This window comes from Hippopotamus amphibius, chromosome 3, assembly GCF_030028045.1.
Source record: "Hippopotamus amphibius kiboko isolate mHipAmp2 chromosome 3, mHipAmp2.hap2, whole genome shotgun sequence".
NCBI lineage: Eukaryota > Metazoa > Chordata > Mammalia > Artiodactyla > Hippopotamidae > Hippopotamus > Hippopotamus amphibius.
Window position 1 is genome coordinate 195313389 of NC_080188.1, and position 70073 is coordinate 195383461.

Sequence of the window (70073 nt, forward strand, 5' to 3'; positions counted from 1 at the left end):
CTGGAAGGTGGAGAGAGGAACAATTTCAACTCTCATTTGAAAAGACTCCCAATTGCTGACATATTTGGGGTAGAAGAATCCCATTTTCCTGAAATAACCCAATTAAGTAGTGTGTCTATCCTATTACAACATAGCCTCTTCTTCACATGTCAACTAGAAATGTTGGAAAGAGGTTTGAGGAGTGTTTGGTCTTGAGTGACATCGGGCGGGCGGGCAGTGGCAAGACATCTAATCTTTTTACAACATAAACCTTAAGATATTTTGTAAGCATGTAAGTATATTAGTTCAGGTTACATCAGCTACAGCTACCAAGACAGGATTAAACATGTGAGAGATTTATTGAAGGAAGGGACAGATGCTGGTTTGACCCAAGGGGAAGGAGAGAGAGAGAAGGAAGGAGGAATGGGTGGGAAGAGTGTCCAACGGCTGCTCAGTTCCAAGAGAAGCTCAGCCAGGAGGACAGGCTGTCCTTGAGCCAAAGTGACCTGTTGGAGGAGTCCCTTGCCTTGCTGGAATGAGCGTGCCTTCCTATCCTCTCTGTGTTCAGTCACCAGTTAGGAGATGCTTGTGGGCAATGTGGTATCTGTGCAAACACAGGAGTGGACCCAGTGAAGCACCATTTTGGGCCATCAGCCAATGATGCTCCTTGCCGCAGGATCCAAGCAGCACATTTTCATGACTGCAACAATTCACCTCCCTCGTGCCTCACAGATCTACTACTCCCAGCAATTCAGGGGACAGCGCAGCTATTCTGTGGTTCCTGGGGCCTCTCTTCCTGAGAAGAGGGGACAGTGGGACAAATTATAGTCCTTATTATCATAGTTGGTTGGCCTCTGGGCACAGGTGGTAGCTCCCAGCTTACTTTCCACTTCCCATCCTGTGAGTCTCTGGTTATAATCCCAATCCTACACCTCCTTCACTGTGAAGTGAGTCCCTGGGTTGGATGCTATGTTGGTATGGGATTCCATGCCCAAGGATCAGGCATTTTGCAAGCCCCTGGATTATGGTGCTGGCTGGGGCTCTGAGGGCTGGAAAGTAAGCTCATACCTAGAATACATATCTATCCCCGTGAGGATAAACCACTGACCCTTCCAGCATGGAAGGCCCCAGTGTGGTTAAGTGCCACCAAGTGGCTGGTTGGTCTTCTTGGATAGTGCCACTCAGGAGCTCCTGTTAGTCTGTTGCTCACAGGTTGGACATTTGGAGGCAGCAGTAGCTAGATCAGTCTTCTAAGTGGGATGTAACCTGTTGTCCTAAAGGTTGCCTCTCTGTCAACAGAGTCAGTTCATTTATGGGTGCATACCAACTCCATTGTTGTAGTTCCAGAGTCCTAGAGGCCTATGTTGTGACTCTCCTCCTGGGCTTGCCATTAGCACTGCATGGTGTTTTTCCCTCACCCCTCACACCATAAGGTTTGCTGGATTATACGGCCCAAGGGATAGGGCGGCTTGCATGGCAGCCTAGACCTGCTACGGAACTCTTTCACGCTCTGGGCCCCATTTAGAACCATCAGACTTCCATGTCACCTAACATATTACCTGGACAGGGGTTCTTAGATGTGGAGTGTGTTGCGTCCAGAACCCAGCTATTGTGCTCCCTGCTCTGCAGTAGGAGATCAAGATGTAGCAATTTATGTTTTATTTAGGAGGGGCTATCCCAACACTCTCCTGACTGCTGGACTCCTGAGAACATCATTGAAGAGGCATGTCCCTGAATCTGCACAGGATTTAAGTTCCACCTCCTGGAGTGCATGTGTCTACCAAGGCCTCCAGGGTGCTAGCCACTTCTTGCTCCTCCTGTCCAATCAGCATGATACAATCAACGTAACAGATCATAATGATGTCTAGGGATGCTCAGGCAATTCAGATTTCTTTGGACTATATTATGATGGAGGATGGAAGAGTTAACAGAACCCTGACGCAAAATTGCAAATGAATACTGTTGTCCATTCCATGTGAAGTTGAACTGATTCCAATCTTCTTTTCCAGGGGTCAGCAAAATTTTTTATAAAGAGCATGACAATAAATATTTTCGGCTTTGCAGGCCATATGGTCTCTGTTGCAGCTACTCAACTCTACTGTTGTAGTGTGAAAGCAGACAATATGTAAATGAGTAAATGTGGCTGTGTTCCAATAAAACTTTATTTACAAAACAGACAGCTGACCAGATTTGATCCACAGGCTGTAGATTTTTTCACTCCTGCTCTTTCTATCCAGAATGAAAAGGAGTGCAACTCACCACTTCAGGTGACACGTATCATTTACCTGAGACCTTATTAAATTGTTCTAGCTTTGGTACCACATCTGGTTAGCAGCACAGTTGAGGCTTGTTAAGTTCACAGTAGTCCACAGTCATTCTCCAGTTTCTCCAGGGGCCCGACTGGTAATATAATATGGAAAGTAACCCTGACATCCTTTATGCCATTAATGGTGGCACTAACCTCCACCATGATCCTTGGGATGCAATAATATTTTTGGTTAACTATTTTGGTGGAGAGGGATTCGTCTGCAGAGTTTTCCATTTGGCCTTAATCACTGTAATAGCTTTTACCCCATAGGCTTAAAACCCTATGTTAGGGTTACTCCAATTGCCAAGTATATCAATACTGGTAATACATTCAGGGTTTGGAGAAAGGACCATTGGATGGATCTTCAGACTCTTTGTCTCCACAGTGGACCAGACCCACTGTGAGCCAGACTTAGCCAGGACTCCACTTGTCACCTGGCTCCTGTAAATCCTCACTCTAACAGAAAGAGGATGACTGTGTTGGTACAGGTCCTCCAAAAAGCAGAAACCAAGATGGTATTAAACATGCAGGAAACTGGATAGCCAACAGACACATAAAAAGATACTCAACATCACTAATCATCAGAGAACTGCAACTCAAAACCACAATAAGATATCACCTCACACCTCTCAGAATGGTTCTTGTTAAAAAAGACAAGAAATAACAGATGTTGGGGGGGATGTGGAGTAAAGGGAACCCCCATGCACTGTTGATGGGAATGTAATTTGGTGTAGCTACTATGGAAAACAGTACAGAGGTTCCTCAAAAAATTAAAAATACGATTACCTGCAATTCTACTCCTAGGTATTTACCCAAAGAAAACAAAAACTCTAATGTTAAAAGATATATGTACCCCTAAGTCCACTGCAGTATTATTCACAATAGCCAAGATATGGACGCAACCTAAGTGTCAGCAGATGAATGGATAAAGAAGATGTGAGATGTGTGTGTGTGTGTGTGTGTGCACGCGTGTATACACAACAAAATATTACTCGTCATAAAAAAATGAAATCTTGCCATTTTGACAACATGGATAGATCTACAGGGTATTATGCTAAGTGAAATAAGTCAGAGAAAGATAAATACTGCATGATCTCACTTATATGTGGAAACTAAAATAACAAAACAAAATGAAAACAGACTCATAGATACAGGGAACTAAAATAACAAACAAAACAAAATGAAAACAGACATAGATACAGAGAACAAAAGGGTAGGTGCCTTAAAGAAGGGTGGGAGAGGTGAAAAGGTGAAGGGTATTAAGAAGTACAAAACTCGTTATACAATAAATAAGTCACATGTAATTGGTATATAGTATAAGGAATATGGTCAATAATACTGTGATAACTTTGTATGAGGACAGATGGATACTAGACTTATCATGGTAATCATTTCATAATGTATACAAAGCATTATTTAGTACACCTGAAACTAACATAACTTGCATGTTAACTTATTTGAATTTTAAAAATACATGAAAGAGAAATAAATTATTATTATAAGTCACTGGTGGGAGCGGGAACTTCTGGAAACAATATCCAACATTTAAAGAGTTCCCACAATTAAATAACAAAGAACAAACTACCCGATTTAAAAATGAGTAGACTTGGGACTTCCCTGGTGGTCCAGTGGTTAAGACTTCAAGGTCCCAATGCAGGGGGCAAGAGTTCAATCCCTGGTCGGGGAACTGGAATTCCGCACACCGCATGTTGTGGCCAAAATAATAATAATAATAAATAAATAATGAAAAAAATAAAAATGGGTAGACTTGAATAGACATTTCTTCAAACAAAATGTACAAGTGGCCAATAAGTCCATGAAAAGATGCTCAGCATCACTAATCATTGGAGAAATACAAATTAAGACCACAATGACATACCATTTCACACACATTAGCATGGATATCCTAAAAATAAATAACTTAAAAAGGTTGGTGAAGATGTGGAAGAATTAGAAACCTTGCAGACTGCTGGTGGGAATGTAAGATGGTGCAGCCACTGTGGAAAATAGTATGGTGATTCCTCAAAATATTTAAAATTGAATTACCACGTGATCTGGCAATTTCACTTCTGGGTATAAACCCAAAAGAATTGAAAGCAAGTTCTCAAAGAGATATTTGTACATCTATGGTCATAGAAGCATTATTCATAATAGCCAAAATGCAGCCCAAGTATCCATCAACAGATGAATGGGTAAACAAACAAACATACATACATACATACAATGGAGTATTATTCAGCCTTAAAAAGGAGGGAAATTCTGATACATGCTACAACACAGGCAAATCTTAAAGACTGTATTGGTTAAGTGAAATAAGACAATCACAAAAGGACAAATACTGTATGATTCCACTTTGATGAGATATCTAGGGTAGCCAAATTCAGATGGAAAGCAGAATGGCGGTTGCCAGGGACTGGGGAGACAGGGCAATGGATATGGAGTTAGGGAAGATGGAAAAAGTTCTGGAGATAGATGGCAGTGATGTTTGCACAATGTGAATGCACTTAATGCCTTTTTAAGAACTGTACCCTTTTAGGGAATTCCCTGGCAGTCCAGAGGTTAGGACTCTGAACTTTCACTGCTGAGGGTCCAAGTTCAATTCCTGGTTGGGGAACTAAGATCCCACAAGCTGCTATGTGGCTCAAAAAACCCAAAAATCAAACAAACAAAAAAACTGTTCCCTTTTAAGTAGGTTAAAAAAATGATGAATTTTATGTACATGTGTTTTACCACAATTAAAAAAATTTATGTTTAAAAGTATAAATTTTGGGACTTCCCTGGTGACACGGTGCTCAAGAATCCACCCGCCAATGCAGGGGACACTGGTTGGATCGCTGGTTCGGAAGATCCTACGTGCCGAGGAGCAACTAAGTCCATGTGTCACAGCTACTGAGCCTGAGCTCTAGAGCCCGCAAGCCACAACCACTGAGCCCACATGCCACAACTACTGAAGCCCGTGCGCCTAGAGCCTCGTGCTTTGCAAAAAGAAGCCACTGCAATGAGAAGCCTGTGCACCGCAACCAAGAGCACCCCCAGCTCTCTGCAACTAGAGAAAGCCCACGCACAGCAACGGAGAACCAACGCAGCAATAAATTAATTAAATTTTTTAAAAAGCACCAGGATTTTTAAAAACATTATAAAGTTTATGTTATGCATCCTTTAAATTAAAATACACATTTAAGAAATGCAAGCACTTAATTTTGGGAGAAAACTTGTAAGAGTAAATAGAGAGGGGGGCCAGGAGAGGCTGGCAGACCCCTCACAACCGCCGTTGGGACGCCAGTGAAGGAGAGGGCAGGAAGGCTGGGTGAAGTGTCAGCACCGCAGTTCCAAGCAAACTCGGCAAGGCTGCCTGGGGATCCTCAATCCAACAGTGGCCTCTGGGGGAACCCAGCACCTCCCAGCAGTGGTCCTGCCCTGGCTGGCTTAGTCATGGCTGCGAGCAGCCCGGGGGAGCATGGCCTCGGCAGGAAGATGGTGAAGGCCACGGAGCAGAGCAGCTGGACCTGTCGGGCCGTTCGTCTCTCCGGTCCCCGTCACGGCTGCTAGAGACGCTTCAGACCTAAGTATCGACGTCCGCTCAGACCCTGCATCCAACAGGCCCTCTGAGTCCCCAGATGTTCGCCTCTGCCCAATGTGTTCCCACTCAAGGGACTGGCCCCTCGGTGAAGGCCCAAGGGCGTCCCTCCGCGGACACCCGTGACGGCGCTGCGCGGTTCTTCCTGGGCACGCGGCAGGCATCGCTCAGCGAGTCGGGATCCCCGCACCGGCTCAGCTCGGGGAACCCAACAGGAGACTGGCCGTTTTACTGGGACGAGCTCCCCGAGCCTCGTGTTCTCCCGCTCTGGTCATTCTTCATTGCGCGCGCGTCCGGGGCCGCCTGGCCTCAGGGCGCTCCGCTCCGCTCCCCATCTGGACACCCTGCTGCGCCTGCGGCCCTGCGGACATCGCCGGGGGGCCCTGCCGCTGGAGCATCGGCCCCCGCGCGCCCCTCTGCCAGCGGAAGCCCGGGGAGCCCCGCCGCGCGGGTCCGGCGGCGCCCCGCCTCCACACGACGGCGGGGGCCTCTCGCCAGCGCGCCCTCCCGGCGGCGGGAAGCCGGCGCCTCTGGGTCCGCCCGCCGAACACGCTCCTCTCTCGCGTTTTCCGGCCTCACACAGTATACCCATTCCAGCAAAGCCCACGAACAACTCCCGCGAGGTAAAAATAGACTCTGGGTGAAATAAAATAAAGTCTAACCTTTTTTCAGCCTCTGTGCTTAGTTCAGTCTCACGGGCTCACAGGTCCCGCATGCAGAGGCCTCTGAGCAGGCCCTTCATTCCCGAGTTCCTGGTGCGAAATGGCTGCCCGGCACCTCCGCTCAGGGCCGCGTGCACACGCTGCACACGACACTCCATCCAAGATGGCGGCGACAGCGGGCCGTGTGCACCCGGCCCCTGCCCGCTGAGGAGACCCTATAAGGCAGCCCCACCTCCAGCCTGAGGGAGCGCGTGCGCCCTAGAGCCCTGGCGCCCAGCTCTCCACTCTCTGACCCCAGAAAGAAGCTTTTCCCTTTGCTTCCGAACCCAGCTCGGTCTCCTTCTATTGGCTTGAGCAACACCAGGCAGGGGGACCCGTGTTGGGGACCCACTGGGCAGGGTCGGTAACACACTGCCTTCCCTTCGAGTCTTTGTTCCTTCTTCCAGGGCATCCTGGGCATTTATTCTGTTCTTCACTTTTTTCCAGGCTTTGAAAAGCCACCCTAGCAGAGAGTTTGCCCCATCAGAGGGTCCTGGACTGGGTATTAAATTGCTAGCAGGATCCTTTGAGTCAAAGAGTCTTACTTACCCAATCTTATTTCTGGCCGTGGAGAGCCCGTCCCAGGGATGCTCACCTGGCTCCTCCTGGTCCCTCCCTGTTAACAATTCTTGCACCTCCGGGTGGGTGGTCTGCTTCCTCACTTGCCAGGCTGTCCTCAGCTGGGTTATGCTGAAATTTAACCCGAGATTATCAACCTGGCAGCCAGGAAAGGAGGCGGGGGCAGCTCCTGGGGGCAGGGGGGACACCGCCGCCTTGTGGAGGAGAGGACCCTAAGGTATCTCCCAGGACAAGGGAGCTGCCAGATCTCACTGGAGACGGTTGGGCCACCTCTGCAAGCTCCCAGGTTTCAGGTTGCTCTGCAGAGCACCAGGAGCACCAAGGTAGGTACCACCGCCCCATGTTTCAAGCTCCCAGGCTCCCCCAACCAGAATACTGACTTCAGGACCCCAGACCTGCCTGGGAGGAGCATCCAAATGGATTCGGTTAGACCTACAGCCTGTAGCTAAGCTGTGTCCTCTTCCGATGCAGGCGATCAGGACCTCTTTGTAAGCTCCCTCACAGTCCCTCTGGTCCTCACACTCATCCTTTAACCAGTTGTTAATGGCTCTCAGATTCTCATTCTCCTTCTGCGGGACACCCATTCAGCTTAGCTCTGTTGCCTACAGACATTTTCCCCCATTCCTTTTAAATACCTGAATCAGTTCACCTGGAAGGGCATTCCCCTCCACTGGGATGTTTTCCTGGGTCACTGCTGGTGAAATCTTTAGCCATTCGGCCACCATCTTACAGTAAGGACTCTCCGTACCCCACCTAGATCCCATCTTGTGCTTCCTGGAGATTTGAATAGCACATTTTAATGGCCCCTACATTAAGTAAGCCTGGAGAGTTCTTGTGTACACGTGTGTAGAAACAAATGGTAGCTAAAATAATTACTCTCTCTCTCATTTAAGTTCTCTATAATAACTCAGTTCACCCTCCATTTAGGGGTGCACTTAAAAATTTTAAAGATAAAGAAACTACTAATGAGGGACTTCTGTGGTGGTCCAGTGGTTAAGATTCAGCGACTCTACTGCAGGAGGCACAGGTACGATCCCTGTTCGGGGAAGTAAGATCCCACACGCCGCGTGGCACAGCCAAAACAAAACAACAACAACAGTACTAGTGAAAGGTCTTTAAAAACATCTCAGTTTTTCCTTTTTCCCTCAGAGAACAACATTGATGTTGTATACAGAGATACTAAGCACTGCACCTTAAGCAATTGAACTTGAATAAGTTTATAAATATCAGTTCGTCAGGGAACTAAGTATGCACTTACCAAATATTCCGAAGATACATTCAAAATGTATCTTATTGAAGGCTTCAAATTAAAAAATATAAAACTAATGAGATTACCTAAAAGAATTTTCCTCTGTAAAATTTAAAAGCAATGATAATAAATGGTAAGATCCTTCACTTATATAGGTGTAGGTGAATGCAGCTAAAAATGAGATTTAACAATGTGTATGAATATGTAGCAATCTGAAGGCATGTCATAAGGCAGTGATTTTCAAATTATTCCAACAAAGTATCCCTAACTTAAAAGGAAAATAAATTCAAATATCCAAAGAGGGATGGGTCAGGAGAAAAACTTTCATTGAATGAATGTCATGGTCAAGTGCTGTGAGTCAGCAGCGCATACGTGTGAGTCAGAACAACATAATGCCCCGCCGTAAGATTCTCATCTAACTTGACTATTTTTATTATCACAAAGGCAATATCAGAAAATACAGATAATCAAAAGAACAACATGATGAATTCACACAATGCCATCCACCTTGAGAGATCTCAGTAAATACCTTCAGATCTTTTTCTGTGCATGTATGTTCATGTGTGTAATGTATATGTGTGTGCGTTGTTTATTTTATTTTAAAATGGGGTCAAACTGGGACTTCCTTACTGGTCCAGTGTTGAAGACTCCGTGCTTCTAATGCAGGGAGCTCAGGTTCTATCCCTGCTTGGGGAACAAAGATGCCACATCCCACATGGGGTCAGACTACATATACTCTTTAAAAACCTGCCATAATTTCAGTAATCTACTGATTCATCATTAGGACATTCCATCTTACTCTCTATTGTTACATACTTAGCTTCTGTCCCTACTTTTCATAATAAAATCAACGAGCAGAAATAATTGGTCCAAATAAACCAGAAAAAAATTTTAAAGCATAAAAATCTTTTAAAGTTAAAAAAAACCTGGCTTTAAAAACGTTTAAGAAAGTTGTAAAAGCATGCTGTGTTGCATCTTACCAATTCTTTGAACACCAGTGATTGTAGAACACTGGTTTTCAACTAAATATTCTCATAGCATGAATGTCCCTGTTTTCCTTTATAGTCTTTGAAATACATGTGTGCATAGCTAAATAATATATTATTGATGTTTGTATGTTTTTGAGCTTTATTTCAATGACTTTACATATATTTATTCACTGTTTTCCACCCCCATAGTTTGTATAGCTGCAGTTCATTTGTTTTCACTGCTGTGCAGTATCCCATTGCTAGATCATATCACTTTTTTTTCTCTTATCAACAAATACTTGCATAGTGTCCAGGTTTTTGCTCTTACAAACTATACTGTTAGAAACATTCTTCTACAAGTTTGCAGACAAATATATCAGATTCTCTGCCAAAAGTGAAATCACTGGTTGTAAGATATGCACATTTCCAACTTATTAGAGTGCCAACTTGTTTTCCAAAGCATTTGTGCCAATGTACACTCCCACCCACAGAGTATAGCTATTTTCTTTGTTCCAGTTCAGAGACAATACTCCATGCTATCTGACTTACAATTTTTCTTTGTTTTACAATCTGTTGGGTATAAAATAATATCTAATTGTGGTATTACTTTGGACTTTCCTGAGGAATTTAGGTTTAGTATCTTTGCATACTTTTCTTTTATTAGCCATTTTTGTTTCCTCTTTTTGAAATAACTATTCGTCTCTTGATATTTTAATTGCTTTCTGTTGTTTTTATTGATATGTACAAGTTTGTTATATTTTCTGAACAATAATCTTTTGTAAGTAGTATATATCACAGATATTTTCTTCCAATTTCTGACTTGTATTTTTCACTTTTTAATGGTAGGTTTTCAAGAATAGAAGTTTCATTTTAATGTAGTCAAATGTATTCACCACTTTCCTTATGTTTCATGCTTTTTACATCTTGTTTAAGAAAATTTTCCCTAACTTAACGGCCATAAAATAATCTCGTATATTGTCTTAGAAAATTTAAAGTTTTGCTTTCTCTTTGAAGTATTTTATTCTTCAGAACCTGACTTTTGCACGTAGTGTGAGATAGTTTCTATTTTATTTTCCCATACAGGTACCTACCTAAATGTCCTAGCACTCTGTACCGAATAGTTCACTTATGCCTTGCTGATCTTCTGTGCCACCTCTGTCCTGTACCAAGTTTCCACATACATGTAAAGCTGTTGATGCGTTTTCTGTTCTGTTCAAATAACTATTAGTCTATCACTTCTCTGACTCCCCACTGTCTAAAATGCATTAGTTTTACGATCTGCCTGCATATCTGATTAGGATGGCCCCACCCACATCTCTTTTCAGAATTGTCTTTGGTAGTCTGTTCATTTCTCTTCCATGTAAAATAATTCCAGTTAAAATGATTGCTTTTTCCCCCAATGATTCCATTTTAAGATCTGCTTTTCATGTTCAATTAAAAACCCCTGTTGGTTTGTATAATGGGAAATGCATTGAACATGGGGATCAATTTAAGAATTTATATTGCCATAATATGGAGTCTCTATTCATAATATTTCTTCAGTGGTTTCTGGTTTTTTTAATCTCTTTCCACAAAGTTTTACAATTTACCCAAGTATGGTCTAGCACAGCTTTCCTTATATTCATCCCTAGATACTTTATATTTTTGATGCATTATAAATCTAGCTCTTAAAATTTTATCTTCTAATTGTAACTTATGCATAAAAATTATAAAGTTGATTTTTAACATTGATTTTGATCTCCAGTAATCCAGTTAAATTTTCTCATTCATCCTCATAATGAAACAAAACTTTTTACTGTTTTCTTTCTTTTTATTGTTGTTTTCTAAGACAATTTTATAATATTTTGTTTCTGTCCTTCCAAAATTTTTTTTAATTAATTAATTTATTTTTGGCTGCATTGGGTCTTCATTGCTGCATGCAGGCTGTCTCTAGTTGTGGTAGGCAGGAACTACTCTTCATTGTGCTGTGAGGGCTTCTCAGTGCGTTGGCTTCTCTTGTTGCAGAGCACGGGCTCTGGGCAGCTGGGCTTTAGTAGTTGCAGCATGCAGACTCAGTAGTTGTGGCACACAGGCTTAGTTGCTCTGTGGCATGTGGAATCTTCCTGGACCAGGGCTTGAACCCATGTCCCCTGCATTGGCAGGCGGATTCTTAACCACTGTGCCACCAGGGAAGTCCTGTCTTTCCAAAATTGACAATTTTTCTTTTCCTTTTTTGTTTTAATGCTGATAAGGGCTTTCACTATAGTGTTGATAAAAGTGGTAATAGCAAATATCTTTTTCTTATTTCACATCTTAAAGGAGGTTCATCTAAAGTTTAGCCATTTACTATAATGTTTGCTATAGATTTCTACAGCTACATTTAAACACTTTTAGGAAGTTATGTTCTAAGCCCAAACGCATACTATTTTAGGAGTATTAAAGCTTCCCAGTAAACAAAACTTTTTATCATTATGTAGTATCCCTTTGTATTCTAACTTTTTTTGCCTAGAGTTTATTTCATCTGTTGTTTATATAACTATAGCAGCTTTCTCTTGGTTAGAATTTGTTTGATATATACTTTTTAATCTTTTCTCTTTCAACATTTTTGCACTAATATTTTAGGTTTCTTTTAAGCAGCATATAGATTTAAAAATTCATTCTATTAATTTTCATCTTTTAACTGGAATGCCAGTTCACTTCTATTTGATGATTACTAATATAGTTGTGTTTATTTTTATAATTTTATAATTCTTATGCATCATTTTTTATCCACTTCTTTCTCTTATTACTCTATTTTGGATTGATTTTTTTCCTTATGCCTTTTTTTTTTTGTTTTCAAAATTATGTGCTATATTTGATTCTCTTTGTGGTTATTTTTGAAAATTAGTAAGCATATTTAAGTAATCAAGATTATTTCATAGCTTTTTCCTTCTCCCAAACAATACAAGATTATTGAACTCTTCAATTATGCTTATTTCTCTCCTGGATAACATCCTACTATTGACCATTGTGTTAGCTTTATTTAATAGTGTTTTTTAATTTCATTAATTAGACATTAGTATCATAATTTCACATAATTGGTCTTTGTTTAGCTTTACTTCCTCACAGATTTGCAAGCTTCATTGCTTATGTTCTCTGCTCACATCTCCAGTCTTTCTGCAGTATGTTATCATGGAGTTCCTTACTACGTTTCTATCAATGATAAATAGTTTGAGTTTCTGTCTGAAAAAACATTTATTTCACGCTTATTCTCTGGTTGCTTTGATGTACAACACTAACTTGACAGGGATTTCATCACAACTATTTTAAAACAATTAGGCTGTTACCATCAGGTTGCTGATTTCAAGTCACGTTGGTCTAGTTTAATTCCTGAGAGGACAGTCTGACTTTTCTTTCTGGCCATTTTTAAGATCTCTTTGTTTCAATGTTCTGTACATTCACCATGATGTTCATTAGTGCCTTTTTGTCTATCCTGTTTGGGAGCTATTGTACTTTTTGAATCAGAGAACTTCTGTTTTCTCAGTTATAGGAAAAAAATCTTATTGCTCTTTCCCATCATTTATAATATATTACCCACTTCTGGGAATCCAATTAGACATGTGATAGACCTTCTAATTCTATCTTTCTTCTGTCTTCTATGTCTCTTTACCCTTATTTCAAATCTCCCATCTCTTGATCTTCCTGTGTTTTAATTTGGGAAATAGTATGTGTGTGAATGTGTGTGTGTATGGAAAAACTTGAATGAACTCTTTGGCCAACCCAATATATATATGTCGGGTTGCGTGTGTGTGTGTATATATATATATACATATATATATATATATATACACATGTGTATATGTGCATACATATGCATACATACATGCATTCTCATTCTAGTTAACTAACATATGTATGTTATATATTCTCATTCTAATTAACTAATTCTCACTTCAGTGGTGTTTAATCTGCTCTTTACCCACTCATTGAGTTTTTTTTTTAAGGACTTTTATTGAGATATAATTGACATACAATGAACTGCATATATTTAAAGTGTACAATTTGATTTTTTTTTTCTTATTGGTAATGTATATATGGCAATCCCAGTCTCCTAGTTCATCCCACCCCATCCCTCCCTCTTTTCCCCTTTGGTATCCATATGTTTGTCCTCTATATCTGTGTCTCTATTTCTGTCTTGCAAACCGGTTGATCTGTACTATTTTTCTACATTCCGCATATATGCATTAATATATGATATTTGTTTTTCTCTTTCTGACTCACTTCACTCTGGATGACAGTCTCTAGGTCCATCCATGTCTCTACAAATGTCCCAATTTCGTTCCTTTTTATGCTGAGTAATATACCATTGTATATATGTACCACATCTTCTTTATCCATTCATCCACTGATGGACATTTAGGTTGCTTCCATGACCTGGCTATTGTAAATAGTGCTGCAATGAACACTGGGGTACAAGTGTCTTCCTGAATTATGGTGTTCTCTGAGTATATGCCCAATAGTGGGATTGCTGGGTCATATGGTAACTCTATTTGTAGTTTTGCAAGGAACCTCCATACTGTTCTCCATAGTGGCTGTATCAATTTACATTCCTGCCAGCAGTGCAAGAGCGTTCCTTTTTCTCCACACCCTCTCCAGCATTTACTGTTTGTAGATTTTCTGATGATGCCCATTCTAACTGCTGTGAGGTGATACCTCATTGTAGTTTTGATTTGCATTTCTCTAATAATTAGTGAGTTTGAGCAGCTTTTCATGTGCCTCTTGGCCATCTGTATGTTTTCTTTGGAGAAATGCCTATTTAGGTCTTCTGCCCATTTTTTGATTGGGTTGTTTGTTTTTTTGATATTAAGCTGGATGAACTGTTTATATATTTTGGAGATTAATCCTTTGTCTGTTGATTCGTTTGCAAATATTTTCTCCCATTCTGAGGGTTGTCTTTCGTCTTATTTGTAGTTTCCTTTGCTGTGCAGAAGCTTTTAAGTCATTGAGTTTTTAACATTAGCTATTCTGTTTTTCATTTGTGAATTTCCATTTAGTTGTCATACCAATCTGTCTTGCTTTTTAAACCTCTACTGTTGCTTCTGTTTCATGTTTTCAATTCTAATTTTTATTTCTTTAAATATTTAGGCCTTTATTTTGTACTCTCCAACCAATAATTCTGTCATTGGAAGTTATGGTTGTCAGATTGTACTGTTTGTTTTGTGTGTTGCCCGCAATGCCTTGATTCCTCCTGTGCTTTGTAATTTGGGGTTGGGAAATCATGGTCAGAAGACTTTTTCCGTAGGAATCCTGTGGGGCCAGGGTATTTCTTTCTTTTTGCTTCTGTAAAGCAAGCAGGGGTTCTACCAACTTAGGACAAATTCTTGTTCTTGTCCTGACTTGGATTTTACAGGACTAAGTAGGTCTAGTGGACTGAATTGTACTCCCCACCAAATTCATCTGTCTAAGTCCTAACCCCCAGTGTGGCTGTACTTGTAATAGGGCCTTCAGAGAAGTATTAGGGTTAACTGAGGTCATACAGGGGGGGCCCTAATCCAACAGGACTGGTGTTTTTGCAAGAAGAGGGAGAGACCCCAAGGTTGTGTGCACACAGAGGGAAGACCATGTGAAAAAACAGCTGGGAGAAAGTCATCTGCAAGCCAAGGGGAGAGGTCTCAGGAGGAACCACACTTGACAAGACCTTGATTTGGATTTCCAGACTTCAGATTGTAAGAAAACAGATTTCTGTCGGTTAAGCTATCCAGTCTGTGGCATTTCGTTGTGGCCGCCCTAGCAGACTAACGTAGTAGGGAATAAAACTTTAACCTCTAACTCATGTGTGCGGAGACCTCTCTTTACAAATTTTCCAGTGAGTCCAGGCAGAGACAGAAAGGAACCCTGCCTTCTCTCACTCCTGGTGGGCAGATTTGTTTTATAGACCAGCCGTTCACCAAGGGCAGGGCTCTGACAAGGTCAAGTGCTGCCCTCACTAAGGGAACAGCTCTCTGAGTGTCTCAACTCGAGGATCTTGGCTCAAACGATTCATCAGACACAAGCCAATGACTCCATCAGCCACTAAAACTCAAGTACCAAGACTGACAAATTCTCCAGGACGACAGTAGTGTCAGAGACAAATTACCGCCCTGACGTTTAGCTCGGTTTTCAGTTTTTGATACCTAGATTTTTCCTACCTTTACAGGCTTAACTGTGCATTTTAAAATGTGATTGTTTTATTTTTCCATTTAGGTTTTTGTAAGGGTTATCTTTAAGGCTATCCACTGTGCCACATGCCTGGAAACTGAGGTCCCAATAGTCTTGTTATAAGAGTAAGAAAACCTTTCCCAGGAGCCTTCCTGCAGAATTTCCCTCATGTCTCATTGGTAGGAGTTCTGTAAATCAATCAATGCAGGAAGAATGGGGTTTCCCAGGTTGACTTGGACTGGTCAGAATTTAGCTGAGGGCCCCGTGGGGGAGTGACAGACAATGAAACATATTTGGGGAACTGTTGTGGAGACAAAATAGCATGCCTGCAACACGGATAATTTAGGGGACGTTGGGTAAATTAGTCTGACTAGTAACAGAATGTTTGACCTAGAGAGTAACAGAACATAAGACTAGAAAGCTATTTCAGGGGTCAAAGTGTGGGAGTACCAAAAATGCCTGGCTAATGAGTTCATATTTTATCCTGCATGTAAAATTTTGACATTGAGGATTTTTGAACCAGAAGAGGACAATTAAAATGGTGTGTTAGTACTGTTGTTTTGACAACAGCGTTAAGAATGAGTTAGAGGGGGGAACAGAATAGAGGCAGGAATTATAATTTAGGTGTCTATTGCAGTACTTAGGCATAAAATGATGACCACCCAAACCAGGTGAGATTTCAGTAGGAATTCAAAGAAAGAGACATGCATTGTGAGAGAAGAATGAATGAAATGTGGTTACTGAATTGGACATAGGATAAATTAGGGGGGAAAAGGCAAAGCGTTAGTTTACTTAAATAAATATATTTGACACTGTGAAAAAGACTTGAGTCAGATTATAGGGTTCCCGCTGCAGCTCTGCCATTTCCTGGGTGGTAACTTTGGAGAAATCACTTAGAATCGTTCATCCTCAGTTCCGTCATTTGTAGAGAAATGGATATGATTACATATTTTCTATCTTAAAATGTTGTGCAATTTAAATGAAATAGCGTTTCTCAGTATATGTTGAGAATTATATTGATATAAGACTATAGATGTTTATTAGGGCATCTCTACCATAAACAATGATTTAGGTGAGGTATTTCAACAGAAACTAGTAGATGTCACTCTATTTTTTAATGTTATAGCTCAATGTTGGGAAAAAGGACACAATTATTTATGTCTTAAGAAAGTATGAAGAGGGAAGGGGTAGAGGGAAAAATCAGAGATGGCAAGGACAGAGTTGGATACCTTTCCATTCAGGTAAGGCGATACGGCTAATGGATGAAGTGGAAGGTGGTTCAGTACCTTTTGGTGAATTATCAGTTCAAAATAGTGGTGCAGAGGGAGACTGAATTCCAGGATCACTACTTGAAGGAGAGCTGACTGACCAGAAACATCCCCAATGGGTTTTGCATGAGTAAGAAAAACTTTCATTGTAGAAATTCATTCAGATCTTGGCATTGTTCCTTATAGCAGTTAGCTAGCTTTGGCTGAAACTTGGGGGTTAAGCGAGTGTTCCAGTTAACCACTGATGATACAAGTTACCCCAATACCTACCGACTTAAACCAACAGACATTTTATCTGTCATGAACCCACGAGCAGCAAATTGGTCAGGCTTTTTCTGGTCTCCCCAGAAATCACTGCTGAGGCCATATCCCTCTGACAGATTGAGCAGGGCTGGACTAAGGTGGCCCTGTTCACACGTCTGGCGGTGGGTGTCAGCAGGGCCGCCTCAGTTCCCCTCCTCGAGGCCTCTGCTGAAGCCTGGTGCCGGCTTGTTCATGTACAGCACTGCCTCATGATTCCAGCGACGTCTAAGAGGGGAGTGCACCCGTGCTTTACAAACAGCGGTTAGTGTCGCATTTGCGAAGGTCCCGATAGCCTAAGCAAGTAGCATAACCAAGTTCCAATTTAAGTGGGAAAGGGAAACCTCAACTCCTGATGAGAGTAGATGCAAAAATCCCAATGCAAGGGATGAAACGTTTGAAGGAGGAAATACGATTTTACGTGGATCCGGAATGATGCAAAAACATTTTATCAGGCTTAAAATGACAACAGTTTACTCTCTGACAGTTTGGGGGACCGGAAGGCAAAATCCAGCAGGGCTGCCTTCCCTCTGGGCGCTGCAGGGGAGTTTCTTCCTTGCCTTGCCCGGCTTCCTGGGCTTCTGGCCACATCCCTCCAGTCTCTGCCTACGCTGTCGTGTCACTATGTCCTCTGTCTGTCAGTTACAAGGACACTTGTCACCAGATTTAGCACCCCCACCTCAGATAATCCAGGATGATCTCCTCATCTCAAAATCCTTAGTTTAGTTACATCTGGAAAGACCCTTTTCCCAAAATGAATAACAATAGGTTCCAGAGATCAGAGTGTGGACATATATTATGAGGGGCCACCACTAGGCCACTACAGGTCTAAGTACCAATTAAAACAGAGATTGTGAAATTGGATTTTAAAAAAGACCCAACTATATGACGTCTAAAAGAAACACATTTTAAATATAAAAACACAAATAAACTAAAGGGATAGGAAAAGCTATACCATGACAACACTTACCAAAAGAAAGTTGGAGTGGTTATGTTAATATCAGACAAAGCAGATTTCAGAACAGAAGAAAATATCAAAAGTAAAGAGGGACATTATATACTGATAACAGGGTCAATTCCAGGGGACATAACAATCCTGTGTGTTTATGCTCCTAAGAACAGAGCTTCAAAGTACATGAAGCAACAGCTGAACAAATTGTAAGCACAGACGAATCCAAAACGATTTGCAACAATGCTATCGAAACACGTCATCAAGAAATACCATCCAATTGGGGACGTCACTGGCGGTGCAGTGGTTAGGACTCCTCGCTTCCAATGCAGGGGCTCGGGTTTCATCCCTGGTGGGGGAACTAAGATCCCACATGCAGGGCGGCCAATAAATAAATAAATAATAAAAATAAAATGTTTTAAAAATTCTGATGAACATTAAAAAAAGAAAAGAAATACCATCAGATAGAGCAATCGGTGGTGATGACATCCTTACAAAATTACTCAAATACGACTGTTCACACAGCAAGTGCACAGTTTAGCTGCGCGTGGAAGATCCACGTTCCTCAGGACTCCACGGATGCCCCAATTTGACACCTGCAGGAAGCCTAGAAGGCTTGTGTGCTGTGCTGACCACCGAGGCACATGCCCCTTGCCCACCACGGGGAGGGTACTAACATGGATCATACTCGGCAGACTAGTCAGACTCATCAATGTCGTGGGTGTTTGACCCGAAACTCAGTGAGCCTTTCATTGAAGTCATGGAACAGTGGGCATGCCTTTCTCCCTCAGGCTGCAGCAAGAGTGCAGAGAACAAGGCTCTGGTGTGTATGTTGTATTTACAACCTGAACTGAGATCTCTTTGCTGTTAGTATGTGGGAAATCCTGCAAAACAGTGGCTGCCCGTGTAATTTTAAAAGCACATCACTAATTCATTTATCATAATAAGGTACAAATGGAATCACAGTCTTGCTAGCTCTTTGGAAATGTTTTTTTTTTTTTTGGAAATACACTGTTAATATTGAGTATTCACAGGAGTAGGTTTCATTTCGAATACTTGCATCACAAAGGAGCTAGAAGTAATTAGTCTGGATAGTTTATGTGACAGTGATTGTGTGCATGTAGTTTGTAATTGGAATGATTGTTCAGGGTTAACAAGGCTGCACTTCACTGTCAACATACACTGACTTCATTTGAAATGCAGCCCATATACTGCACTTATCATTAAGTCAATGACTATTTGGGGGGACTTACTAAATAGATTGCCAGATAAAATCACAGTTACCTCATTATCTTAGAATATTGTCTCTCAGAACAATAGACGGAGATCAACTGATGTGTTGACAAAGCCAATACTGATTCTTAATCATAAAATCTTAGAGGAAAGTATGTTTGTATCATTTTTTTACTGTGCGACTCAGATGTGGAATTTTGTTGCCATTATGCATTCATCTATTAATTTCAACAAGTTTTTTTTTTAGCATTTCCTGTGTATGCTGGGGATACAAAGATAATTAAGACAATCTTTTGTCCATAAAGACCTCACAAGCTGCCAAAAAAAAGCCCTCATAAACGCAAATCCATACAGTAAGAAAGTGCAAAGGTAGAGGCACGCTTTGGGTCTTATGGGAGCATGGAGGTGGTGCGCGCAGCCCAGCCTGCAGGGGAGGCAATGAGCAAGGTGAGCAGTCAGGGAGGGCTTCATACAGGAGGGGACATAGAGGCCCAGGTTTAGGGACAGGTATAACTCCACCACTCCAAGGAGATGAGGGATATCTTTGTCAAAATAAAAATCAGGCGCAAAGTATGAACAATCCATCTCCAGCACTTAGCAGAGGGCCCTGATACAGAAAAAGTCCTCGTTATTTGTTATTTACATCAATGAGCCGTTCTGTTCTAGCTGTAGCCGTGGGGAAAGAAATGATAACAAACTGAACTACAATAAATGATAGCCGCAAAGTAGGACGGGTTTCAGACATAGAGAAGTGACATGGGTAGGACTTGGTGATCACCTGGGTGGGGAGATGTGGGGAAAAAAAATCTCTGAATTAGCTGTGCTTTTTTTTTTTTTTAATATTTACTTATTATTTAGGCTGTGCTGAGTCTTAGTGGCAGCATGCAGGCTTCTTAGTCGCCATGCATGTGGGATCTTAGTTTCCCGAGTAGGGATCAAACCGAGAGACCCCCTGCACTGCACACGCGGAGTCTTACCCACTGGATCACCAGGGAAGTCCCTAGCTGTGCTTTTAAAGGAGAAAATAAACGGGGCAGTAGAATTTGGAAGGGAATGATGATGAAGTCCATTCTGAGTTTGGGGGTATTTGTAAGTGTATCTGTACAGCAGGCGGGTGGAGAGTAGTTGTTGAGACCTCACGAGCGTGGACCCTGAGCGGAGATCTGGGAGCGGTGAGTATATAGGTAACAGATTAAAAACGTAAGCATAGATAAAATCACGGGAGTACGCAGTGTGCAGTGAGAAGGGCTGAGGGCTGCTGATCGTCTGCTTTCAAAGCAGTCAGGTAAGCACTGTACGGGTGCCCAGAATGTAACCATCAAGCCACGCCTGCGGCCGCACCTTGGCAGTGGGGGAAGAAGCCGGTCTACTGCTCAATAGAGAATGACTGCGAGGGTGGAGGAGGACCTGAAATGGCTAGATTCCCTCATGTCAGGCAGCACACCCGCAGCTCTTCCGTCCAGGGAGACAAAAATAAAACAGAAAGACAGGAGCCGCGCGCTCGGGGCAGGCAGAGCGGGTGGGCGAGCATCCCTCGTGAAGGCAGCCGAGATTCGCTGGGCTGGCAAATAGAAATGGTGATAATTGCCCAAAAATTTTCCAATACCAGCCCTGTGAAACAAGTGTGCTATGGGATGTCCGATGAAATGAAATAAAGATTCCCTATGGGCAACCTTAGGGGCGTGTAGCATTTGCTCTCAATCATAAGAATTGAGAGTGAAATGAGCTCTGCGTGGAGCACGACATGTCAGAACACGCCGTCCGGCTATTTGAAAGGCATCAAATACATAAATCAGTGTCCAAAAACAACGGTGCCAAACAGCCAGTGTCCCAAGCAGACGCCTGTGGGTGGCTCTGTGACTCTAGCACCCATTTGCCCACTAACAGTACAATACATTCATAATTTGTTAAAAGATAACACAGATAACACGTCAATCAGAGGCAGCTTTTCTAGGCTTAGATCAGACAATTTGATAATGTACGCATCTGCCCTGATTGTAGGTAAAATGGTCCAATGATATTTGATGAATACAATTTAACACCACCTCAGAGTTAGTACCTTTACCACCTAGTTTTACAAGTATTTATTTGCAATTATTAATATATAGTAAATATTTTCAAATTCACATCATCATGTAAAGAATGTTAATTTTAGCATTTCATATGAAATGTTTGTCCACTAGCTAGGGATTATGTATTTCAGAATGAACGACCAAGGACTCATTCGCCCATTTGAAAAGTCTTTATTCACTAAGTGTCGTTTTAATATGTACACAACCACAGGTTGGGGTGTGCAGAAACAAAGGTGAAAACAGCATATTTCCTACTATCTTGTTTATGATCTGTTGCGAAAACAATGCCCCCCAAATTACTACATATAGAAAGCTAAAATGGAGCGAATAATTGTGGGAGATCAAAGGAAGGACATCTAGAAGGGAATGAGAGGAACAAGGAAAAATGTTTTAAACAAAAGCAATTAATACTAAATGCTAAAAGGATTGGGTGGGTTGGAGGAATTTATTTCACCTTTGCAAGTCACACTGCAGTGGACATTTGCTAATTGTGCCGCCAGCATCAGTGCAGGCCATTCTCAGGCTGGGTCTGGGGTTCACGAGGCAGTTCCCGAGACAGGCCCAGACTGCCTTCAGCACAACCTGTGCTCAGGAAGATTGGTTCAGGAACAGACACAAGATGAAGAGATGGCTATCAGGACTTCTGGGGGCAAAAAGGCTTCTTCTCGTACAGGAGCTTCATAACACAACTCTCTCTTCAGTGGGACAAGGATGAGAAACCTACGAGCTGTTTGTAGCCATCTTTCACCCATGAGAAAAGACCTGCCTGAAAAGGCCATCAGCACTGAAGAGGCAGGGCTGGGGACCAGCCTGAGGCCTGGCTGTGGCACTGAGCCTGGGTCAAGTCCTGCCTATCCCTTTTACTGTCACCAGACAAAGCCGGGTGATCCACATCCTGCAACCTAGAGAGGCCTAATGTAATGATTTAGAAATTAATAAATATGATAGAAATTAATAGAAATGAAATCTAGGGAAACACACCTCTCTGAACCTCCTTCCTCTTCCTCCAAGTAACAAACATGTTCAACATCAACATGAACACCACAGATGAAAGGAAAGAGTATAAAAGATATGCCACATCATGTAACATGCAGAGATGTGGCACAAAACTCTTTCTAAAGCAAACCTGGGCATAAATGCTTGATAAATAACGCAGGGACAGCATTTACCATTCTAAGGTAGAACATCACGCCCCCACTTTCATACAGGTCTGTCTACTGTGAGCACAGAGAATCTGAGAAGAAATGAAGACACGCTAGAATAAGGTAAGGGTAAAGATCCAAGGAGGCTCTTTCAAACAAGAGACATAGTGAATGAAAGTTACTTGATATGCCATGACACTGACTCCCAAGTGTCAAGATTAGACAAAAACTGAAGGGGGCAGATAATCTATTCAAAGTCTAAATGACACTCTAATTAAATTACCAAATCTGTTTGGAAATGATTTGTACTAAAATTTTTATCAACTCTTAACTATACAGATTTCCAGCTCTGATTACATTTAAAGATATATAAGAATGCACACACAGGTAACATGTGAATAGTACAAAATAGCTTTTTTTTTTTTAATGTTTATTTATTTGGCTGCGCCAGGACTTAGTTGCGGCATGCAGGATCTTTAGGGATCTAGTTCCCTGATGAGGGACTGAACCTGGCCCCCTGCATTGGGGGCATGGAGTTTTAACCACTGGACTACCAGGGAAGTCCCACAAAACAGCTTTCTGAGCCTAAATGCCCAAAGGCCTTATTAACTAATGGATGATTTTTAAACCTGGGGATGGAGTAGATAAGGAAAGGTTCTGGTTAATTCACGATCTGTTTTACCGAGCAATCTGAAAGCTATTTCTACATTTTTTTTAACATTTCCAAGTACCGTTTCTAAATTTTAAAATAATTATAGATTCACAAGAAGTTGCAAGGATAGTACAGCAGGGACTTCCCTGGTGGCACAGTGGTTAAGAATCTGCCTGACAACGCAGGAGACATGGGTTCCAGCCCTGGTCTGGGAAGATCCCACATGCGGCAGAGCAACTAAGCCCCTGCACCACAATTACTGAAGCCCATGAGCCTAGAGCCCGTGCTCCACAGCAAGAGAAGTCACCGCAATCAGAATCCTGTGCACCACTATGAAGAGTAGTCCCCACTTGCCACAACTAGAGAAAGCCCACAAGCAGCAACAAAGACCCAACGCAGCCAGAAAAGAAAGAAAGAAACTACAAGATAATAAACATTAAAAAAGAGAGAAAAAAAAAAAGATAATACAGCAGGTCCCCTGCACCCAGTTTCCCCCATGGATTACATCTTATACACTTATAACAAAATATCAAAGCCAGGAATGTGACACTGGAAGAAAGTACTCTAGTTCTACCTCTACACACGTGTAGACTTCTGACGTGATCAGAACACAGAACTATTCCATTATCACAAAGATCTCCCTTGCTCTTAGCCTCTTTGTATTCACACCTGGCCCCTTAACCCCCAAATCAAAAGTTTCACAAACTAATATTTACTCTACCTAGATGACTATTTATTTCCTATTTGAACCTGGTCTAGTCTATTTCATTCCTGCAAAATTAGGTCTGCACGCTTTGAATTAATGTCACGAACTATTAACATATCCTCATCCTCAATTTTAACAACGATATAAGCAGTCGGAACTTCCAGACTTATTTATTTGAGAATTTGGTTTGACAAAAAAAAAAACACAAAAAAACGAACACACACACAACTGATTTATGGTGAACTCCTTTTTCTAATCACAGTTGCTCTTTCCACAGCTTTCCCAAGAGTCCCTCCTCAGGCTTCCAGGTTTCGAACTCTTCTCAGGTCACTAAGCGGCCTCCAGAGCCTGACAACTAATTTATTATTCAAACACAAAGGAAACTGATTTGCAAAACAGGATTCCAATTTATTAATTCACTATGAGATTTACAAAGGACCAATAGGGTCGTTTCAAACAGCACCTACCAAGAGAATCCAAATATGATTACAGGGTTGCAAGGTAAATGCAAATGCCAAAAAAGGGGTGGTGCTGGTCCAGGGTCATCCTTCTCCTGTGCCACTCAACAATCTAATCCTGTTCTCAGGGATCAATTCCTGCCCCAGTTCCGCAGAAAGTGAAGAACACTTACAAAACGGTTACTCTTCAAGCCTGAAACACAGGCGAAAGGTGGGAGTCAGGAGTGGTGTTAATTTAATTCTAACACCTGAAATTACCTCCTGGTCTTGTGCTAATTTTTTTAAATTCAATTGTGTGGGTGGTAGCAGGATAACTCTCTCATCTTTCAGATAGGAAATGTAATTTTAGTTTGGATTTTACAAATACTTAGCGACATGAAACCACCGCCTGTTCGTCCTTTCGGCGCTCATTTTAGTCTGGGCCAAAGAACCAGGCCTTTGAGGGCTCCCCTTCCAGCTTCCCTTCTAGCACACATCGCCTGTAAATCCGCAGCCTCTTCTGGATGCGCCCCAGCTGGTTATAAACAAACCTGGAGTATTCTGATCACTTTCGGGCATCTTATCAGTTGTGGCAGTTCGACACGAGAACAAATGTCTACGTGTCATCTCCGGAAACCAATGGAAAACTTAGAATGGAGACCCAGAGAGTGGAAAAGACGTGTTCTTCCCCGTCCGCGCTTCTTGTGGGAGCCTCCTCATCCGCCTAAGGTCCACGTATCTCCGGGGAACGCGCGTAGGGCTGCGGAAGGCCGGGGTCCCGGGAGCGGGGTCGGAGGGCGGGGCGGGGATCAGGGTCCTGGGAACTGGTGTTTGGGTCCGGGTCCAAGTCCGAGGGCGGGGTCCGAGGGCGGGGCAGGGACCAGGGGCCTGGGAGCTGGTGTTTGGGTCGGGGTCCGGGTCGGGATCCGGAGGGCTGGGATCAGAGGCCTGGGAGCTGGTGTTTGGGTCCGGGTCCAAGTCCGAGGGCGGGGTCCAAAGGGCGGGACAGGAACCAGGGACCTGGGAGCTGGTGTTTGGGTCGGGGTCCGGGTCGGGATCCGGAGGGCTGGGATCAGAGGCCTGGGAGCTGGTGTTTGGGTCCGGGTACAAGTTGGAGGGCGGGGTCCGGAGGGCGGGGTCCAGAGGGCCGGGCGGGGATCAGGGGCCTGGGAGCTGGTGTTGGGGTCCGGGTCCAAGTCGGAGGGCGGGGTCCGGGTCTGGGTCCGGAGGGCCGGGCTGGGATCAGGGGCCTGGGAGCTGGCGTTTGGGTCCGGGTCCGAGTCGGAGGGCGGGGTCCGGAGGGCGAGGTGCGGGTCCAGAGGGAGGGGTCGGGGGTCCGCGGGCGGGGTCCGAGCCCGGAGGTCAGGGCTGGAGTCCGGGGTCGCCGGGAGAGTCGCGGTCCAGGGGGCCGAGGTCGGGGACTGGGGGTCGGGGCCCGGGGCCGGAGGGCGGGTTACCGGGTGGCGGGCCTAAGGTCGGGGCTGGGGGCCGCGGGGCGGGGCCCGGCCAGGCTCGGCGGGCGCAGTACGGACCGCCCCGCGGCTCCAGCGCCCCGCCTCCCACGGGCGGCGGCCATGGCGGCCTGGCGGGTCCTGGCGGGCGCCGCGCTCGGGAGGCAGCCGCCCGCCGCCCCGCCGCCGGAACCGTCCCCGGCCGGAGCAGTGCTCCGACAGCGCGTCAGCTTCACCCTCTGCGTCGCTTCGCAGGGCGATGGCGGCGGCTCCGGGTCGGACTCGCAGGGCCGGCCGGAAGGAGCGGCGAGGTGTCCGGCGAGCCAAGAGTTAACGGAGGCGGAGCGGAGGATCGCGGAGCTGCACGCCGCCGCCTGCGCGGTGAGGCCCCGCCCCGCCCCGCCCCGCCCCGCCCCGCCCCGCCCCGGACCGCAGCCCGAGGGGCCGCACGCCTGCGCGATGAGGTCCCTCTGCCCCCTGACACCCCGCCCCTCCCAGACCGCAGCCCCAAAGACCATGCGCCAGCGCGGCGAGGCCCCGCCTCCTCGGACGCCCCGCCCCGCCCCGCCCCGCCCCTGGAGCCTTTGGTTGGTGCGCCTGCGCGTTCCCGGCGTGGAGCGTGGTTGCTGGAAGCCGGTGCGGTGCCACCTCGGGTCTCTGACGGCGTGCGCGCTTCCTGCTCAGAACTTTTCGCTTGAAAACTGGCCAGTTTCCTATTCCGGGCAAAGAGTTAACGTGTATCTGTCCTGAATATGAGTGCGACTCCTTGCTGACCAGTGTCCGAGCTGAACTCGGACCCGTCGCCGTCGTGTGTGTGTGCGTGTGTGTGTGTGTGTGTGTGTGTGTGTGTGTGTGTGGTTGGGGGAGGGGTGTCAGGCATTGATGGAGGAGGTAGAGGAGCTGAGAAGTCGCAGGGAAATATGTGTCTGTTTATCTGCAGCGTCAGTTAAACGCTGCCATCCAATGATTTCAATAATGAGACCATAAAAGATGAACTTATTTTTAATTGATTTTAAATTTTGCTACCCTCCTTTCGTCCTTGCCGCCTGTGGGAGCACAGTTGCAAAGGGAACTATAATCGGGTGTTTACATTCCTCCCAATCTTGAGCTGTGCTCTTGGTTTGGGGACCTGACAATTGTGATATTGTTAGCACCAATATCAAAACGTATCACCTCCCTTCACACTTTCTGACGCCTCAGACTACGTACGTTTAAAGGTAGCATATTTATATTTGTATCATCTTGAAAGAGCAAGTGAGTTCTCTGCTAAAGACGCAGAGACGATATGAACGTAGCCTGTCTAATACGCTGCTGGTGCCCAGTACTTGACATGACTAGTGTTATTTGGTCTGGCCTGAGCCAAGGGAGCAGAGAAGAAAACCTTGGAGGTTACCTGAAGTTCACTGCTTTTTCACTGGCAGTTAGTAGGCCCTGAGATCCACTGCCTGACTGATTCATTTGAGTGTTGAAACTGCTGCACAAAGACCTCAGGAAATGATGGGCAGCTTTAATTGTTCTTATTTATACTCTTTTTAAAATAACATGTACTTTGTTCCCATACTTCACTATATAAATGTGAATAGAAGCAAAAAGTGTCATTGTCTATAGAACAAACACCAGTGGCCTGGAAGGACCGGCTCAGTTAGCCCAGGAAAGGCAAGAAACTTTTTCTCATTCAGGGAATCCACACTGTTTCATCAGTGTCAGTATTGCAGGTTAAATGGCTGTTGGTGAGACCATGAGCAAACCCGGTAACAAGCTTGTTTTTGTTTTTCCCTCTTCCACACCTGCAAGCAGGTAGCTCTCTTACCTGTGCTCCCCTGCATCACTGGACACCTTGTTCTCCAGTCAGACTGTCAGAACTCTTGTCCCACCTTTGTCTGTTGCCACCATTACCTGAGGCTCATTTACTGAGGATAAACTAAGTTTGTGTGGCAGCCAACAAAGTTTCCTCATCGACTTGGAAAGCAGGAGAGCAACCCAGGCCCAGGAGCAATCTGTTAGGCTTCCAGGTTCCAGGTAATTTGCCCTCAGAAGACCCCCAGCTATGAAAAGTAGAAGTCTGCTAACAGAGTTCCTGGCCTTCTTCCAAGCCTTGCAACAGGAACTTTGTAGAGGTCTCGACAATTGGTCATTCTAAAGTAGCGTTTAGTGCCGCTGGTTTCGTGTAATCTGCTTCTGTGGCCCCAAAGGATTCGGGAGGCCCTGTAGACTGGCCTTGGGACTTGATTGCAGGATTTCTGCTGCCCTGGGCTCACTTTGCTGGAATGCCTTAGCGGAGGCCTAGACGCGATCTCTAGTTGTCCTTTTGCTCCATGCTTTATTCATGAAGCATAGTTGATTGAAAGCTGAGCCCGAACAAAATAGCCATTAAGGAAGACACTCTGAAGAAGTAGTTTGTGGCACACACAAAAATACATGCTAGAAGACATTTAAGTGTCACGTGTATTATAATCAAAGTTTCTATGTAAAACTGGTGCAGAGTTACTGTGTGCTAAAAGGGTTACAGAAAAAGCCCAAGAGAAAGTTCCCTTCAAAATCTCAAGGCTAATAATATCACCCACATGGCCCAAAGCCGCAGAAGAGGTTGCGTTATTTACTTTGTCTTCACACAACGTACTTGAGACACCTTTTTAAAATCATGTTTGAATGTAGGTAGAGTATGCTTCCTTGACATCTGAACTGCTGTAGTAAAAAAGTTGCTTTTGATCAAACTTATGAAGCAGAGTGCTAATATGTTAAAACAATACTTTTATTTTGCTTAAAAATGGCACAACACCCCCAAAAAACAGTGCAAAATGTGCAGTGGAGTAGCACATGATGAAGGTACGGAAAAGTGTTCAATAATAGTGAAGGTAGTGCTTTTCTGTAAGGACCGTTGGTTTTGATTAGCACCTTTTCTGTAAGTTTAAATCATTACCCAGGTATTTTAAGTACTGAAATTGCAACTGCAACTTCTGAGTGAAAGTTCATTTTCAGCCTCTTAAGCTCTTAAAGTCATTAAATCACCTTTTATTAAACTTGTTACTTAGAAACTGAATGAAAAATACCTGAACAGTGGCTGCATCATTATTGGGTATAGAGGAGTTCTTGTTTTTCCATCAACTTCTCATTTTTCTCAAACTATATTTTCTCCGTATGTCACATAAAGTTGGGTTGTGTATAATGTTGGAATGCATTTAGTCCTTAATTGCAAGTGCCACGAAAATTGCTGGGAAGAAGTTTAATATTGTTTAAAGAAAATGCCGTATTTTATGAGCAGGAATTATGGTGAGGAGATACATGGATATTGAGATGAATGAATTGCTTGATTTCACTACTCTTCAGGCCAGCCAGCTGAACTATGTGGACCCAGCTACCGGCTACGTGGTGCTCACGCGGCTGGCCCACTTGCAGAGGGGCCAGTGCTGTGGCTCTGCCTGCAGACACGTGAGTACCAACTCCGCAGGACGCAGCAGTTTGCAGTGCTTCTGTGACTTCGTAAATACCTGTTATTTGAAAAACAAGTCAAATAAAAATGCTGAATACACCTGGGGTGCCCTTTTCATGAGCTACTCTAGCCATGGACAGTGAAGTCCTTAGGACCAACACAGGACCTTTACAGTTAATGGAATTTTGTAACATTTCACTGTAAGCATCAGTTCCTTGAAACGCTGTGACTGGAAATTCATGGGAGTTCTTTATTACAAGGAAACTTTTCACGAGGTTTCAAATAAGTTGTGTTCACTAGGCAAGTACAAAGATGGCAGGAAAAGAAATGCGGAATATTGCAAACTAGATCCCAGGAAGCATTTATTTTTCATTTTTAGCTGAATAAATAGATACTCGCCCAACATTGACAGGTGGGATTTTTTTAATGATAATGATTTTCTGCCTCCCTCCCTCCTCCCCCTCCCTCCCCGCCTTCCCTCCTCCTCCTTCTTTTTCTCCTCCTCCTTCTCCATTATTATTATTATCATTATTATTATTATTATCATCATTACTCCCCCTCGCCTCCTCCTTCTTTTCCTTTTCTCTCCCACCATTCTTTCTGTGGTTGTTTTCTACTCTGTCTTTAACCATGAAACTTGCTGCCCCACACTTAGTGCTATATACTTCCTAAAATGTATATTTCAGTGACCATGTATCTCTGTGCTAACTGATTAAGATGGACTGTGTAATCCTTCCCCATTGTGAGCAAAAAATAAATGGGAATGTGTTCTTCACTATAACTTTTTAAAAGCATACTAGTCAGGTAAATTGTTATACGGTTAAGATTATAAACAGACAACCTCTGTTTATAGACAGGCCACTTTGTATGTTTAGGGGCAAGAAGGTGTTATTTCCTCTAACCGACCTACTTTATAATCAAGGAGTTGACACTGAATGCTTGTGTTAACAGCAGCCGCTATTGAAAATTAAGCCGTCACTTTTATGCATCTTCTTACGTGTGCCATTAGCTGCTTCTAATCAAATGCATAAAAGCTTTGCCTGAATTGAGGACAGGAGGATTGTTTAGGGTGAGGTTTTGACAGTAAAATTCTTAAAATTGGAAGGATGCATTTAGGAAGTGAGTCTTGGACCCTAATTAGGACCATTCACCAGATGTTGCTGTCGTTCTCCTCTTAGTCTATAGGAGGTAGATCAAATAATCTGTAGAACAGTATCAGCAGTCTCTTGTTTTCACACGTGTACTTTTTCAAGATGATTGTTAAATAATTCAACAATAACTGGTTTTATTTCTTTTGCAGTGTCCATATGGTCAAGTCAATGTTAAAGATCCATCCAAAAAGAAGCAATTCAATTCATATTTTTATGTTTGATGACAGTTTCATCTCTATTCTCCATCTAATTGAGCCTTATTAAAAAAAACAAATAAAATCTCAATCCAGAATTCTTTTCTGGGCTGTTGGTACTTGAGCACTAGTTTAATCTTAAGTACATATATTAAAAGAACATCAGTAAAATGAAAAAGCTGGCAAACGTTTGTGTGTGGGGCACATTAATAGTTATTTTCCTTTCTTTTAGGTTCATTATCAGACATATGTTGAAGAAAGAAAATAATGACTGTTCCATTAAATAAATAGCAGCAATCGGGTCACATTAGTAGCCCTTGATTTTTTTTTATAGCCTCAGTTCTCCTACTGTCTTCTCCTCGGTGTTGGCAACCCAAGGGAGGTTGCTGGCAAATAGCAGAGTTTTAATACATTCTTCCTTTTATTTATATCTTGAGCTATAAGGAGATTGATATCATGCTATATCGTGCAGCATATGAGTGCCCAAGAAGTGCCTTTCTGCGGCAAGAGATGCTCTCATCTTCCATCTGTTCTCCTAATAAAAACTTTAAATCATTCTGACTTGGGGGTCAGGCCGCTTAAGATGCCTCGATTAAACCATTCTTTTTTCCTCTACCCCACATTTTACTCCTCCATCTCTGATGGCACTTTGCAGGCTAATCTGCCTTAGGATGTTTGATTAGCTTTACACCCATTCCATTCACTGCTGCAAAGACCCTGGGCTTCAGTCCCCAATCCGGGGTTCCGGGTTCCAAGCCCCACAGGGACCACCCTCCCCACATCTCCTTCCCTGCTTCCCTCTGAGGATGGCAGCCCCCAGGAAGCCTTTTCCTTGCAGGGGAAAGCTGATCAGTGAAATGGAAGGCTGGCTTTACCCAGAGCTGACCCTCAGGTTTTTCTCCCAGCAGAATCTGAATGGTTCTCTGACATCTCAGAGGTGGCCCCTAATGAAGGTTTTACCCTAAAGATTTCTAAAAATCTTAAGCAACAAAAAGGGTCTGGTGTCTTCTATATTCAATTAAAAACAAAAGCCCTTCTATACTGTAAAGTGAGTGGAAAGAAGCCCATTAAGTCTCTAATGTGCCACGTGACTTCTGGTGCTCATTTTATGTCAAATATTAAGTTGTTTCCCAAAATTGTTGGCAGTTTTGATGCCCCAGTGTTTCTGATGCTCCTAAACTGTGGTGCCCTCAGCAACACCACCCAGGGCCCTCCTTGGATGCAAAGAGCAGTGTCTGTGGCCTGGTGTTGCCCTCTCCAGGAACTATGTGGAGGACAAGAGAAGGGATCAGCGATGTGACAGAGGACAGAGGACGCAGTCTGTCTTTCCAGAAAGGTTCATGGACTCCTGGGAGCCAATACCCTTTCTATTCTTAGGTCAAGGAGCAGCCACCTAGCTCCATGTGTCCCACCAGATTTGAAGATGAGCGAAGCCATCTTCTGGGTGTGGGCTGGATGGGGCTGTCTTCAGCAGTCCCAAGAGGAAAAAAGAGAAGGAAAGGGAGTGTAGAAGGCCACCTTTCTGGAGAAACAGAGAAGGAGGAAAGCAAGTTCACTTTGAGTTTGCCTCCCTGCCACCCCCCCCCCCCCCCCCCACGACCTGGAAGGGAGTGTTTTGAGAAAGCCCCTTGGCAGATGGGAATAAGGTAAGGGCTCCTCTCTCCTAGCACAAGCTCCTTCCTCCTCCCAGTGCACCTCCTGCAGTGGGGAACCGGCCCAAGAAGGGAGGACCCGGATGTACATCTCAGGAGGCCCCCAACGTGGGACTTCGTGACTCTTCCTGGCCGAACTTCTAGCCATCCTGGCAAAGGCAGCCAAGGAGCCGCCGCTGGGGTGGGGCGGGGCGGGGCGGGGCGGGGCGGGGCGGGGCGGGGAGAGGGACGCTGCTCTTTCCTGCCCCTGGAGCCGGGCGCCGAGGTCCGAAGCTCGCCGCCGCGGTTCCGGGGAGACGCTTGTGAACCACACGTCAGGGGCGGCAGCGGCGGTGCTCCCAGATGAAACGCACTACGCCACATCCATGGGCCTCGCTGCAAGCGCTTCTAGCTATATTGGATTCGCACATTGTAAAGTAAAAAGCCAGGTTTCTTATTGGGTGTGTGTGTGTACACACACGTGTGGATGCCGAGATACAGACTTCCCTGTTCAAGCCAACTCTGGTGCTGTTCTACTGTTAAGGTTTTCGGAGACTCCTGCCGCCGCGAGGCAGGCACATTAAATCAAGGGAAATTGATTTCTAGATTGTTTCTAATACGAAAAAACCCAAAGGAAGCTGGGGGTCTCGTGCGAGGTGTAGCGGGGTGGAGGGTGGGGATGGCTTCCTGCCGCGGTGGTTCTTCCCTCCGTGGGGAAGGCCCTGCCCTGGGCCGTCCTCCCAGCAGGTGGATTCCTCGCACACTGCCCGCTCTTCAAAAGCCACACCGACCCCATCGATTTTGCAGAGCAAGGAAGGGAAGGGCTTTTATATTTTTTTCCGAGTGCAGCTTGGGGCTCCCACACCGGTGTGGGTGTGTTTGGACCAGAAGGGGCCTCGAGAAGGGGGGATGCTCCCCTAGGCGCGTCGCGGGTCTTTGTTCCCCTCAGTGCGAGGTGTCCTCAGGCGACTGTAAGTCTGTCCCGCGCGCCCGCATCCACCGCCAGACGCCAGCGCGGTCTCCAGACAAGCCTGGGGAAGGGACTCCACGACCCGGGGAAAGGCCGTCGTTATGTCGCCTTCCCCTGAGCACTTTGAGGCTTCGCGTCCCCTCCTTGTCCCGAAGGAGCCCCCCCACCCAGCGTGCCAACACCTGCCTTTTCACCTTCTCTACGTTCGAGCAAAGGCTTGAGTTGTGGACGGGACGTCTGCCCACGGTGGAGGATTAAAACTCGATGCTATTTTTTACTCCCTGCAAAAATAACGAGGTACTTCTGGGTGTCAAAACTATCCCCTCCGTCAGGAAAAAAAGAAAGTCACATGTTTAAGTGTGTGTGTGTGTGTGTGTGGTGGGGTGGTTGGCACCCTCCTGCGCGCCTCGGGAGAGCTTAATTTCTGAGAAAAGGCAACTATCTCTTGCCGGGGATGGGTGGTCCCTGGGACGCGCAGCCCACCCAGACCCGCGGGATGCCAGAGCCCCGTGCTGTCTGTTCCTCGCCCCTCCAAACTGTTTCCAGGTTGGGCACAAAACCGCCAGACTCACGGCCCACCCTCTTCCTGAGACCGTGGGTATAAAAGAGAGTACAAACCCGGAATCATGGGCTCAGGGGGGCATTGGAAGACTCCCGGCGATTGCACCTTCCCATCCGAAATTTGTATTCTAAAGTGTGAGCCTCGGTGTGCGCTGCAGTGCGCGCGTGCCTCTGCGTGTGTGTGTGTGTGTGTGTGTGTGCGTGCGCAAAATGCATGTTTTTATCAAATACCTCAACCGGTTCGTGACCTAAAAGGGGGTAAAACTCGCTGCTTTGGACACAGATGAGCGGGAACCCCTGAACGTCTTCGGGTCGTTGTCGCCGTCCGTGCATTCGATGGCCTCGCCAGAGAGCGGAGCTGAACCTGGGAGGCTTATCCCCTCCGTGGCTGGGAAAACGAACCGAGATAGGGGGGATTCTCCAGGAGAGAAAGAGATAAAGAGGACGGGTTGGAAAAGGCGAAGGTCGGGGGTGAGGGGAACTTACAAGGTAAACGAGTAGGACTAGTTGGCTGGTGGGACTGGCTAGTGCAGCCAAGGGTTAGAGTAGAAGGAGGGACTCTCCCGGGGTGCTCTGAGCTACATTCCGGGACTTGGGACGGAAAAAGGAAAACAGAGGGCTTTGATTCGCGGCTCCTGCTGGATCCCTTGAGAGCCCTAAACTGTGTGGCAGAGCTCTGGAGCAGGCGAAGTGGTGGGTCCACCCCTGCACAGCCCCGCGTGCCCCCATCCCGGGCAGTGGTCGCTGGAGGCTGGTGGACGCGCCGGAGCCCCAGCCCCCTGCGCGCTCGGCCCAGGCCCTGCGGAGGAGCCGCCGCTATGGCCTCCGGGGCGGGGGTGGGGGGGCGCGGGGGTGGGAGGAGGGGCAGGTAGGGAGCGCGCCTGCATCACCCGGACCCGCACCCTGGAGCCGCCAATCTCGCTGCTCACACCTCTTCCCCATCCCCGCAGGAGCCTCCCAGTGATCCCCCGCCCCCATCTCTGAGTGCGAGGGGCGCACTGTGTGGGGGAGTGGGTAAATAATTGGCCAGAGGCCAGGCTTCCCGGTTCTCCCTCCGTTTCCCCGCGGCCCGACTGCGCCCGGGGTTGCTGGGGCGACGCAGCCCCTCGGGAAGCCGAGACCAGGTAACCTGGCCCCCGCCCCGTCCCGGGTGTAGGAGTCTGTCTGTGTCCCTGCGAACGCTCGTCTCCTAGGGTTTGGGTTGGTTTTCTCCCGAGTGGATCGCCATCCCCGCCTCCTAGCTGGAGCCGAGCTGCAGAGATACCTCGGGCCCGCGCGCTGACCCGGCGGAGAACGCCGCCCTCGAGCGCAGAAAGCACCCCAAGTGCTGGGTTGCTGGCGCCCGGCCCGGGAGCGCCGAGAGGAAAGCGAGGACCGAGAAGGAAAGGCGGGGAGGTGGCGGGTGAGCAATCAATGGCTTAGCCTAGCTCGCCGCAGGAGCTGCCGCCTGTTCACCGTCTATGCAGGCACCAGCTGGCAGCAGCATCTTTGAGGTACCAGCACAGGCAAGGCCAAGGACGGTTGGGGGCCCGGGAGCCAAGGGCGCGCCGCGGGACTCCAGCCCTCCCACTGCGCCCAAGGCTCAAGATGCTCTCGGCTTTATGAGGTTCCCTTACGGCCGAGTCCTCCATTAACACCTCCCCTGATTACTGAGAGGCTGGAAGGGCTGAACGCAGCCTCAGAGCTTGTCTCCCGGCACTGGTCCGCGTCTGTGCCCTCTGCCCACCCCTTTCTCCCCCTCCTCCCGATCTGGAAGCATAAATAGAAAATAAAAGACAGGTGGAGGGAGCTGAGGGTCAGAGGCGAGGGATTCGGGTCAATTCCGACAGAGAGGGAGAGGAAGGAGGGGGTTGTTAAGGAGAGGGGAGAGAGAGAGAGAGAAAGAGAGAGAGGGAGAGTGAGAACACCATCCACCCATCCACTGCTTTTTTTTTTTTTTTTTTACTTGGATTAACAGAGGACCCCTTGGCGAGAATCTGGGGACCGGCTCGCATCTCTGGCCGTCGCCTCCCGCCCTTCCTCGCCGAGGACCGGGTTCTTGAGGGGGAACGTCTGGACCTCAAGGTAAGATCCCGATGGGGTTGTCTGGTCGGAGCAGTTTTCCGCCCTCGGTGTGCGCCCGACCGCCGGGCGCCTGGGAGCGCCTCGGGCACCTACCGGAGGCTGCCCGGCTTCCCTCGAGGCCGCTAGGTACCCGAGGCCTTGGCGGGAGGAGCGGTTGGGACGCGCCCCCCGGGTGCTGGGAGGCGCTCGGGGACCCGGCCCGCACTTCGGAGCTGATGCGAGGCTTTCTCTGCGGCGCAGCCACCATCGCGGCGTCATCTGCTGTTGCTCTGAGGATGCTGAACGGCACCACTCTAGAGGCAGGTGAGCTACACGTCAGGCTCTTTCTCTTACCCCTTTTCTCAGGCCGGTGCATATATCGTGTGGGTATATGAGTGTGTGTGCGCGTGTGTGTGTGTACGCGCGTGTGCACGCCTTCACCAGGTGGGAGGAAGAGAGGTTTGTGTTTGTCTTAGAAATTAAACCGCGATCCGTAGCCTCTAAAATACACGGTCTCGTTCAGTCTCCTGACAGCATTCCTGAAACCCGCGTTCCCCTCCTCTTGCCTTTCTCTCGAAGGTCTCAGGGTGGAGACGCTGGGCGCGGAGTCACGGTGCCACTGCGCCGCGAGTTATCGGGGCGCGAGGGATGCGCTCCGGGTCCTGCGGAGCTTCTTGGGGGCGTCTCCTCCATGGAAGGGATGGGGCGGGCGGCCAGGAGGACGCCGCTTCTCACCCATTAGGGGTTACCTGGAAACTGGCTTCACCCCCATTTTCGGTTCAATCTGACCCCCGCGCAGCCGTTTCTGCTGGAGATCTCAACGGATTTGGGGGCGGGCTGGGGTGGGGGGAACGGCTCCCTTTATTCCTGCGGCAGCTGCGGGCCCGCCGCGCGGCAAATTCCAGGTAAAAGGGCTTCAGATGTCAGAAGCGCTGTCTTCGCCACCGGGTGGCCGTCCCTTGGAGAACGGAGGAGGAACCGCTTTGGAGGAAGCGGTTTGAAGGGAGCGCGCAGAGCGCAGGAGGCCTCGCGGGGCGGAGGGGGTGCGTTGGCACAGCGCGCACCCCAGGGCAGGGCCTGGCGCGCGGGCAGCGCGGAACGAGCTCCTGGCCATGGTGCGCAGTGGGGCCGGCCGCCGGGCTCCCTCTCCGCGCGGTAGAGTTCCCGCGCCCCGGCACCGCTCAGCCCACTCCCATCCGGGCTGGAGGGAGGCCCTCCTAGTGGGACTAAACCCGAGGTGCGCCCTGGCGGCGGCGCCAGTCTGGACCTGCTACCCTCAGTGTGCACACAGGTTCCCTGCCACTGACGGAGAAAGGCCGGCGCGCCTCCGGGCCATCCTCTCGCCTCCCTCCAGGCGCAGACCCCGCAGCGTCCAGGGCTGGGTCCTGGGGTGCTCAGGACAGTGCCAAACGCCGGACACCGCATCAAGGGTTGCAGCTTTCAGATCAAGGAGTCTCCTCAACCAGCTTAATAGGGTCAGGAGGAAAGGTGACCTCTGCCCTTTTAAGGGCAAACCCAGGGCACAGGATCTTGGCCTCCAAAATTCAAGTCTAAAGAGTTGCTTATACTCTCAGTCGTGGCAGGGTTCCCTCTCTGGACCACAAAGTCTCCGCTGCCCCTTGGCAAAGCCGCTCGTTCCCCCTTTCTTTCCTCTCCTCCCCTCTGGGAGGGAGTCGGAGCCCGGGACTGGTCTGCCGCCCTCGCGGAGATTCTAGGACCCTGACCCTCAATCCCAGCTTCTCTGCGCCGTTCAGCCGTCCGCTTGCCTCAAAGCGGCAACAGCGGCTGGGTGGCTGGCGTAGCAGAAAGGAAAGAGCAGATGAAGCGTGCTCAACTGGAGGGACAGCAGCCCCTGGCCAGGGTTCTGCCGCACTGCTCCAAACAGAGCTTTGCGTTTAGAGGGGAGTCTCGAAATCCCACTCCGGGCCGCGGACGGGGGCGGTCCCTGCACCTGTCCCATTGAGAGATGTGGAGACTCAGCCCCAGGGACGGAGCGAGCCAGCATCCCAACGTGTACCGAGCACTCTGAGGGCCATTCCGCTGGCCCCGGCCCCAGCATCTCCTCTGGAGAGAGGAAAACACGGCAGAGGCACCAAGGCACTCTCCTTAAAGTGCTTGCTGTCCTTTGAGAGTGATGGGTTGGGGTGGGGGGCACTCTTAGGCAATCTCTCTGAGGCCGCAAGACAAAAGGTTTAGGACATCCCAGCTCACATGCCCAATTCTTGGAGTACCCCCGCCCCCCCCCTTCCTTTTCCAGAAACTGTGAGAGCAGGCAGGGCAGGACCTACTGGGGAGTGATTTCCGATCTCCACAGAACTAACAAGGACCTCCCAAACTCCAGCAGCCACCCCCCCTCCCCCCAGCTCTCTGCAAACTTCCTGCATTGGCTGGGAAGGAAGAATCCTAGCAGTTCTCTTCTTTATGGGAAGTGGCAAATCCCACCTGGTGCAGGAACTTATAACCTGAGTTTTATAAGAAAAAGCAGGGATAGCTGGGCTCCAACCCAGAAGCTGATTGCAGGAGGTCCTGTCTCCTGTACCCGATTCACAATGAACAAATCTGTGTGCAGTGGATGAAGGAAGGAAGGAAGGATTGGAGGGCTCACAGGACTTCTGTGCCTGGCTTCCCTGGAGACTCTTCACAAAGTTATGGCTTTTTCTTGGAGTTGTTTGTAAAGCTCTCACTTAATGAAGTCTCCAAAGTTTCATCCCTTGCAAGGAGGCAGTGGTGTCCTTGGGTTCTTTGTTGTTTTTGCTCAGCAGGATCCAAATCCAACAACAGGCAAACCTGGTTCCGAGCAGCCACGTGGGGGGCAGAAAGAGTTAGCTTAGGAACTAGACAAAGCGGGTCCCTGGATTGAGGTCCCATATTTACTTTTTCCTTGGAGCCTCCTTGGGTTAATTGAGTGATGTTCTTCTCAGAGACCCCTCCTCTTTCCCCTCCTCCTCCTCCTCCTTCTCCCCCTCCTTCTCCCCCCACCCCCCCAGCCTTGGTCCCAGTTACCCTCTTGTGGGAAGGCGGTCTGCCCCTTTGTGAGAGGACCTGCTGTCTCTGAAAGAGCTGCTGCCCCCAGCCCCTGCATTTGTGCACGTGGGTTTGAAAAGCTCATTGATTTCCATCCAAAGGGGCTAATTACATTACTTACAGTAAATAGCAGCCCTGCTGTCCAGTAGGGCTGCCAAAGTGAGGGGGGAGGTCTCCAGCTTAGTTCACTTGATTGGCTTCATTTTTGTGTGAAATTGTGTTTTATGAGCTGTATTCTGGCACCCGGAGGACCATAGCAGCGTCCAGTCTGCAAATAACATTATTTTTGACCCTGAGAAAAGAGCAAGGGGGAAGCTTGGGTTTCATGGCAGGGGTGACTCCAGCAGCTTCAGAAAGCAATGCTTTGGAACAGGAAGTCAGGGTCTGCACCATTCTGGTCTTCCTTCCTTCCTTCCTTCCTTTCTACTCCCGCTCTCATTTCCTTTCTCCCTTCCTCCCCTTCTCATGCTTTTCCTTCCTCTCTCCCTCCCTTCTCTCTCTCTCTCTCTCTCTCTCTCTCTTTCTCTCTCTCTCTCTCTCTCTCCATCTTTCTAGATTCGGGCACTGTTCCATGTTGCATGTCGGGCTCCTCTCGGAGGGAAGCGAGTCTGCCACCAGGAGACTCCTCGAGGTGTCCGGGACGTGCCGGGGAGAAGCGGGCGGTCCCGGGAAAGCCGACGGGGCGCGGTGCGAAACAGGCAGCCGCAGGGAGGACCGCGCAGAGCAGAGCGCAGCCGGCGCTTCCTCCTCTCGGCCCAGAGCTGGGTCGGTTCCTGCCGCCGCCGCTCCCCGCTTCGGGCCCCTAGGGGCTTCTGGTGGTTTGAATGAATCGACAATATTAGAGTATTGTGGACACTTTTTAATAGGGCCGAGGAGGGGCTGCAGCTCACGGGAACAGAGAGAGACAGAACAATCCCGCCTCTTGTGAGGCGCGGGGCTGCCATTCTGCTTGTCAGCTCTCACCTTCCCCTCCTCCACCGCGAGGACCCCCCCCCCCCACATCCTCCTAAACGTGTGGTGCGTCCAGATTTACAAGCCCCCGGTCCAGCCCGGGCAGTGGGGCGCGCGGCCGGTCCGGGGGGGGGGGCGGGGGCCGGGGGCGGTGCCAAGGTCGCGCGAGTCCCCGAGTCCCTGGCCACATTGGCACGTTTCGTGCGGGACACGGGGCTCGCCATCGGTTTCCCTCCAAACCTGAACTGGGTGAGAGACTACATCACCGTGTGGTCCCGGTTCAGTGGCACACGCACGTCTCCAAGCCCACGCCCTGTCCCCTACACTAATTTTTCAAAGAAAATCTATTTGCCAGAAGTAAACTTCAGAAACGTAGGCTCGTCCAGCTGCTTTTCACGTTGGGGGTTGCTTCAGCCCCAGGTGGGGTCGGGAGGCCTTGGGGGTAGCGAAGCAACCTGCTTTTAAAAAGTGAATTGAGCAAGAGGGGGTGGGGAGGAGAGGAATGTCCGTCCAATATTTACTTATTTGGGGTCCCCGTAAGCCGGGGACCAGAAAGTCCACAAGAAGGAAACCTAAAGTTGGGAGCTGACATTCGGCGTTTCTTGGAGTCAGGGTATGATCTTGAACTTGGACCAGACAGGCCGGTTCTCAGCCTTCTGCGCCAGGGCGGGGACAATAAGGGCTCCTTTTCCCCTTTAAAACGTGATTGCTGTAAACTTTTGGAAGGGTGTGTGTGTGTGTGTGTGTGTGTGTGTGTGTGTGTGTGTTGGGGGAAAGTAAATGCCCCCTCCTACTGCCTCCCCCCTACCGCCCCCCCCCATGTTTGTCCCCGCTTGCCCATCACCAGGGGGTTGAGAGGAGTATGACAGGTCTTTGTTGTCTGAATAAAAATCCGTGGCAGCTCCGGGGAGAGAACTCCTCCTACTAAATTATCAAAAATGGGCTGGCTTTAGTCTCTTAACAAATTGGACACAGCTCCGGCGGCAGGAGCAGTCCCCAACCCAACCTACAGGCACTGGGAACTTGCAAGCAGCCAGGGACCGCTGAAAATAGCACTTCTTTTTCTTCCTTTGTGTTCAAAACTATTTTCTTTCTTCACCAGATTTTGTTTTCCTCCCCCCACTGCAGTTGTTTCCCATTAGTAACTCGAGCTCTCAGAGCAGTAAGAGTCGCCTTCTTCGCCTCCTTTCCCCTCCGCCCGTGTTTGTTTGTTTTCTGCACATCTCCTTCAGGGAGCCGCTGGGGCTTTCTTCCCCCCTTCTTTTTTCCTTTCCGAGCAGACCCATTTCCACTCCGTCTGCCTCTTTCTTTCTTCTGCCCTCTGTCCTCGAGCGTCTCCGCACCCCCCCCAGCGTGCCGCCTCTGCAGCCCCTGCTTCTCCTTCCTTCGCATGAGCTGAGAGCCTCGGGCGTGTGTATATGGAAATAGTGGGGTGCCGAGCAGAAGACAATTCGTGTCCTTTCCGCCCCCCAGCCATGCTCTTCCACGGGATCTCCGGAGGCCACATCCAAGGCATCATGGAGGAGATGGAGCGCAGATCCAAGACCGAGGCCCGCCTGGCCAAAGGCGCCCAGCTCAACGGCCGCGACGCGGTAAGGAAGGGCCGGCGGCGGCGGGAGCCGGGAGCCGGTGCGCGCGCGGGGAAGCCGAGCCCGAGCCTCCCCGGCGGCCGAGCGAGGATGGAGGCTCGTGGGAGCGTCCGCTCCAGGTTGGCGGGTGGGTTATTTCTGGTCCGCTTGGCTGCGGGGTAAGAAAGGGCCCCTTTCAGACTTGAATTGTCTACACTCGGAGACGCTGAGCTCGCTCCCCTCTACCGCGGCTGGTCCCGAGCAAGCAGGGAGAGCCGGGCGCTAGAGGATGGGGACGTCCTCTCCTGCCGACCTCAGACTCGGGTCTCCCGGCCCGCTGGACTCCCGGGCGCCTCCCCGGCGGGGATCGGCGGCCCGAGGGCGAGCTGGTGCGGGCCACAGCCTGCAGGCGCGCGGCCGAGCGTCCGGGACGAGCTGAAGCCCTGTGGCTCTAGTCCTTGGGTCTGGTAACCGGACGTTTGGAGCGGACTGGAACGCGACTGGGCTTCCTCCAGCTCTCCGGACCCTCGGAACGTGGGACCTCCAAACCCCGCGATTTTCGGGGTCTCTGGCGGCCTAGCTTGGCCCTTCGAGTGAGACAGGACTGCGCTCAGCTCCCGGGCCGGGCGGGTATGCTGTGCGGGTGAATCTAATAGAAAATCCGGAGGAGCGGGTCACCTAGCCCAAGCTCGAGAACTTTCTAACCCTTAAATGCTGTGACCGACCACCTCTGCCGATTTACATACGTAGGATAAAAGTTATGCCCGCTTAATAAAGAAAGCCAATGAATAATCTATGTGCTCGCCTTTCCCACTTACGAGCTGGAGGGGGAAAACTGCAAAAGTCTCCGGAAATGATTTCAGCCGAACAGAGCTGTGTAGATCCTCAGGCATCACACCGGGACCTGTAGCTCGAACTAGACTGCCCTGGGCGGGTCCGCGGCGTTTTGGGTCCACCAAGTAGCCGCGTTGGTGGATGTTTCAACATTTGCAAAATGAATTCAGTGCGGGTCCCTGGTCTGAATAAAGGGCGAAACTTTACTTTTCCAGGCCCACCAGAGTTTGGCGGGGGAAGTCCAATGCGTTACTGCTAGTCCAGAGGGAGATGTCCAGCGGTTAACCCCCCCTCCCCACCCCATTTGTGGCTATCCTGTTTAAAAACAAAAAGCAGTAATCCAAACCCGAATTTCACAGCGGGGCTGCGCTCGTGAAGACTAGGTGTCCCCATCCTTGGTGTGTCGTGGGGACGCAGGCAGGAAGCTTAATTTGGGCATTAAAAAGATTTTTAGGACAAAGTTCTCCTGGGTAGATTGATGCCAGGGAAAGAGGGCCTGTGCAGTGGGGACCGGATAACGGACCCTCCCCGGGAACAGGCACGGCGCGCCCCTACTAGGAAAAGGGCCCATACCCCTGAAATTCAGAGGACCGCCAAATACGTCCCTATCAAAACAGTGTCGACCAAATTATGAGCACAAGTATAAAAACCTCTCCCTTGCTTTTAATTTCAATGTTGCTTACAAGGATTTAGAAACGTAGAAACGTAATAGTGTTTGTTGAAAAACAATCTGTGCTTGTTCAGATCTCCTTTCCATTCTCCAATAACAATTTCCGTTATTTTATTTCGTGCGCGTCGAAAGCCACAATTTTTAACTTTTTTATTTATTCGAGTTCGGAAACATCCACCAAACTACAGTCCATGCGCTCCTGGCCCTTTTGAAAAAGGCTCGAGGTGGCCGGCGTGTCTTTAGGTTAAGTTCGGGAAGGACGCGGACACCGGGTTCAGGCGACGCCGCAGAAAAGGTGCGGGTCGCAGAGGGAAAAACTGCAAACGTTCCCCCGACGTTTGCCTTTGCGCAGGGGCCCCTGACCTCGCAGCGCTCGCCCAGGCCGAGGGCTGGCGCCGAGCCGGGGACCCGCGTGGGGCGGCCCCGCGCGCCCTCCTCACGGCGCGCGCTTCCTTGCAGGGGATGCCCCCGCTGAGCCCCGAGAAGCCCGCCCTGTGCGCCGGCTGCGGGGGCAAGATCGCCGACAGGTACTACCTGCTGGCCGTGGACAAACAGTGGCACCTGAGGTGCCTGAAGTGCTGTGAATGTAAGCTGGCCCTCGAGTCCGAGCTCACCTGCTTCGCCAAGGACGGTAGCATTTACTGCAAGGAGGATTACTACAGGTATTCCCACCCCTATCCCTTGCACCTTGGCACACCTGGAGGGGCCACCTGCCCGGGGCCCCGGAGTCCCTTCCTTGTCCCCAGTCTTTGGCCCCTTCCCCTCAGGGAAGATGATCAGCCCTCAGACCAGGGAAGCCCACCGCGTGCACCTTCAAGCTGCAACACCCCCACCCCCGCCAGACGCACGGGGAAGATGCGCGGGGAGGGGGGACACCCAAGGTCTAACGCGTGATCAGCGACGGTCCGCCGCAGGGGGCCCTCCGCGGCTCCGCTGAGGGAACTGGACAAATCCCGAAGGGTAAATGCACGTGTCTCCGCTGGCCGAGCCGAAAGCGGGTTTTTTTTTCCGTTTGCTACGAACTGAGCAAGGCCCATGCCTTGGAACTGAACTGGTGGCTGGGGCAGCAGCACCTGGGTGTCAGGTTTTCGAGAAGGGGGCAGGAAATCACATACATGACCATGAAAAGGAATGATTGCGGTTGCCCGAAACCCAGGCCACTCAGTTCCGAGATGCCTTTCCCCCTAGTTGGAACCTGCCCGCCAGACCCTCCGGATGCCGGGGAGTCAACCGGCGGCAGCTTGTTTACTGTCTTCCCAGTGCTGCTTTTGGATTGGGGACACGAGCGAGGAGCAGGTGACCCGGCTCCACTCTCGGCCGAGGCAAGAAAAGTGGTTAAAAAAGAATTAGCTTCCTTCTGCAAAACTGTCCTTTTTCCCAGGGCTGTATCTGAGTGCGTTCAGGCACACTCACACTTTCATAAACGATAGCACCCTTCGTTTGTATGTTTTGTAATCGAGGAAACGTCTTCACTCAGCAAGGCCATTTAATACCCTTAACATGGAGTTGTGAGTTAGCCAGTGCAGGGTTTGTTTTTGGTTTTGGTTTTGGTTTTTAAAATTTTCACTTTACAGCGAAGAAAACTGAGGAGCAGTTACCCAGTTCTTCTGATTTTAATGTAGGGTTCTTTGTCTTGTTCACCACAGCAGGTCAATGAGCAGATAGGATTAATGTCCAAGCGGGTGCAGGTCCTCCCCTCCGGGTGCCCTCCCAGGTCTCAGTCTCGGGCCACTGCTGACCAAGCCCGAGGTGTCGGTATAAGGTGGCCCTGCCTTTGCCTCCACCAGCGCCCTGACAACACTGTTTCCTTCCAGAAGGTTCTCTGTGCAGAGATGTGCCCGCTGCCACCTTGGCATCTCCGCCTCCGAAATGGTCATGCGCGCCCGAGACTCCGTCTACCACCTGAGCTGTTTCACCTGCTCCACCTGCAACAAGACCCTGACCACGGGCGATCATTTTGGCATGAAGGACAGCCTGGTGTACTGTCGCGCCCACTTCGAGACCCTCTTGCAAGGAGAGTATCCACCGCAGCTGAGCTACACCGAGCTGGCGGCCAAGAGCGGCGGCTTGGCCCTGCCTTACTTCAACGGCACCGGCACGGTGCAGAAGGGGCGGCCTCGGAAGCGGAAGAGCCCCGCGCTGGGAGTGGACCTCGTCAATTACAACTCAGGTGGGCGCCCACCCCCTCCCCACCGCCCCTGCAGCCCTAGCCTCCCTTTTCCCGGAGGAGAATTCCATCCGGTTCCTTCCCGGCCGAGACCTGGTTGCAAAAGGGTGCTTTGCTTAGCACGACCCTTTTCTCACTAGGGCCTCCTTTCGCTCAGAAAGAAGGGAAAGATGGAGAGAGGGAGAGGGGGAGAGAGAGGGTGGGGGAGGGGAGAGGGAGAGGGGGAGAGAGAGACCTTTATTTAGTTTGTGGCAGAAAACACATTCATAACAAGGGGCTGCGGTGAATTCCCCCCAAACAGGCAGAGCCAAATCCTTGCTGCCCATTCCTTAATGAGCCCATTAGTTTCTGACTCCCAGTTGGAGCAAAACAGCCCCAGGGCAATTCCTGTGTGGAGGCCAAATTATAGATCCTGGAGGAGGTTTCCCTAAATACTGAAAGAGAAGAAAAAAAAAGAAGAAGAAGAAGAAGAAGAAATCTTCGGAGCCCAACCCCAGTCTGTCTAGAGAGGGCAGAGGCTGTGGTCACCAGCCCAGAGTTAATCAGGGAAGCAGTTGGCAAGAGTGTTGAAAACACCAAATCCTTGATCTTGGCAAAAAGCAGCTGTAGGGGTGGGAGTCACTGTCCACAGCCGAGCTGGCCTGCCCCTTCCCTGGGTCAGGGGACCCGTCCAGCCAGCTCATTCCCTGCGTGATAAACCGTCAGACAACCAGACCGCCCTGAAGACTGGAAGAACCTCCAGGTCAGGCCCTCGGAGAGGGCTTAGTGGTGTCACAGGCTGCTCTTCTGTCCTCCTCCAGCTTTCTCTCTTAATTAAAAACAAAATGCAGGCAACAGGCCAGAGAGCATGCTGTCTTCCTTGCTTTGGGGGCACACGTATCATTCATCCATCTCTCTCACTCACCATTGTCGGTAGCCCACCCCCACCTGCCCGCCCCTAGGTGAGGATGGTGACAGGCCCTGAGGACCACAGTCTGACTCCAAGTAGGATGGAAGCTCTTCCTGTGAGTCCCAGCCTCTGGAAAAGAGGTTCCAGAAAGCCCCAGGCTAACTTTGGGACAACCTAAGGACTAGTTTAGCTGCTCTGACTTCCAGTGCCCTGGCCCAGCCCGGCTGGAAATCTCAGCAGGCGGGAGACTCAGGCTAGGGGAGTGCATTCTGTTAGAAAGGACCTTGGGGACCTCATGGCGGCAACCCAGCTCTGTTACCACCAGCACCCAGATACCAGCCAAAGGGTGGGTGTGGCAGAGCACGGTTCTTGCCTGTTTTTCTCTTTCACTCCCCATGTGCCTGGTGTGGTGTGTGAACTGCTGTGGCTCAATGGCAAAGGGACACGGTCCTGCCAGATACGTGACTTGCCCAGGGCCACACAGCCCGTGTGAGCTGGAGGAATCCAGAGTCCTGTGCGAGCCCCCAGCTTTCAGGGTCCCTGCAGGCTGAGCTGCCTCTGCCCAGCGCTCTCCTGGTTCTCGGGGGATTTCACAGACGAGGCGCAGCAGGCGGCATCCCAAGGAGTGGGGACGCAGAGCGGCTGTACTTGTCCCAGGGGGTTCAAGCCCGGGTCACTGGGTAGAGGGAGGAGGGCCGCCACTGGCTGCAGACTCCGCCAGGATGGGTTGGTGGGTTGGTGGCGGGGCGGGCGCATCCCCGGGTTTTGCCAGCCCCCCGCCGGGGGTCGGAGGCTCGCACCGCCCCTGCTGGGTGGCGGCCGGGGCTCTGGTTCGGGGCCACGATGCGCAGCGTGCTTACTTGGGCTCCTTTGATGCGTGATCCCTGGGGCAGGCTGGGCAGGGCACTAATTGTTCTTTATTAATAGAAGATGACATCGGAATCTCTAGCCACTGACCAAAGCCCTAATGCCCTAATTAGAGAGAGAGAGAGACAGAGAGAGAGAGAGAGGGAGAGAGACCAGCCAGGTCTTTGGAGAGTTGGAAGCCCTCAGCCCCAAGACGATCCAGAAGTGTGGGGAGGAGGTTTCTAGCCAAAGGCAGCGAGCCTGGTTTTTCCCTTGTTTGTTTAACCTAATTAGCTACATTTGATTTCGTCTTGATCTTACTTTATGTTAGAAAGATCTGAGGAGCTTTAGGGATAATAAAATTGTGCTTCTCCTACTTTTCCAAGGAGAACTAGAGAGTACACATTTATTTCTTAGAAAGAATAAAAATCTCTTTCTACTTAGGCCTTTAGTAGGCAAATTAATGCTGCTACAAGGTTATGGAGAAAGTTGATGCTCTTGTTCATTAAAGAAGGAAAAGTTGCCGAGGCCTCCATGACCCGAGGGAGTTTGTAGATCACACCACTGCAGAGCTGGTGCCTCTTAATTAACGTCCACCTCGTCCTTTCTGGACTTCCCCCAGAGATACGAGCTAATAGCACATAGTTAAGATCAGGTGAAAATAATCTAGAGAAATTGGGTTAAAGATGCCTGACCAGCAATCCACCTACCGTTAAAAAAAAGGTTTTGAATCCAGTGCCAGTTTGTTATTACAAAACCAGCCACAGAAACGCTTCAGTGAATTAAAAACCTGTTAAAGGGCAGACAATAAAATGGACCCACAGTTTTAGCCCATTATTTTGGCTTTCTTTGGAGCCACCGCTGCCTAAAATGTAAACTAGTCTCAGAAAAGAGTAACGGCGATACTAAACAAATCTAATTTATACATTGATATATTTCCAAACACATGTACAGAAAATACGTTTATGATTCAGACTTGCAGAGATGTGAAGCTCGGCGAAGATCAGTAAGTGCTTGACAGGAGGCAAAGGCCTTTTCATGACACTGTTCCTGATTTAATTTATATCTCTTTGTGCAGATATCAGGCAGGTATTTTAGAAAGAGACATGGAAAGTTTATTTGGGATGCTGGATTGAAATGAAGCCCTCCAGGGTGAGAAGAAGATTTAGACTAGGGCAGGCAGCTCTTGTTTGGGTAATTTAGCATTAATTGAAAGACTACATTTTGGCACTTCCCGAAATCTCCGTCCTTAGGTTCTTTCTTGGCTTCCAAACTTCAAAAGCTCCCGGCAGTGGTTAAATTAGCCTGGCACTGACCCCTAGTGGTCTCTCAGGGATCAGGTCTCAGAAGGTTACCTTCAGAACAGAAACTCACTTCAGGGTAGATGACCATTTCATAAGTGACTGGAGAATAAAATATTTAGATCTTCTCATTAACTTTATAGTGCCAGATGTGCACTTACAGGTGTATGTTTAAGACAGTTTTAAGAGAGTTATCATTTCATCTTATAACTCAGGAGAAAAAACCCTATAGCTTTAAAAGTAGACCCTAGGGAAACACAATCACTTGCAAGTCTACACAAGGCATTTGTAGTTAAACATAAGTAATTTAGGCTAATGCACTGCGTTACTCTGTAGATGACATAGATTGCTCTATTAAGTAGCATAATATACACTGATTGCACAGTTTATCCGTTTATATTAATACTAGTTTAATAAAGAGCTAACAATCTTTTTGCACACTGAATTGTATTCTGTGTGAAAACAAGTCCCATAATTGTGTTTAATACACTAAAATTCTCTGCTGAGTTCTTAATCAGCAGTAATGGATATAGAAAGCATATCAGAGAAGCAATTTTATCAAACCTGTCTATAATTATTCTTCACAAACTTCATTTTAAAGACTACTGAATATATAGTTAGGTTAGGAATCAAACTCATTTCTAAGAAATAGTAACTTGTGTGGGGGGTGGATGACTAAGGGTATTATTTAAGTACAAAGTTAAATCTTCTACCTCAAGTGTAATATTTAATTTAATGTGCTATTCGGGAAGAGTTACACAGCACTCGCCTATGAGAGAACTGAAATCTTATTTGAAGAAGCCTCCAGTGACTAAGGTGTGCCTCTTTGACTTTTGGTGTGGCTATATTTATAATCTGGTTGTGAAATATAGCTCAGTTTACTGGAGATAAGTATAGTTTTATAGTAGGTCATAAGATGCTGTTTTATCCATTTGAGGATACAAAAGTGCAATTCTGTAGAATATTTGAACTTGACATCGCTCCCTGGGGATGCGATAGGATAAAATGTAAAGCATGTTCTCTCTGTTATTTCTGGGTACGTGTTCCCCTTTCTGGTGGGGTTTAAGGAGCCTCTGTTCAACATTTGGCTGCATATATCTAACATGCAATCCATTTCAAGTTGCTTTGACTTTGCATTAATAGTCACTCATGATTTTGTGGACGAACAAAGATTCAAAATCTTGGTCAAATGCTCGTTGAGCTCCTGACCCTGTGCTTGACTTAGAGGACCCGATGGTGCACTTGATAGAGGCTTTCTGTCCATGAACTCACCTGCTTTTTTGCCAAGTGTGCCCTCTTTATGGTCTCATGGAAATATGAACAAGGGAGATGTTAGTTCATGCCTAGTCTTGTTACATTAGGAAGAATTTCTTAAGTTGATTTGGGATGCAGCTGCCTCTTGCTGATGACTATATAACTCCTGGGCTTCTGTATATATACTGATTTACCGAAAGTGTTTTTTAAAAAGTAATTCTAACCAGAGCATAGCAGGCAAGTACTATTTTCTCAAGCAGAATGGAGGCGCTCATAGCAAGAGATGTCTCACTTTCTTCAAGATTCAGGTTTCTTCCCTCCTCCCCCAGGGAAAAGACCGGGTTGATTTTAGATATTCTGTTATAATGCACTAAGAGGCACGATGATCAGTCTGAATACACATCAGACGAACATCTGAAGTAAGGTTTCAAGGGCAAGAAAAACTGCCATGCCCTTTAAGTTGTGAAGCTGGCTGAATCAGTAAATATTTAGCAAAATGTTTCCGTTCTGTAATCATATTTCTTATGCAGAGCCAGGAGGTTATTGGAAATGACCTTTTAAATGTGCATCTTTACATCCTGAGGATAATGACTCTCAGGCTGGTTTCAAAGGCTGGGTTGTTTTGCCCTCAGTGCTGAGGGGCCTGTGCAAGGGGGGTGACGATGCCAGGCCAGCCAGGGACACAGCCGCCCCCCCCCCACGCCGGAGCAGATAGGGCCACCATCTGAGCGGGGATATCGGTGTCTCTGAACTGTGAGCTGTGGGGTGCTCTGCAGGCAGGAACCAAGTGGGACAAGTCTGGACTCGTTCTCTTTCAGAAATATTTATTAAAATAACTCCAAGGGAAAACTATTTTCATCCTGGTTAGCCTTATGTTAACCAGTTATAGCTAAAAGCCCTCAAAAATAATATTCCTTTGGTTACATAAGAATCCTGCAAATTTTTATTTTGTTACTTCTCCCCCTTCTACAGTCACTTTTTAACTTTTTCTGAAAACGTTCTAGGATTAGCAGAAAAAGCTAAAAATGGGAACTAAGATTCCTCCTTCGTTGGGGGACTCAGAAACTTTCAGAGTTAAGAGCTGAAATGACTTGTTTGCATATTTCTCATGCCTTCAGAGAGTACATCTCATTTCACAAATACAGACAAAAGGTGGGATCTCTAAAAACTGTGTGTGGAGAGGCAGTGTGCTGACGCACATGAATAGAGTAGAAAGATTTTTTTTTTCTTCTTTTCATTCTTGGAGAAGATTTCTCTCACTCCCACACTTACAGCTTATTCATATTTCCAAGTTTTTCTAGCCACCATTAAGCCAAAGAGGGGATTTATGTAATATTTTTCTACTACATAAACTTCGGGTGTGTCCACATTAACAGACTAGGCTGGCGGCCGTGGCCAATTAACCTCTTTCTTTTGTCTGGATCCCGCTCGTAATTGGGGCGACAGCTTTTTCCACCGTTGCCGGCATGACATGACATTATCATGCCACCTGCCATCTTTCTGGCTAATGCAGGACGTTCCACTGAGCCCCTGTTTGTCCACTGTGACTGCAACAGGTTGTAATGAGAATGAGGCCGACCACCTGGAACGAGATCAGCAGCCTTACCCGCCCTCGCAGAAGACCAAGCGCATGCGCACCTCCTTCAAGCATCACCAGCTGCGGACCATGAAATCCTACTTTGCCATCAACCACAACCCGGACGCCAAGGACCTCAAGCAGCTTGCTCAGAAAACAGGCCTGACCAAAAGAGTCTTGCAGGTAAGAAACCTCCATCGTTGGCTGTGCATACATCTTCCCCTTGCAGTAAAAATAGTTCTCTTCCCTGTTTGGAGTGGTGCAGATACTTCCTGAACTGCTTCTCGTTAGTTCACCTTAGTTACCTCCCTAGAGTGTGTACTGAGATTTTGCAGGGGCTTCCCGGAGACTGCCCAAGGAGAGACCCAGGGTCTTCTAAAATGCAGCCACATTCTCCCTACAGATGGAGAGACGGGTCCACCAAAGCCAGCTCAGCTTGCCTCACTGCTCTGCAAACGCGGGTGATGTTGTTTGCACAAGCTGTGGCTTTGGAGACTTCCGTTCAGGTTAGGGTCAGTGCACAGACTTGGGGGGGGGACCTGCTGGCGCTGTCTTACTTCAGCACACTCTTGGCAGCCTCACTACCTGCTATGAGCTTCCAAACTCAAGTCGACCCTTTGTGTCAACTCCCGAAAAGCCACAAGTATGGTTAGTGTCTACCAATTGGAGCAAGTATCTTAACAAACCATATTTAACAACTACATACTGGGAGTGAGATCTGCTGTCCAGTTGCCTTCCTAAACTCGTCGTGGGGAGAACACATAACTAGAGACCTGAGAGTGGGTTGCTGTGGGTCACCTGGGATGCTCTCACCCTTCTCGGTGACGAACAGCGGGCAGTTTAAACCCCACCCGCCAGGTTTCCAGTGGCTTGGCGTCTGTGGCCCTGGAGGTTTCTCCTGAGCAATGCTTGCCATGTGGCGGCCACGAGAAGAGCCCGAATCTGCTTCAGGGAGCTTCACTCCGTGCGAGTGAGTCCCACTTTGTGACACGTTCCCTGACCTCGCCTCGCCTGATTCTAGGAATCGGGGTGCACTTTCCCCCCTTGATCTCTGTGCCTTCATTTCCCCATGGTGTCTCCATTTAAGCATCCGTTGCCCCCAAGCAGCGCTTGTTAATGCCGGGGGGAGGGCACACGTGCTGCTCAAAGGATGTCTGTAGTCACACTGAAATTACTCTGTTTTAAAAGAAAGCAAAAGAAAAAAAAAGAAAAAAAAAAAAGGCCTTTCTTTCCCAAGAAAAATAAACAATTATATTTAAAAGAGAAACATATATCCAAAAAAGAAAAAAAGAAAAAAAAAGAAAGAAAAAAAAAGGAAAGAAAGAAAAAAGGAAAGGAAAAAAAAGGAAAGAGAGAGGAAAAAAAAAAAAGTATAAAAATAAACATCGGTAAAGAAATCCATTGGGATTGGTTTGCAGGTTTGGTTCCAAAACGCACGAGCCAAATTCAGAAGGAACCTTTTGCGGCAGGAGAATGGGGGTGTTGATAAAGCTGATGGCACGTCGCTTCCGGCCCCGCCCTCAGCAGACAGCGGCGCGCTCAGTCCACCCGGCACTGCGACCACTTTAACAGACCTGACCAATCCCACTATCACTGTAGTGACAGCCGTGACCTCTAACATGGACAGCCACGAATCCGGGAGCCCCTCGCAAACTACCTTAACGAACCTTTTCTAACATTGGTTTTGTTTTTGTTTTAAATTCTTCCTCTTCTTTTTATGATTATTCTAATGATTATTTTATTATTTACAAGACTATTTTTTTTTTCTGACCCACAAAATACTTGGGAAATAAGAACAGTTTGGTGTGTAGCTTCTGCAGCCACTTGGCAAATGAGTTTACAGTATTGTCTCTTTTACAAAGTGCTTTTTTTTTTTTTTTTGGTCTACAAAGCGTATTTGGATTTAAAAAAATTAATTAGATCTTTCAGTCGGTAAGGGGACGTTTGGAATCATTCTAATAAGTGCCTCTTAAAATTGTATGTTACTTATTTCCAGAATCTCGAAGAAAAAAAAAAGTGGCATTATGATGGGCAAATAATTATAATCCCGGTTATACAGTTAGGATAATAATCAGATAATTAAAATTATTTTTTTTTAAATCTTGCAATTGTACATGTACTTAAGGACTTTTGAAAACTTCACGTTGTCTTTTTTTAATTTGAAAATGGAAAAAATGTTTTGATCATTGCTTTTTCTTACACATGAGGAATATGATTAAACAAAAACATTAATGATAGCAAATCTAAATATTAAAGATTAATTAGGTGGGAAATCTAACCAGGAATGAGGCTTTTTGTTCCTCTTAGGGATGTACATCCCAACAAAACTTTCTTATTAGTTATTGCTTTTCAACATTTGAAAAATACTTAAACCTCCTGTGTATCCATGAAAATTCAAAACAGAATTTGAAATTCTATACTTTTATCCTTCTCAAGCTAAAAATGATAGTTATAAAACCATTCTTTCTAAATTATTTTTTTCCCAGGGAAAATGGAAATAAGCAAAATATAATTTTTTAAGAAGTTAAAAAAATCAGTATAATTTAATCAATAGCTCTTAATTGGCTTCAGCTGTACCATGATATTGTATCTGACATTCTATACAAATAATGTTAAAGAAAAAACTTAATAACTAATACTAACAAAGAGAATTCTTTGGTTTTGTTTTGCTTCATTTTTACTTTGGCACAGGTTGATGTATTTGTCAGAAAAAAAAACTTTTCTGACATTAGAGATTTGAAGTTCTTGTTTTAAAGTAGATAAAAACTCAGAAGCCTTGTGGATGCTGATCTGAATATATTTCCTAGTTTACAGTAGCGCTTTTTTTTTTCTTTTAATTTAAGCTGAAATCTTAATGGTCTGGGCAGTGGTGAATGTTCATCTATATGCTTCTGTTGTAGTTAAATACCAATTAGATTGTGGATTTCCTGAAAAAAATAAAAATAAAAAAGAAGTCAAGATATATGTCTTGCTTTAGTGGATTGTTAAGAATAACTTTGCACATATTCTCCACTTTTTGGACCCCTTTAATCTCCTCCCGGCGGTCGAAGTGGCTATTTAATAGATTTTAAAGGTGTCCTTCTGGCTGTACAAATGTGTGGTTACATATTGACAGTTCACTGCCCACATTAAAGTGCATTATTGTAACTTTTGCTCAGGGTCTTTAGAAAATTAGCACAGAAAGTAGCTTATTTTTTAAAAAAAGATGATGGAAGATAGGTTAACACTGTAACAGAAGAAGGTGTGATTGCCATTATATATTTAGCAAGTGTGGTTATCATCTTATATGGAGCTTAAATCTTGACTTTTCATATTTCTATTACATTTTGGGCATTTACCACTAACCAGACCAAACAACCTTGGTAAGGCTGAGATCTTATTAATACACTTTTACAGGTAAAATATTGATACTTATAAATTTTGTTCTTTGACAGAACAATATATGGTACTATAGATCTACTTTATTAAGTAGACTAATTATAACTCAGTTCTCCTATGTGCCTTATGAGATAACTTGGAAGTAAGTTTGTGAAAAATCAGGATATATGTGTTGTTTGTTAAATTAACTGTTTTAAGCCCTTTTGACACCTCACTAGTTTTGTACTGTTTTACCTCTTATTTCTGAAACTCTTTTTATGGTGTAGCCTGTTAGAGGGGACAAACATGTCATAGAAAGCAGTTGTGCACTCTTTCCAATATAGTTGATAAATTCAATAATCTTATATATTGAGCTTCGTGTTTATAGTACAGTAAGTGGTCTAGCAAAATTGTCCATGTTTCTTTGTTTATTGATAAATGCATTGTATAGAAACTATTTCCCCTAAATATTTATGGACCAAACAATTGTGATATATCCTATTAAATTTGTGTGAATAAACCACTTTGAATCTAAGGAGTTTTATTGCCCATCAGTTTTATTTAAGGTTTAACTGTACTAGTGTGTTTTTGATATCTGTTTGTTAAATGCTATTAAAGTGTGGTAATACAAAAAAATTTTAAATATGCAAACATACAGATAGTTTTTAGATTTCTGAACTTCTGATTCATTTTAAATTACCATTGCATATGCAGTGTAATTCAACTTAGAATTACCTTTAAATATATTTTCCTACAATAAAAGTAATGCCCCACTGATTTGACATAGCCCGATTTTTAGAATTAAAAACAAGATAATTAGCAGATAAAGTAATTGCATGAAAAGGAGCCTTAAATATGATTAAGTTTAATGTTAGGTCTATTGAGCACAAATGGATATTTGTAAATCTAAATAGAAATTGCAGACCCCTAAAAGCCAAGTTGCTCTGTAGTTAATAAATTGTCACTATGATTTTTTTCAGGGAGAACAAATCTTGGGGCATTACAGCCAAACATCCCGACGTTTGAAAATTCCCTAAAGTATTAAAAGAAGGGGAAAAGTTTGATCGGAAATCCACTGCAGTGAAGACAAAGACAATATTAGGTTATGATAATCATACATTTAAAAATCTATTGAGCCAAAAAAAGAGAGAGAGAGAGACAGAGAGAGAGAGAGAGAGAGACCGAGAGACTTAAATGTCATTTATTGAATGTTAACAAAACTTCTGTTCTTTATGATGTCTAACGCAAATGGAGGCTTAAAATTATATGGTTTTAAACAAAATTAGATAAACTGTGTATAAACCAGAGCAACCAGGCAGTAATATGCTCACCCCCATATTTGAAGAAAATTATTATTGAAAAAAAACCCCACACATTTGTCAAGCACAGTAGTTGTAAAATAAAGTCCAAAAGCATTCATTTCACCTGCTTGCTAGTGTGCATTAGTCCTATCTGTTAATGGCATTTTCCAATTGTAAATTCCAAGAAAAGCTATCACTCATTTAAGAGGCTAGGGATCAAAATCCAGTAATTTTAGTATTTTTGTTTATTGCTTCCTTTTTAAACAGAAATCTCTGCATGCACTTTCACATCTGTCACTCTTCTAGTATACATCTCTGTATGATGACTTATCTTTGCTGTTTCTTGTATGATAAATAGCTTTCATTAATAAACATTTTATTTGGTGGAAACATAGTTAACTTTATGTTAAACACACACTTTTGAAATTAATTTTGAACACCGTCTTAAGAGGCAGCCCAATGCATTTCCAACATGTTATACTTAGGGAAAAGTCCAAATGATATGAGGTTAAATCCTGGTAGTCTAGGATAAAATTATTTACTTGGTTTTTGACTTTTCATGACTTTTTATTTGTTGTATTCAATTGACACATGGACTAAAAATATTTAAAAAGAAAACAAAGAAAACCCAAATTACAACAAAAATAAACCTCAGTATACTGTCATGTAAAATTTCAGCAACTTTTTTTAGATGATTAGGGTAAAATTTATAGATCCTCTGTAAGTTTACATGTTTGCTATGCAATGAGCAAATTTATTGAAAGTATACAGATTTATTCTGAACTATGACAAGATCCAATCTTTGCATAGTTCAAACTACATACAATATTACAAACAAAAGAGCACGTGGAAAGAAAAACAAATGTTTAGGAATGAGGTTTTTTAATTGTTAAAGGGAATATTTGAAGACAGAATTTTTTAAACTATTCATATTTAGCTGTATATCCAAGGCATATGTTAAACAAATTAACATATAACTTTACGGAAAATTTTTCATTATGATGAAATTTTTATTATATACAAATGAACCGTATGTAAATGATGTAAATTTTATGAATGATAGACATTAAATATTTCACTTACGTGTATTCTCAGAATTTTGAATGTTTTCTTAAATGCTTTCACTTCCTGAATACTAAAAAAGAAAAAAAAAATTTAAAAAGAGAGCAACTTACTAATAAAAAAAAAGCAATGCACCATGACAAGTAGACTATTTTGAGTGATCATGAAACATGTTGGTTTTGTCAGTAACTTGAATGTTTATGCCTCATTGAAACCTCATCCACGGCTAGAGTAACTTAAATAGATTTTCCGATACATTTCCAGCCAGTTTATTCCAATCCTTGTCCTGCAGTTCTGCCTTCTTTCCCTGTGCTGTCACCTATGGCAGTTTCGTTTAGAAATTTTTGGAACCTCGCCTGGTTTTACAGACCTTTAAATATTTGTCTGGAATGTGAAATGCGGGAAGAGACCACAGAGGGAAAGAACATAACTGAAATTAGACATCTGAAAAAAAATACTACAAATTTGAAACAGGCACATTTTTAAAGAGTAAAAGAAAGGAGCGTTAATTATGTGAGTGGGAAGAGAAAAAAGCAAGTGATGCCAAATGCGAAGGTCCGTGGTGCTTTCCCGTGATGGACAGCGGTCTCTGAGTCTGCGAAACTGCACGCTTATTGTTTGGCGTGGAAGAGGAGGACGTGGACTTCTTGGCTGGGGGCAGGGCACCACATTTTTGTAGCTTTTGCCTCCCAGAGGCCTGGGTTAGTCGACTTTTTGCAAACTGATCGTGGGCAAAAAACGCTTCACTGAGAGTCATCATCTGCCGACTTCGGTGAGTTGCCACCTTCAGGCTGACTTGCAGAGTGGGTGGGTTTCTTTATACCTCAAATAAGGACACGACTCCATGGTAAACGACCCAAAGCAAACACTTCTGAAACCTTGGTGATGTTTCACCACCTGCAGAGTAGATAGCTTTATTTCACAAAACCCTGTAGGATCCACTGCACGTTATTTTACAGTAACTTTCTTTGGACGCACAGCATTTCGTAAGCCACATTTTCATTTTCGGTTGCAGTGTGCCTGCCAGGGTATCACAGGGAGAAGTGTGAGAAGTGGGAAATTCTGATGAAAAAGAATGTACATATATATGTACAGCTGAATCACTGTGCTGTACAGCAGAAGTTAACACAACACTGTAAATCAACTATACTTCAATAAAATTGAAAAAAAAGAAGTGAGAAATTCTGGAATGGAAATTTAGAGTCATGTTATTCTAGGCTCTTACAGAGAATCCTAGGGATAATATCGCTATAAAAATAAATATAAAGAACTAATTTTATGTGGAGTTTTGCTGTTTAATTTTCAGCTATGGTATAGACAAAGCTAGCTTTACTTGTGGGTAGTTCGTGTACTCTCCAGGGGATCCAAAACCTTTTACATTTTATCGTCTCTAGACACCAGGGTTAAATGAGGACATTAGGACTTAGTCCAAATTGCAGAAATGGCATTGTATTTTTCTTTGAAACCATACAGCTATATAACTATATAGATACACTCTGGATTTGCCTTTTGGATCTATTTTATACATTTAGTAATTGGGAACCAAGTCAATATTCAAATAAATAAAACCCTTCTAATGTAAAGCCACAGTCCTTTGCTTTATAGTCAATGTCAAAAATAGGAAGTTATTTTCTTTACAGTGCACTGTTGATTTTAAAATATTTTTATAACACCTATACTGCCCATATAACATTTTTTTTTCAGAATAACATTACCATCTAGCATATTTTCAAAGTACATTATAGCTCTAAGTATATTATTTTGAATGCCCTCTGGAAAGATTTCCATTTCATTTTACCTTTTTCCATAGCAAAAAAAAAAAAAAAAGAAGTTTTGGAACTGTGCATGATACTCAAGGGAAAGCCTGTGTATATGATGTCAGTAGCAATATAATCACCACACTAAATTTCTTCTTAACTCTGTTGCAAAATAGATTTTTTAATCTAACATCACTCCTCACTTCCAACATTCTTTTGTGAATATTAATACAGTAAACCCTCCCATATCATGCATCACATCAACGAGTTTTCCTTCCCTTGGATTATTAACTTTTGCTTCTTTGCACCACATTTATCTTGTGCTGAAATGACTAAGAGCAGGCGAGAATAAAGATCCAGGTATTAGCCATATGTAGAAATTTCCTGGTGTATATCTCTGTGTACTTTTCCCTCATCTATTAGAATTGTCAGGAACAATTTTTTCCTTTGGAACGTCATGTTTACATCTTGCATGATCTTATAAATTAATCTGAAGAGTAACTGGATACCTTTTATGGTTACTTGAAAATAAAACTTGCTACAAATAAAATGTTCCAGTCTCTGTTTTCTCCTATTATGCATGAATATATTAACTTTTTTCTGTACTTTCCCACTGAACCAGAAACTAGTAACCTCAAAGGATATTTAAATTGTTATTTATGATAAATATACAAAGATGAAGAAATCCGAAGGTGAGGTTGCCTTTCCTCTATCCTTCTCTTTCTGCTTCCTTTTCTATTCCAAAACAGCAAAAATCATGAAGGGCTATCTGCTTTAATGTTGACATTCAAGGGTTTTGACAGCTTGCATCACTTAAAGTTATATTTATTATTCAGTAAACTTTAATTCTATAGAATGAATGCCCTTTATGAAATGATTTTTGAAAAGCACAAAGGTATTTCACCATCTCATGCAGCTGAAGCTGTTCGAATTCTACAAAGAAATAGAGTGGGGTTTTCAGAAGGAAAATATAGTAGAAGTTACTTTAAATATAATATACGTAGCATTTTACCAGCTTAACCTGGATGCTCTACAGGAATTTTAAAGAGCTGTAAAAACCTCCAAAATGTTATGATGTAAATAATTAAATGATGGTATTTTTCTATAATATAAATCAAGACAGTTTATTTTATAAATACAATTATACAGTCATTTTATTATTTCAGTGCAGGTCTGAGTTCTCCTCTTGGAGGTATTTTAATGACAAGGAGATCTTTATATTTCCAAAGGTTCTAATAGAATTCTTTATTCAGCTTTCCTCTTAAGTATCACGAGCCTCTGCGTGTGTATGTGTTATGTATTTTCTTCCTAAGACCCATGAAAAGACATATATTTTTTTTTCAGGCTTTGGTACGTTTTATTGGAGCAAAATTTCAATAACAGATGGCTTTCATTTACAGAATTTAATGTGTGTGGGGACTGTCCAATCCACTTGCATTCAAGGGAAGATAACCATTAAGCCTGTTTATGTATTTTCTTACTTTCAATTTGCATACAAAAAGTTTGCTTCACATTCATAAAAACCCCAATCTTATAAATGACAAACCCTCCCTCACCCACCCTTTAAATATAAACACAGTCTGAAAAAACAGACCATTTAGATTGGTTTAATCTTGAAATGTAATCCAATAAGACTAAAAACTAAACATTTCAGGTCCTGTACCAAATAGTAAAATACTCGAAGGCCTTTGGGATCCTTTGACTGATTAACACCAATGAGAGAACCTATTTTTGATGTGGCAAACGACGTGTGTTCATCTCCAATGACAGTTTCAAGCTCCTGCCGACCAGCCCTGTCAGGCGGAGGCCACAAAGCATCATCTTCTTTTGTAATTTCACTGCCATCACTAATTCTCTTCAATCCTTCCATTGCACTCTTGTGAACATAAGCCTCCTTTCTGATCATGACACCATTTTTATAATTGCTGTTGTTGGCATATCTAAGTTTTCCGTCCGGCCGAAACTCAAACGCCAGAAACTCGTGTCCAAACTTGCCCTTGTGACCTACGTAGTAGCACAGGTAGAAGTCGCTGGCCGTAGCCATCTTTGTCCCCGAAAAGCCCGCCGAGGGCCCGGGCGACGTGCCGCCTGGCGCAAGACATATATTTTTAAGAAAGAAGATTCATCTCTTTTAAACCAATTTTTATTTCAAAGCAAAGAAAAAATGCAAAATAATGGCAATCTTCTTTAAATTGGAGACATTGTAATAGGCCTACTTTTGGTGACCCTAACATGAAGCTACGTTCCCCAGAGATTCCCTGCTGAAGCTAATCCTATTTCTGGGTTCTGTATAGGTTACTGTCTTCACTGAACTTGGCCATAACTTTGCTTTTTACTGGAATTGCGTTGCTGAGTTGGACTTTTCTGTTCAACAAAGTTTGACTAATGCTTACATTTCAACACAAACCACCACCACCGCAACAAAAAAGGCAATTTTTGTTGGAGTGAACAGCTTAACTTACTTCCTCTATTAAAAGAGGCACGTCAGAAAGAAAAGCTTCTTTTATAATTCGAGGAAGATATTTTGGTTTAAACTGAGCCACGTTAGTCTGTTAAGGTGGCCAGAGCTCAGTGCATTCATTAGTGATGGGGAGTATACATGTACACCTGGGGACATGTAAGCGTACAGGACGGTGCGCTAAATATGCACGTTGTATAAGAGATGCAGCTAGAGTCTGGGGCTTACCAAGAGACGTGTCACCACGTAGCAACTCCCATAGCCTGAATACCTAACTGTTAAGCGTTGGATTCTGAAACATTTCGTAGCAACTCTGGTGTTTTCTGTTTCTCTAGAGTACCTTGCGTGGGAACATATTACTGATAAAAATGATCGCCATGGGCTTTGTTTTCATTTTCATTTTGACTCAGATATGGATAAGCTCATGGAATCACTCTGTAGGTTGGAAAGAACCCTAGTGAATGGTCTGGTTCAAATCCTATCCTTCCCCCACCTTTTTTTCGTTTGCTGTTGAAACAGAAAATACCCACACAGATGTGTCCTGTTTTTAGTTCAGAGACAATTGTGGATCCCCCTCAGAAAAACAAGGATATCAAGTGTTCCAGTTTAACCTCTGCAAACTTACTTTATTATTATTCTTTTTTAACCAACGCAGAAGCCATGTCATTGCAGCAGTATGGCCACTGCTAATACCACTTATTTATTGCTGCTGCTGTGTGAGTGCTCTTGCGTTCCGTTTAGAAAGATGACAATGGTCACAGAACACAGACGGTTGTTACTTGGTGGAATTTTCTAGAGCTGTTCACAGCTTCTATCCAGCTCATCAGCTGCTCACCCCAACCCTCTAAGATGCTCTTTCATCCCACGTCTATTCCCATCACACTACTGAAACGATTTTCCTCCAAGTGAGCAGCGATTTATTTTTCTTTACCAAAATCATGGCATTTCCCCTGTCTTTATTCACATTTGCTTTGGCGCCAGATTTCATACCCCTTATGACTTGCTTCTCTTTAAAATGATTCCCGGGCACAGGGATTTTGCCACAGGCAGAGCACCTGCCCTGCTGACTCACAGCCACTGTGCCACCGTCTAGCTCGGGGACCTCTCTGCCCGGCTCTGTGTGCTCCCTGGAAACAGTGTTCTTGCTTAAAGTTCCATCTTTTTTAGTGATTCCACATATATTTCTTGGGATATCTTCCCCTGACTGTTCTGTCAGTGAAAGTGCAGCAGGAAAGAAATTGAACTCATTTTTTTTCTCTGCAGTAAACTTTACTTCTGGGCTTTGTTATTTCTGCTCCTGGCTTGGCTCTCCTCCCATCACCTAGACTGGGAGTCATGGAGTCATCAATGTCTCTATTGTCTTCTTCTTTACAAAAATAATCATTTTGTATAATTCTGTTGCCAAACCCTAGTGATCCCTTCTTTATCCTATGTCTTTGATCAGCCCTCTTTGTCCACTTTTTTTCTTTTTTTTTTGCCATGGCCCCACCCCTACATCACTGGAACTTGTGGGGAACAGACCAGAGTCGACTTGTGGGAAGATACTCTCTGTGGAAGCCCTGAGTTGTTCCAGATATTGTTTTGCTTTCCCCACCTCTGCACCCTGGTTCCCCACAAGAGTAGACCCAATGGTCAGCAATTTAAAAAAGATTATATTTAAACGACTTATATTACATAACTTTCTCATTAATGTAGACGCCTATGATCTACAAGATGATGATGTTTCTCTGTGGGGATTTAAAAAGAGCTTGGTTGTCACTCATTTGGACAGCTGGAAGAGGGCTTTCATGGCCCACGTATAACTGGAATAGAATATACCAATCATGACTTTTACATGGCAAAAAATTTATTTTATTTTTTTAGAATAATGTAATTATTACTTTTAATGTAGATGAACTATATGGCAAATATTTTAAATATTAACTTCCTATCAAACAAGTAGAGTACACAATAGAAGAAAATCAGTGTTGCTTGAAATGTAAAATCTTGTATTTCAAAGAAAATTTTGGTTTTCAGGTGGCTGTGCCCTAGGTCCTTAGGGACACTGGTGGAGGAGTTTGAGAAGTTGTGGAGTTGACGGTCTCCGAGGTTCTTTCTGGTTCCAACCACACATGACAGGTGTGTGGAGAGCAGAATCGCGGGCTTTGGCCAAACCTGAGTTCACATTCTGCTTCTTCCATGAGGTTCTCGTCCAAGCCCTTATTTGCTCACATTCTTCAAACTGCAATCACAGCTTTGTGGGTGTTTTTGTTTGTTTTTCTCTCAATTTCTCTGCACTCAAAATCTTTCCTGTATGTTACAAGAGCAATCTTTCTAAACATCATCTTTCAGCTATACCTTCTTTCTCAGGAACTTTAATGAGCTCCCAGTATAGGTATGATTAAACACAAACTCCTCTCCAAGACAGCCGAGGTTCTCGGACTAGGAATCTGTCTTACGTCTCTGGTTTATTTTCCCGGCACGAATCCTTCCCTGTCTGTAGCACAGGCTGTGCTGTCATATTTTTGCCCAAGGTCCCTTCTCTAATTATACAACATTCCCCATTACTTCTTATCTGCCTACATCTTACAAATCCTTTTTGCCTCCTTCCTTACGGCACATATAATACTAATCAAGAGAAAGTTCAGAAGAAAGAAAACCACCTACAACCCCCAAACCATCATATTAGCATCTCTCTATATTTTTTCCAAGTTCTTTCCAGTTTTGGTATTTTGTTAAAGCTCGTCGCATGGTGCCTGGGACAAGGTAAGCACTCAATAAATGGCAATTTATTAGAACCTCTAAACAATCATTTCTTTAAATTACTCTCTCTCCATGAAAATTGTCTTCATTAACGCTTGTGAGAAGCCACGTCTTCCTTCCTGACACCCCATAACTCTCCCTGTGTGTTTTTCCGACAGCCTCGACATGAGTATTTTTGTCTTGACACGAGTATTATTTCCTATCTTTTACTCAGACATTATACTTTTCTTGAGAAAAGGGATGGTGTCTTATTCCTCTATCACCTTTGTATAGATGCCAGGAAAATAGTAATTGTTCAGTAAGCATTTTTAACAACTGAGTTGAGAAGCAGTACTTCTCTCATGGATTCGTGGAAAACATTTTGGCCTGAACTGTGGGGGGAAGATAACTTTCATTGTGGAGAATCACTGCTGGCACTTAGACGGTGGCGTCAGGCAGGGGAAAGGCAACAGACTGGGATCCAGCAGGACTTAGTTGAGTCTTACTTTCCTTCTCTGACCCATAAATGCTTCGTGGAGTTAGCCTCTCCAGAATGGAGGGCATATGACACCCATCATCACTGTAAATTTCTCATACAAAGAGAATCCCAGAGGACCATTCTGGTGCCCTGTTGGGAAGCACAGAGGCTTCTTGTCCTAAATCTTTCGGTTATTTCTCTGTAGTCGTTCTCTCCATTTTGTTACGAACGCTGCTTTCCAGTGTGATTTTGGAGGCACTCCAGAAAGGAATTAAAAAACTCAAAGGAGCATCACACCTAGTCACCAATGATGACAGCATGAATGACAAAGACATGGAGTTGTTGAACGCTCACCAGGCAATCCTTCCAGTCTGGGTAAGATTGTGTACTACCCTGACCAGACTTTCTTATATATTTACAAGGCAAATTTCATATTTAGGTAAGCACTGATTTTTTTCATGCCAAGTTCGTATTAAGCTACATTTCCTCCTCCTGCAGACACCAAGTGTATCTGTCTCCACAGACTTCTAGCCAATGGCAGTACCTTATCAGTATATTAACTCAGGACTAAAATAAATTTTGCACACTGATCAGAGTTTGGCATGAAACCCATTTGTGGTGTTCACAGCAGAGCTGAAGGCTCCACAGTGCTTCTCCAGGCAGAAGTGTTCTGGTCGAGATTACAGAAGTGTAATGCTCTTTCCCCCCCGAGAGATCCCAGCTCACAGGTGTCTATATATCCTATTATTTTGCAAGGATAGTTGTCCATTTTGGTGTTCTTTGCGTTAGAAAATAGGTATCAGTTTCCTCCACCATATCCATGCTAATAGTCCTCAATAAACATGAGCTTTTTGGGATAAATGGTGTCCAGTGCAGTCACTGGACAGCTCTACATTAAAAAAGTAAATACAGCCTTTAGATAAATATATATATATATATATTCCTAGCAGAGAGGATTAATGACCATCCAATGAACATTGAAATAGGAGGCTCTGAAGCATTTTTCTTCCTTCCTTCCTTCCTTCCTTCCTTCCTTCCTTCCATCTTTCTTTGAGACAGGTGAACTTTTCAAGTATGATCAGATTTGCAGATATTTCAGGCCAGTTGGTCTCAAATTCTTCTTTTAAGCTACAAAACCTTGTTCACGGATCTTTTTCACATAACTGAATATATGAAACAGATGAGAACAGACTGTTCTGGTGGAGAAACGCAGGCGTGTTTGAAGCCGTGGTCCCACCAAGCCTTACTGTGAGGTCTGGGGGCTTCAGGTGGTCATTCTAGAAAGCACGGTTTTGGAACCAGTCCTGAGGTCCTGTTCAAGATTTTGATAAACGTGTGGAGAGGCACACAAGTGAACGTCTTGTGGCTGTCAGTTAGGTGGAGGAGGATGTAAAAGTGGTGAACGAAGCTGGGACCAGAGTAAATTGCTTCAACAGTGTCGGTCTTGGTTTCATCATCCGTAAAAAGAGAGGCTGCCCTAAATCGTTGTTTTTAAAACTTACCTGACCCTAAGCTTCGCCTGGAGGGTTTGCTGGAAGATGGGGTTCTGGCCCCACTCTTACTCCGTGGAAGAGTTCTGAAATCTGTTGTTTCATAATTGTGCCCCTGGTGATGGGGTGAATTTGGGAAAACACTGGCTTCCGTCATTTCTGCCATAACTTTCAGCACCATCCTTTTTTTAGGACTCCACTTGGTTCCTCTATTTCTTCCACGGGTCACTCTGTGACAGGGACGTTTCTTCAGATTGGAAAGAGTGTGGCAACTGAAAATCAGGAATTTAAACCTGAAGGAGCAATAACAGTTATATAAAGGTGTTTCACTCCCAGAAAACTTGCCGAAGCAGCACTTAGGAATCTTTTAAAAAGTAGTCAAAACGAGGGTGTTTGGAGTTCCTAAGCTATTAAAGTTGTTTCTCCAGATCCTTTTGGGGGGTGAAAAGCATACTGATTACAAAATACATATTTCTGCATCTCCCCAGGCCCATCAGTCTGGGGGTGCAGAGGCATCACATGACTTAAACCACCCACATTTCAGTGTTTATTTACTTCCTGCTCCTGAAGGACTTCTCCACCATCCTCTTCACAGGTCCCCAGGGGGTGTTTCAGACACATTCGTTTATCTGTGTGGCGGGCACATAAAGAAGGTGCCCTCTTGTAACCCTCTCCGCTCTGGCTTCCCTGGGTGTCTTCTGGGCAAGGGTGTCCTCATGAGAATTTGACATTGGTGCCCAAAATGCTGTTTCTTAAGATTCCCAAGGAAGGAGGACGCCTCTCCTGACTCACAGCTGCTCTCTCTCCTGGAGCAGGAGCAGTGCTGTGGTCAGAGTCCTTCCTCAACTTCTGCTTGGGGTCCCCCTGCACCCAGACCTTGCTGCCAGCCCACAGGACTGGGAGGAGGGGAGAGATACCATTTCAGCATCCCGCCCACGTCACCCCCAGACATCTGCACACAATCCTCCTTCCTCCTTCAGCTCTCAAACAAAAGTCTTAGACAATGAATTCCTGCAAATGGACTCATTGGAGGTCTGTCCATTTTGCCAGACCCGATTCAACATATTTGAATCTCAATTCAGGCTCAAGGTGGGAGAACCACTACACGGAGCTGTGTGCATTGGGAACTCAATTGTGTGATTTGAAAACTCAATCCCAGAGAGCGCCAATTAATGAATTAATACCCCCTCAGGGAGGCGCCTGGGGCTTGTTCAAGGACTCTGTTCTTTTCAACATTTTTATTACTGAATTAGGACAGAGCTGTCAAACTAGTCACACTTGCAGATGGTGCGAAGCTGGGAGGGATAGAAAATACAGCGGAAGGCAAAATCAGAATGGAAAAGATACCGAGAGTCTGGGATGCTGATCTGGACATAGGAGATAAAATTTAGGAGGAAGAACATGTAGAGCTACATGGAGACCCTAAGTTCCACCTGCACTGATTCAAGGTGTGTTAGAGATTGCTGCATGTACTTTACCGTGGAATGCTTTCATCACACAAAATTTTACCAGAATTCTCATATAGGAGATAAAATCTGTTCTGGTTGAGGTGGGAGTGGGGGAGCTGGGGACTCCCTACTCCTCATGGCCCCTGAGGAGGTTTTGTAAACCATGGTTTGAAAGCTCTTGGACTCTGGGGTGGTGGAGAGAGTGAGTGAGGGGAGAGAGATGAGAGGACAGAGCATGACTATGAAAACAATTTGATCAGTTTTAGTTCAAGGCAGACTCACCAGGAGCTCACAGTGTGATGTGGTCGTTCCTGCAAACATGTGATTTTATCTGAGGCTGGGTTAATGGACTCAGAGTATTAAGACTGGGAACATGTCTCTTCTGGAAAAACCATACAGGGACATTATGTTTTCACACCGCTGTGATCATCTGGGACCTATAATTTAGCATCTTGCTATTTTGGAAACATTTTGTCACTGTTGGAAACTTGGCTAGGGAGGTCATATATGGTTGCACGGGCTGTGCACCGTGCAAGTCCAAGGACACAATTTTCAGAGACTATAATAATTATAAAAGGTTGTTGCTCTTAATTTTTTCTCATTTTTCCTTTAGTTTTCCTGCCATTCAGAACTCTGAGCTGGCTTCTTTTAAGGTCAGACATATACCAAACTGTATGGCTAGAAAATGATATGAATTAAAAAAAAAAGATACTTGTTCTGCTAGAATTTAAAGAATTATAGTAACATCAGGGTGTGTTGTTTTCTTGTTGGGGTGTGTGATGAGAGTAACCGAGGCGATAAAAATACTCCATACAATTAAGATTTCCTGTATTCTTTCCACAGTCCACAGTGGATTGTGACTCTGACTTTCCCAAATTAGACGGTGGCTTCAGGGTTATCATTTAACTCAGCTCTGATCTCCTTCCACACTCAGTTTCCTCTTCTTAAAAACAGTGATCTGGATGGAGTGATTTCAATGTTTTTTTCGACTTTAATGCTTCACAGTTCTGTGGTAGTTCCTAGTCAGTGAAAACCTGTCATTTAGAGATGGAGGTGATGACACCTAACACATTATATTATAGTTGAATCCATCTGTTCCACTCAGAGTCGTGCAACCTCTGTGGGGAGTGCTAAAGCAATGGTTCTCAAAGTATGGTGCTAGGAACACTGGGGGTTCCTTAGATGCATTCAGGGCTTTCACAAGGTCAAAACTATTTGTACAATAATACTAAGATGTTATTTGCCATTTTCACTCTCTCTCAAGTGTACAGAGTGTGAGAAGTTTGTAGCAATGTTTTCAGATTCCATACGGCAACTAACCTTTCAGAAACTACCACTGTCAAGTTTGGGGATAGGATTAAAGAAGACTGTTATAATGATCTGAAAGGCTATTAAAATACTCCTCTCTTTTCCAATTACATTTCTAATGAGGGCAAATTTTCTTCAACCCATTGCAACAGATTGAAAACAGAAACAAATGTGAGAATCAGTTTTAATTTCTAATACAATAAGTATTGATATAAACCTGCAAAAAACAAGGATCTTTGGGGTCCTCCATAAATATTGAGTGTAAGAGTGAGACCAAACAGTTTGAGAACAGGTGTCCTAAAAAGTCATCAAAATAGCAAAATTTCCTCCTCAAGCAGGTAACTTGCTGCTGTTATTCTCTTGAACTCCCAACTTTTTTGTCCTCATTTGTTCACAGGAAGCTCCATCTGGAATTTGAAAAGCGATCATCCCGTAAAACCTGCAGTACTTTTGGAGTTCTTACATTTTGATTTATTTGAAGCTGTGATGGGATTCTGTTTTGGGGAAATGTTTGAGTTTTTTTTTCAATTAAAGGCATTCTTTAGGAAATCTGTGGGAGAAAAGAATGGTAGACAATTGTTAGAGCTCACATGCTAGGGAATAGATGTGGAGTGGCGGAGGAGGGTGGAGGGAATTGGAAGCTTAAATGAGGGTGGTAGGCAGTTCTCAAGGTCCAAGTTTCCAGAAAATGTTTCCTTGTATATTCCTCAAAGAGGATGTAGGAAGTGCGGATGCCAAAGCCACTGTGGCTGGAGGGGTTCCACGGGAAAGGAGGTTGAAGGTTTCCTCTGGATGAGTCTGCCTTGTGCTGTTTTTAACTGACAAGGAGTCGGGATGTGTCCGGATCACTGCACGATCTGTGCTGGTGGGTCCAAGCGTCACTCAGATGAGGGCCAGGTGAGTCATGGCTGTTGCAGAGCCCAAACGCTGTACGGTGAAAGCCCAATGCCCCCAAACCCCTGCATTTACTCATTGCGTCATTAGTTGGACTGTTTTTCTTTCTTTCGTTTTTAAATTGGAGTATAATTGCTTTACGGTGTTGTGTTAATTTCTGCTGTACCGTGAAGAATCAGTTTTATGTATACATATATCCCCTCCCTCTTGGACCTCCCTCCCCACCCCCATCCCACCCCTCTAGGTCCTCAGAGAGCTCCGAGCTGCGCTCCCTGTGCTATACAGCAGGTTCCCACGAGCTATCTGTTTTACACACGGGAGTGCATATATGTCCATCCCGATCTCCCAGTTCATCCCACCCTCCCCTCCCCCTGCTGTGTCCACACGTCCATGCTCTACGTCTGCGTCTCTGGACTATTTCTGGACTATTCCCTCACCCCCACCCCCAAAGAAGGCTCCCGCTTGGGTATTCACAATGCAGGAACCAGAAAAAGGGAAAGGGTAGAAGAACTGAGTACACAAAGAACTTGTGTTTTGGTACTTTCATGTAACTTCCCGATGAATTTTCAGGTGATCCCTGGCCCATTGAGTTTCCCATCCCTCCCCCTCCCACTTAAAACAAAAACCAACCAACCAACCAACCAACCAACAAAAAAACCCCGCAACTTTTCCAGGGCCATATTCCTGTTTTTCTTTCACTCAGAGTGAAGACACACATCACCTAGGTGAGGCAGACGGAGGCTGGTTTCAACCCCTCCTGGGATGCAGGCAGCGTTGGAAGGGACACAGTGGCTTTTATCAATGCCACTGGTGTAACTCGGGCCCTTTCATTCCCAATCAGGTCACCAGTCAGGAGACTGTGGAAGCTCTCCCCAGGGTTAGCCCCAGATGTGAAAGTCAAGCTCACTGCAATTTTGGCTCATCAGATGGAACGCGGAAGAGGGGAGGTGACAGCCCAAATCCGAATAGTTGGATGAGGGCTGCCTGCAAGCAAGGTTAGAAGATGGAGTGT

General features: G+C 45.5%; 4 protein-coding genes across 10 annotated transcripts; 2 read left to right on the forward strand and 2 right to left on the reverse strand.

The window, feature by feature from the left end:
- Positions 1–24203: 24203 nt before the first annotated feature.
- On the reverse strand, positions 24204–25852 carry LOC130848869 (uncharacterized). Its single transcript, XM_057727243.1, has 3 exons — positions 25805–25852; positions 25223–25745; positions 24204–25162 (listed from the first exon to the last, which is right to left on the reverse strand). Exons 1-3 carry the CDS (start codon positions 25850–25852, stop codon positions 25086–25088), a joined length of 648 nt encoding a protein of 215 aa, XP_057583226.1. The 3' UTR covers positions 24204–25085.
- C3H1orf53 (chromosome 3 C1orf53 homolog) lies at positions 25600–31075 on the forward strand. Of its 4 annotated transcripts, none has more exons than XR_009052863.1 (4): positions 25600–26108; positions 27525–27746; positions 29055–29156; positions 30735–30754. XR_009052863.1 is itself a non-coding variant. In XM_057729725.1 (3 exons), the coding sequence occupies exons 1-3, from the start codon at positions 25851–25853 to the stop codon at positions 30768–30770; spliced, it is 396 nt and encodes a 131-aa protein (XP_057585708.1). In that variant the 5' UTR covers positions 25607–25850; the 3' UTR covers positions 30771–31075. The 4 variants fall into 4 exon arrangements, 2 of the variants coding, with proteins under 2 accessions (XP_057585708.1, XP_057585707.1); XR_009052862.1 differs by lacking the exon at positions 30735–30754 and adding an exon at positions 30458–30492; XM_057729725.1 differs by lacking the exon at positions 27525–27746 and having other exon boundaries at positions 25607–26108; positions 30735–31075.
- A 4559-nt stretch (positions 31076–35634) lies between these two features.
- Positions 35635–55181, forward strand: LHX9 (LIM homeobox 9). Of its 4 annotated transcripts, XM_057728334.1 has the most exons (7): positions 35635–35728; positions 35969–36031; positions 41156–41274; positions 43214–43416; positions 44569–44924; positions 50768–50970; positions 52206–53060. In XM_057728334.1, exons 2-7 carry the CDS (start codon positions 36004–36006, stop codon positions 52461–52463), a joined length of 1167 nt encoding a protein of 388 aa, XP_057584317.1. In that variant the 5' UTR covers positions 35635–35728; positions 35969–36003; the 3' UTR covers positions 52464–53060. The 4 variants fall into 4 exon arrangements, with proteins under 4 accessions (XP_057584317.1, XP_057584316.1, XP_057584320.1 ...); XM_057728336.1 differs by lacking the exons at positions 35635–35728; positions 35969–36031 and adding an exon at positions 45681–45686 and having other exon boundaries at positions 41158–41274; positions 52206–52463; XM_057728333.1 differs by lacking the exons at positions 35635–35728; positions 35969–36031 and having other exon boundaries at positions 41056–41274.
- Positions 55182–59861: 4680 nt separating this feature from the next.
- On the reverse strand, positions 59862–60344 carry LOC130850114 (protein mago nashi homolog 2-like). Its single transcript, XM_057729458.1, has one exon. The coding sequence runs from the start codon at positions 60306–60308 to the stop codon at positions 59862–59864; it is 447 nt and encodes a 148-aa protein (XP_057585441.1). The 5' UTR covers positions 60309–60344.
- Between the last annotated feature and the right edge of the window lie 9729 nt (positions 60345–70073).

Coding starts and splice junctions, on each gene's coding strand:
- LOC130850114 (XM_057729458.1), bottom strand. CDS start 60,308: ATGGCTACGGCCAGCGACTTCTACCTGTGCTACTACGTAGGTCACAAG.
- LOC130848869 (XM_057727243.1), bottom strand. CDS start 25,852: ATGGCCGCCGCCCGTGGGAGGCGGGGCGCTGGAGCCGCGGGGCGGTCC. Junction 25,746..25,804: donor CTGGAGCCGCGGGGCGGTCC/GTACTGCGCCCG, acceptor CCCCGACCTTAG/GCCCGCCACCCGGTAACCCG. Junction 25,163..25,222: donor CCAAACACCAGCTCCCAGGC/CTCTGATCCCAG, acceptor CAGCTCCCAGGC/CCCTGGTCCCTGCCCCGCCC.
- C3H1orf53 (XM_057729724.1), top strand. CDS start 25,851: ATGGCGGCCTGGCGGGTCCTGGCGGGCGCCGCGCTCGGGAGGCAGCCG. Junction 26,109..29,054: donor TGCACGCCGCCGCCTGCGCG/GTGAGGCCCCGC, acceptor ACTACTCTTCAG/GCCAGCCAGCTGAACTATGT. Junction 29,157..30,457: donor GTGGCTCTGCCTGCAGACAC/GTGAGTACCAAC, acceptor TTTCTTTTGCAG/TGTCCATATGGTCAAGTCAA.
- LHX9 (XM_057728333.1), top strand. CDS start 41,101: ATGGAAATAGTGGGGTGCCGAGCAGAAGACAATTCGTGTCCTTTCCGC. Junction 41,275..43,213: donor AGCTCAACGGCCGCGACGCG/GTAAGGAAGGGC, acceptor GCTTCCTTGCAG/GGGATGCCCCCGCTGAGCCC. Junction 43,417..44,568: donor TGCAAGGAGGATTACTACAG/GTATTCCCACCC, acceptor GTTTCCTTCCAG/AAGGTTCTCTGTGCAGAGAT.